We start from the raw sequence: 62,901 nt of genomic DNA on the forward strand, positions 1-62,901 counted from the left end.
TAGAAATTATAATAACGATCTTGATGTAACTCAGTTTTATTTAAGAGCAAGAAATTTAAATTTTTCTAAATCTGAATATATTTATCTGGATAGCTTTCCTCTTTCTACTAATAATAGTGAATTATATTTATTAACACTGAATATTAGATCCATCTCATCGAATTTCCAATACTTTGTAGACACTGTCCTTTCGTGCCAAACTAAATTTGATGTCATAGGATTAACGGAAACCCGCTTAGATGTAGATATTTCTCCACTGTACAGACTACCGGAATATGAAATGTTCACTAATAACAGAAACAGGTTTGGTGGGGGAGTGGCCATTTATATCTCTAGTAAGTACAAATCTTCTGTGATCAATGAATTTTCCAAATTGGAACCTTTTATGGAATGTTTGGGAATCGAAGCAATATGTAATGCTAATACCTATTTATTTCTTTGTATTTACAGACCACCTCAAAGCAGTATAAATAATTTTCACAATTCACTTAATGAAATCTTATCCCTAATTAAAGATAAAAATTACAAGGAGGTTTTTGTGTTTGGAGACTTAAACATAGATTTGTTACAATGTAATAATGACAATGTGCAGGATTTAATTAATATAATGTACTGCTATTCTTTATTTCCTCTAACTACCTTGCCTACTCGAGTAACTTCAACTTCATCCACGTTAATTGATCATGTTTGGTCATCTCAGATTGAAAGTAATACTGCCAATTATATATTAAAGACAGATATCAGTGACCACTACCCAGTAATCTCTGTATTTAAATGTGATAAATATCGTCATCCTTCTCCCACTTACGTAACTAAAAGAATATTTAATCAGGACTCCCTTGAAAAATTTAGTAATAGTCTCTCACAAACTAATTGGAGTGACACATTAAATTGTATATGTGCTAATGAGGCCTACAACTTATTTTACAGTAAATTTAAAACATGTTTTGATAAGTGTTTTCCGGAAAGAAAAATTAAATTTAGTTTTAAAAAGGAACGTAGTCCACACATTACTCTAGCTCTTAAGAATAGTATTAGAGAAAAACATCGACTTGAAAAACAAGCTCATAAATGGCCTTTAACGTTTAAGGAGCCTTATAGAATATATAGAAATAAATTAACGTCACTTTTAAAATTAGCCAAGAAGAAGTATAACCAAGAGCAGTTACTTAATAGCCAAGGTAATCCAAAACAACACTGGAGATCCATTAATACTATTCTTGGTAGATGCACAGGTACTAAACATACAGTTATTGAATTAAAGCCACATTGTACTGACATTTCTGAAACATTTAATGACCATTTTTTGAAGGCTGGGGGGCTAGATCATGATATAGTAGGGGATGAATATATGACATATTTACACAACTCACCTAATTACTCGGTATACTTATTACCAGCTACACAGATAGAAATTGAAAACTTTCTTAAGACATTAAAAGGTACATCATCTGGTTTTGATGAAATTTCTCCCTTGGTCGTAAGACAAACTGCCAGCATAATTTCCTTGCCATTAACACATAGTTAACCTCACATTAAAGAAAGGAGTTTTCCGGACGAACTTAAGAAAGCTAAAATTATTCCATTATTTAAGTCAGATAATAGAGATGATGTCAATAACTACAGACCTATATCAGTTCTTCCTGTGTTCAGTAAAGTCTTTGAAAAGTGATATGCACTCGTCTTGTAAATTTCATTGAGAAAATAATTTATTTTCGAATTGTCAGCATGGTTTTAGACCAGGGCGCTCTACTGAGTCGGCCATATTTCAGTTTACCAATAATGTGTATAAATATCTGGAAAAGAAACATTATTTAGTTGGAATTTTTTTAGATCTTTCTAAGGCTTTTGATTCGCTATGTCATAAAATTCTTTTAAGTAAACTTAGTAATTTTGGGATTCGGGAGTTCCTTTAGAATTATTCAAAATTATTTAACAAATCGATTTCAAGCTGTTTACTGAAATTCTAAATATTCTTCTTTCAAGCCTATCAAAATGGGTGTACCGCAAGGATCTATCCTAGGACCTATACTTTTTCTCATCTATATCAATGATATTGTCAATGCTAGTAATAAATTTAAGTATACCATTTATGCTGACGACACTAATTTACTATTAGATGATAAAAATATAAATAGTTTGCATATAAACATTAATAATGAGCTCAATTCAATTAATATGTGGCTTAAACATAATAAGTTAAGGTTAAATATCACTAAAACAAAATACATTATCTTTCAAAACCGATCAGTCACTACTAACATGCCACCTATAACACTTGAAGGAAAAGTACTTGAACGAGTTTCTTATACTAAGTTTTTGGGCGTTGTCATAGATCAAAATATCAATTGGAAATACCAAATTAATTCTGTTGCAAATAAACTATCTAGGATATGTGGCATACTGTATCGAATAAGAAATAGCCTTACACAAGAAGCACTTACCAGTATTTATTATACACTTTGTTACCCGCATCTCATTTATTGTGTATCTGTGTGGGCGTGTACGTGGCCTTCCTTTCTTAAAAATCTTCAGGTTTCTCAAAATAAGATATTTAGGTGTATGTTTTACATGAACAAGTTTGATTCCACACATAACGTATTTTCCACACATAGATTTCTTAATTTTAAAAACATTCATTGTTATTTTCTACTATTATTTATTTATAAAAACCTCGCACTGATGCATGGAACTCATCCTTTTCAAGTTATTAATACAGTGCATAATACGCGCAGGAACAATATAAATCTTATCTCTCCACAGTTCAGGACAGTTCTTTTCAGAAATAGTATTTTATGCTCAGGACCTCAAGTTTGGAATTCTTTGCCAGTAGAAATAAAAAATCTCCTTAATAGTAATAATTTCTCTCTATTTAAAAAGTCAGTAAAAACACACTTATTTGCAATCCAAAACAATCACGGTTAAAATTAGAATTTATTCCTGAAACATGAACACAAATTTACATTATTAAATCTAATCAGTGAATTGCATAGTACTATTGTCCATATTATTTTTATTATTGTTATTATTATTATTATTATTATTATTGTTATTATTATTATTATTATTATTATTGTTATTATTATAATTATTGTTGATGCTGTTGTAGTTGTTATCATAGTTAACATTTTAGATATAACTATTATAACTTCATCTGGTATTATAGTTAATGTTGTTATTTATTGTATATTTGTATTTAGCTTTATGGTTGGGAGCTATCTGCAACCTTTAGAAAGATAATAATAGTACAATGAAATAAATATACAGTCTGTCGGGAAGCTTCGGCTTGACAGGCTAGATTCGTTGCCATATATATATATATATATATATATATATATATATATATATATATATATATATATATATATATATATATATATATATATATATATATATATATATATATATATATATATATATATATATATATATTTATATATATATATATATATATATATATATGTATATATCAATGTGTGTATATTATGACAATAAACATTACTTACTTACTTACTTACTTACAGTCATAATACTTGTCACCATTATTATTAATATTACTATCACCAGCATCACCAGATCAGCAATTCAGCATCATCAATTTTTTTCATAATTATTTCCCTGTTACTGCTGTATGATCGTCATCATTATTTTTTTTAACATCACCATCTTGCTATTACTTTCACCATCATTACTACCACTTTACTGTACTACTAGACTACTACTTTCCTATCAGCACAAGCCTACACCTACAGCGATTAACTTTCCAACAAATTAGCCTGTTACTATGACACTGGTCACCATCACCACTAATCACTATTACATAATTTCATCATGACGTCATCCCATGAGCTATCATCACCATCTCAGCTACTACAGTCATCATCATTCATCAGGGAACAGATTACTAAACAATGTCTTTCTTACCTTTACAATAGAAAGTCTAGAGGAGGACTTCGCCGTATGACGGTTTAGGAAGCAATGAAATATGTCCCAGTCCACCAAACAGGGAAAAGTGGACGCGTCTGATTCTCGTATAATGCGTAGGTTGTCCAGTAAGGGTTGCCATACTTCATCATATACAGTATTTACATATTTGCCACCATAGCAGTAAAAACAAGGATTATCAGAATTTTAGTATGACTTACCTTTTTTCGCAATTACAATTAAATTACAATTACTTTATAATGTAATTAAATATAAGTACAATTACTTCATTAAGTTATAGATCCAATTACAATTACAATTACAATTACATACTTTATTGTAATTAATTACATGTCAATTAAATTACAATTACAATTACTCCAACCCTGCTGTCCACCCAACAGTAAATCGGTACCAGGTATTAATCGGGGGCTGTGTCCCGTCTCCTGGGATCTGTTCCCTTCTATAATTCCTTCCCCTTCTGTATGTATGCGGCATATGACCAAAGTTGTTGCGCCTAATAATCTAAACTCTCAAGCGTTTCATCATAATTTTTTATGTTTCTCCCCACTTCTTGTTCTTTCCTCTATATTTCCTTCTTCCTATTCTGGTGTATTTCTCTCCACTCTTGTTTAATCCTTTATATTCCTCCACCCAGTACTCTCCTCCCATTCTCCTCTCTCCTTTCCCTCTCTTTCACTTCCTTTTCATCAAGCCAGCCTCGTATTGGTCCTTTGAGACCTTAATGAAGCATCCCTCACGCCATTATTATTATTATTATTATTATTATTATTATTATTATTATTATTATTATTATTGTTGTTATTATTATTACAATGCTTTGTTCCTTGCAGCTTTGTGTTTCCGTATCCACGTCTCCATTCCACATTCTCTTTGCCCATCATCTTCCGGGCTCCGCACACTAAGAGGGCACTGCCTTGGAGTGGATGCCCGGCCGCTGTTTAATCTCCGTCTCAAGTTGTTTCCTATTACATGCTCGCGTCCGTTTGGTTTAATCTGCATAATGATACACTTGCCAAGGCTTGGTGCGTCCTGTGTGCTGTTCCGGGCGGAGTGGACCATTAATGTTTTATGTTCAATACTACGTTTTGTTGTGTTATATTAGAGAGGACACCTTTTAAGATCATTTTGCATGTCGACTGAAATTTGTGGTCAATAAACTAACGAATCAGCCCTAACTCTACTTCTCTGCCTTCTGTTTAATTTTTCTGCCTATTTTCAATAATGTCCCTCTGTGTTTACCTATCTTTCTAAGTCTCTCTCTCGTCTCTACTTTCTTACGAATATCTCTACCTCTCATTCACCTCCATCCTTCCTCTTTTTCCTTTTTTTCTTCCTCCCCTTCTCTGCCTTTCTATGCATATCCCTCGCTCTCTCCCTCCACCTCTCCCTATTTCTCTCTCCTTCGCTCCTTTCACCTACCTATACATCTTCCTCTCCTCCTGCCTGCCCATAAGTCCCTCCTACACTCTCCCTCTCTTCCTCCCTCCCTCTCTGCCTCCCTTCTCCCTCCGCGCCTTTCCTCCCACTCTCTCTTTCCAGTCCGCGCCTCCCGTTTTCTACTCGATAACATGACGGGGGGTCTTGGATGTCTATGGCGTCCACTAAACCATTTATTGGATTAGTTGTTCCAGGGCTTTTTTATGAATGCTCGTTTTTTTGTGTGTGAGTGTTGAGGGCTGCTCTCTGATTTCTCATTGGTGTCAAACTAAACTATTTCAATCTCACTTTTTTTTTTCTATAACATTATTTTCCCGATTGTTTTTTTGTTTTGATTTCCACTAAACTATTTTCAGTAGTTTTCTCGCTTTCTTTTCAGTAATAGTTTCAATAATAGTTTCCTGCCGTACACGACCCCGCTGGCAGAGAGAGAGAGAGAGAGAGAGAGAGAGAGAGAGAGAGAGAGAGAGAGAGAGAGAGAGAGAGAGAGAGAGACGGCCAGAAAGGCAAATGCAGATATAGAGACGGACAGACAGCCTAACAGACAAAAAGCCAAATGCAGATTGATTCATAGGTAGACAGACAGACAGACAGACAGATAGGCAGACACGCTTACAGATAAGCAGAAAAAATAGGGAGAGACATAAATAAGCTTCATATAGACAGACAGACAAACTGGACGACTGACCGGCTGATTGCTTGACTAAGAGACTAACGAAGCAGCGAACAGAGAGACGAGAATGTTTTAAAACGGAGCGGAAGAAATAAAACGAATTGAAAAACACCTGAAAGGAAAGAGATGAGCGCTGGATGACTACCAAAGTGACACACACACACACACACACACACACACACACACACACACACACACACACACACACACACACGCACGGATACAAAAAGAAAGAGCAAGTGATACAGAAAACTGGATCTGGCTTTCCTCTCTCCCTTCCTTCCTTCCTTCCTTCCTTTAATTCCTTCCTTCCTTTCTTCCTTCCTTCCTTCCTTTAATTCCTTCCTTCCTTCCTTTAATTCCTTCCTTCCTTCCTTCCTTCCTTCCTTCCTTCCTTCCTTCCTTTAATTCCTTCCTTCCTTCCTTCCTTCCTTTAATTCCTTCCTTCCTTCCTTCCTTCCTTCCTTCCTTCCTTCCTTTAATTCCTTCCTTCCTTCCTTCCTTCCTTTAATTCCTTCCTTCCTTCCTTCCTTCCTTCCTTTAATTCCTTCCTTCCTTCCTTCCTTCCTTCCTTTAATTCCTTCCTTCCTTCCTTCCTTCCTTCCTTCCTTTAATTCCTTCCTTCCTTCCTTCCTTCCTTCCTTCCTTCCTTCCCGCGTCAGGAGGAAATAAATAACTCGAGGTACAAATCTTGGCCTATCTCTTAAACACCTCACATTTCCTCTTGACTAGCATGCCTCAACCCCCCCTCTCTCTCTCGTTTGTTTCCATATCTTTATTTGGTTTCCTTAATCTCTTTACTTACTTCCCGGTGTTCTTTCCCTTTTTTCTCTTTCTCTTCCTCTGTCTGCATTCGGCTTTGTCTCATCTCTCATCCTTCTCTTATTTATGAATCGTTCCGTCCTTAAGTCTCTTTAACAGTTCGTAATTTACCTTCCAGCAGCATCTTCATCTCTTTGTTTTCTTCTTCTTTTTTTTATTTCTTAGTTTATTTCTCTATTCTTCCATGCTTTGTCTCCTTCCCCTATTTCCTCTCCTTTCTCTCTTCGTTTTCTTTCCTCCTGATATCTTCTTTTTTTCCTTCCCTTTACTCCTATTCTTTCTCTATTCTTTCACTCGCCTTTCCTTCTACTTCTCACTCCATTCTTACGCTCCATCCTCTTACTTTCCTCCCTTTCTCCTTCCCCATCTTCTACTTTTTCTCCCCCTCCCTCTACCTCTTCCTCCCTCCCACACTCATCTACCACATCTTCCACGTTTTATCCCTCCAACTCCACCCCTTTTTACCCCTTCCTCTTCCTCTTACACTCTATCCTCTTCCTCTCCTTCGTTTCCTTCCACTCACATTTTCTACTTCGTCATCACCTCCTTCTTCCTCCTCCTCTGCTCTTTCTTCCTTCTCATCTTCAACATTCTCTGCTCACCTTTCCCACCTCTCCCCCTCCCTCCTCCCTTCTCCACTCCCTTTCCTTTCCTCTTCCTCCTCTCCTTCACATCTCTTTCCGCATGTTACTCTTTCTACTTCCGCATCACTCCCTTTCTCCTCCTCTTGCTCTCTTCCTCCTCGTCCTCAACACTTTCTGCATCACCCTTTCCCCCTCCTTCTTCTCCCTCCCTCCCTCCCTCCCTCCCTCTCTCCCTTCCTCCTCTCTCCCTCTGTCTTAATAGTCGAGCCAGGGCTGGTGGCAAAAAAAAAAAAAAAAAAAATCTCTCCCTCTCCCATTCTCCCTGCATGAGTGACTAGACAGGAGGATGATATTAATTTTCGCATTCAGTGCAGGCCGCGGCCCGAGCCAGACGCCAAGTGCTGGAAGTCGACGTTTGGGCCGCCATTACTGTTGCCTTTCTGCAGATCAAGGCTTTGGGAGGGAAGAATGTATGTTTGTGATCTCTTGTATATGGAGTGCCCGAACCTTCCTAGTACCCGAAAGAAGGAGGACTGGAAAGTATGTGACCATTTATGTTTTCTTTTCATCCATCTCTTCCACCTTTCATTTCCTTTGATAATATATATATATATATATATATATATATATATATATATATATATATATATATATATATATATATATATATATATATATATATATATATATATATATATATATATATATATATATATATATATATATATATATATATATATATATGTGTGTGTGTGTGTGTGTCCCTTCGTATATGTAGAACCCCGTTCCCCTCCTACCACAAGAACGAAGAAGGGCTGAAAATAATGTGCAACCCTTTATAATTATTATCTCTTCCTCCATCTCATTGAAACTTCATATCTTTTTTCCGTTTCTTCTCATTTCTTCTCTCTGTCCTTCATATAATCGTGCGCCTGACCCCGGGGAAGAAACGAAGAGGAAAGAAGAAATGTAAGGGAAAAAGTGTGTAGCGTGAAATATATTAGAATAACGACGACCAAGATGGTGACACGTATGATAGGTGATACGGTGCTAATAATGAGGTGAATAATGCATGGTGGTGTAGGTAGTGGTTAAAGAAGTAATGATTAGTAGGGAAGGTAATGGTGATACCTGCTAAAGCGACCTAACTAATACGTTAAATGAAACAGACACGTTGACCAAACAGAGAGAGAGAGAGAGAGAGAGAGAGAGAGAGAGAGAGAGAGAGAGAGAGAGAGAGAGAGAGAGAGAGAGAGAGAGAGAGAGAGAGAGAGAGAGAGAGAGAGAGAAAATTACGGGGACAATTGGAAGGATGAAATGAGGATGTAAATGAAGGTGGGCGTGAGGAAGAAAGGAGGGACGATGAGGTGAAGGGGAGGGGAAAAATATACCATGACGAGGAAAAGAAGAAGGAGAGGAAGAAAAAGAAAAAGAAGAAGAAGAAGAAGAAGAAGAAGAAGAAGAAGAAGAAGAAGAAGAAGGAGGTGGAGAAGAAAGCGATAATTTGAAAGTTGAAAGAAAAGGAAGATATTAAAGGAAAATGAGGAGCTAGAATATGAGCTAGAACAAGAAAATGAAAAGTATTAGAAAGGAAGAAAATAAAGAAGATAATGATAATGAAACGAAGGAAGAGCAAGCAGAAGATTAAGAAGTGAACGGAAGAAGACAATGTACAAATAAAAAGATGAAGAAGCAGAAATAAGAAAATAGAAAAGAAGAAATATATATAAAAAGCAGGATAGATCGGGGCGGAAATCAATAACAAGTAAAAATAAAAGTAAAGTAAATGAAACCTGAAGAATGGACGGATTTCCCACACTAAAAGAACTTGAGAGAGAGAGAGAGAGAGAGAGAGAGAGAGAGAGAGAGAGAGAGAGAGAGAGAGAGAGAGAGAGAGAGAGAGAGAGAGAGAGAGAGAGAGAGAGATTTACATAGATTTACATATAAAATCAGACCACACAGACCCCATGGTCCAGACTTGGTGGTCTGTCCTTAATTAAACCTAAGTGATTTTACATTAATCAGAAGACTCCAAAACGTTGCATTTCTACTCTAGTTGATATTAAGTTGAAGGAAGTGACGGTCGAGCTTATTTTTGAAGGAGTCAATCGTGTTACACTGGACCACTGACGGTGGAAGCTTATTCCATTCTCGCACTACAACGTTGGTGAAGAAAAATTTGGTGCAGTCTGAATTTACTTGTCTACATCTGAGTTTTACGCCATTGTTCCTCGTGCGCAAAGTGTCATCGATCATAAACAATGTTGATCTGTCTACATTCGTGAAACCATTAAGTATTTTAAAACATTCGATCAGTTTTCCTCGGAGGCGACGTTTCTCAAGAGAGAACATGTTAAGGGTAGAAAGCCTTTCTTCGTAGGATTTGTTGCGCAAGGAAGGGATCATTTTCGTTGCCCGACGCTGAACACCTTCTAATTTAGCAATATCCTTTGCATGGTGGGGAGACCAAAACTGTACCGCATATTCCAAGTGGGGTCTGACTAAACTGTTGTAGAGCGGTAGTATTACATCTTTATTCTTGAATACAAAGTTTCTTTTAATGAAGCCCAACATTCTGTTCGCTTTATTTGCTGCATCGATGCATTGCTGTGAGAATTTGAGGTTTGACGCGATTTTGACCCCCAAGTCTTTGACGCATTGAACGCTTTTGAGTTTAACGCCGCGCATTTCGTATTCGAACTTCTTATTCCTCGTTCCAACTTGAAGGACCTGGCACTTGTCTACGTTAAAGGGCATCTCCCATCTATCCGACCAAGTTGAAATTTTGTGCAAATCCTCTTGGAGGCTTTGCCTGTCTTCGTCAGTGAGAACCGAGTTGCCAATCTTTGTGTCGTCTGCAAATTTACTAATGCGGTTATTGAGTCCAACATCCACGTCGTTGATGTAAATAATGAAGAGCACTGGGCCAGGACCGAGCCCTGAGGGACGCCACTAGTGACAGGCGCCCGCTCTGAGTTAAATCCGTCAATCACTACTCTTTGTTGTCTGTTGCTCAACCAATTCGCGATCCATTGGTTTACTTGACCGTCAATACCTATTTGCTTTAATTTGTAAAGTAATTTATGATGCGGGACTTTATCAAACGCTTTCTGGAAATCAAGATAGACTACGTCCAGTGATTTGGTTACGTCATAAACAGTGAAGAGGTCGTTATAAAAGGTTAATAGATTTGATAGGCAGGATCTTTTGTTTCGGAAGCCATGTTGTGAGTCCCCAATCAATGAGTGGCTTTCAAGGTAATTCACAATTTTGTCTCTAATTATGCCCTCAAGTAGCTTACCTACAACCGAAGTTAGACTAATGGGCCTGTAATTACCTGGTACGTTTTTGTCTCCTTTCTTGAAAATCGGTGTCACGTTAGCCTTTTTCCAATCTGAAGGGACGATGCCTTGTCGTAAGGACATATTGAATACTGTTTTGAGTGAGGAGAGTATTTCGCTCTTTGTTTCTTTCAGCAGAGTTGGATATACTTTGTCAGGTCCAGGACTTTTATTTGTTTTAAGTGAATGGAGAGCTTTAAGGACTTCATCGGTTGTTATTTCAAAATTAGGCAATGCATGCTCGAGATTTACAATAGTACTGGTGTTGGTGGTAGCGAGAGGAAGACTGTTAGTATTAAACACCGAGGAAAAGTAATTGTTTAAGAGGTTTGCAATGTGTTGGCTGTCAGTCACTAGTGCACCGTCGCTGTTTGTTAAAGGTCCAATACCACTTTTGATCGCCTTTCTGTTGTTTATGTAACTGAAGAAAGATTTCGGATTATTTTTACAGTTGGCTGCAATATTTTATTCGTATCTACGCTTTGCCTGACCTACTAGTCTTTTTACTCGTCGCCTGGCATCATTATAAAGTCTAATGTTTTCGGGCGTGCTTTGTTCTTTCTTTAACCTGTAAAACAATTTTCTCTCATTGACTGATTGTTTAATTTCGCTATTAAACCACGGTGGGCTTTTATTAGTGTTAATTCGCTTCTCGCACAAGGGGACGAATGTGTTCTGCTGAGTGAGTAAGTGATTTTTAAGGCTTAGCCAGGCTTCCTCTACGTTGCCGTCATCTGATAGTTGTATTTCTGTTAGTTTTTGTCGGATTTCTACGAAGTTAGCACTTTTGAAATTGGGCACCTTTACTTTATTTTCAGTCACTGATGATTGAGCTTTAATGTCGACGCGCACTAATTTATGATCGCAAGAACCGAGGTGTTCTCCTACCGTGACACTACTGACTAGGTTATCTTGGGTCGTTATAACAAGGTCGAGTATATTATTTTGTCGAGTTGGCTCAGAAACCATTTGGCTTAGATAATTTTCTTCTAGAAATTCGATCATTCTATGTGACTCGCCTTCTGTACCTGACAGTGTCGCCCAGTCGATATGGGGGAGGTTAAAGTCTCCTAATATCAGTGAGTCGCTGTTATTAAGTGACTGCCTTAAGACGCTGTACATTTCAAGGTCGTCATCGAGTGATTGCCCGGGAGGTGAGAAGAGAAGAGAAGAGAAGAGAAGAGAAGAGAAGAGAAGAGGTGGAAATGCGAATCGGGGCGGTCGCTGCTGGAGCCAAGACCAAATTTGGTGTGTGCGGGGCGCGATATTTTTTTTCCTGCCTAGTTCCGTACATCTCACGCACTGACGAGCAACACTGTAGCGGGCGCGTGGCCACCAGCCAATCACAGAGGAGAGAGGCGCGAGATGACAGGGTCCTCTTCCTCTTCACTTCATCATATTTATTTGTGTTTATCATACATGAATATGTTGAAGGGAACAGGTGTGTGTGTGTGTGTGTGTGTGTGTGTGTGTGTGTGTGTGTGTGTGTGTGTGTGTGTGTGTGTGTGTGTGTGTGTGTGAGGAAGGTGCGTGTAGCCTATGCCTGTACTGTGTGTGTGGGGGGGAGGGGGTATCAGGAAGGTGTGTGTAGCCTATACCTGTATGTCTGTACTGTGTGTGTGTGTGTGTGTGTGTGTATCAGTAAGGTGCGTGCAAGCGTGTGTCAGTTATAAGGTGCGTGAAGCCTGTGCGTGTGTATGTGTCTGTACTGTGTGCGTAAGTACGTGCATGTGTGTGTGTGAGGTGCATTTAGCCTGCGCGTTTGTGTCCGTACTGTGTGCGTGCGTGAGTGTGTGGTGAGTTGGGGTGACATTGAATATGATTCGTAGGCTTGTGTGTTTATCATACATGAAAAGTGACGGGGCAATCAGCTGACAACCCTCAAGGTCACGTGACGGTAGTCACTTCCGTTGCCTCTCCTCCCCTCACTCCACCCACAACCCAAAGCCACGGACAGCTCCCACAAGTTGACTCCAGACTATCTCCACTTTTCTCCTCTCTTTCGTCAATGCCTTGTTTCCTCCGGTGTACTTAGGCGGAATTTCCTCGTCTTTTCATCCGTTTTTTTTATACCTTTATCCGTTTTCATCTCATTTCCGTTTTTACCAAGATCTATAATGCTCTTTTCCACCTATAATACCTGAAATATACTTCCCTCTATTTTTCTCCACTTTCCTCTCGTTACTCCCGTTTCCTCCTTGGTACTTAGGCGGCATATCTTCCTTTTTCCATCCCGGTTCCTGTTTCTTTTTACCTAGTTTTCTGGTTATTTTCTTGTTATTCTAATTTTTTCAAGGTCTATTTCATATTTTATATTTTCCACAATTTCTTACCTTCATGAAGTTAGCTTTGTGCTGCAGTAGTGAAATAAATGCTTCATTTAACTCAGCGGTTCTCAAACTTTTGCCAAAAAAAAAAAGTGCAAAGTTTAGTGCTCAGCATCACCTTCTAATCTCAAGAGTGAGCTTGTTTAATTATTTAAGGTAACAGAGACCATCACTCGGTAACTTTGTTATTTGCAGACGTATATCAGTTGCTATATCCAATTTGCTCCGGTATTTGTTTTTTTATTGCAATATAGCGAGAAAGAAAGCTTCTTTAGGCATAGGGGAAGGTGGGGCACAGTGGGACAGACAAACAGTTATAGCTGTTTAACTCCTAAATCTGAATAGGCATCACAAAACTAATTTATTGGGCAGGAACTATCACTATTTCCCATCAATAACCAAACGCAAAAAAAATGAACAACATTTATGGAAAAGCTATACCACTCGAAAAAGAAAAACTTTTTTTTTGGTCCCACTGTGCCCCAGGGTGGGGGCACAGTGGGACAGACCCTGGGGCACACTGGGACACAGCTAGTTTACATTGATGAAACCAAAACTGAAATGAAATTTTAGGCATAAATTTTGCCTCTGTTTTACCACATGCTTTAGGTTTGGGGAGGACGGCCATAACGTCACTGAGGTTGATAGAAGCAATGTCCTAAGTCAGTGGAAAGAAAAATTACATTGATTTACTTCTTTCTCCGAAGATACGAACCTTCATGGTCCCCCCACCATCTTTTCATCTAGTTACAAGGCCCACGTAATTTTGCTTTAGTTTGCTTTAGTATAATTGGTCTATGTGTTAAAAATATATATATATATATATATATATATATATATATATATATATATATATATATATATATATATATATATATATATATATATATATATATATATATATATATATATATATATATATATATATATATATATATATATATATATATATATATATATATATATATATATATATATATATATATATATATATATATATATATATATATATAATGAACCCTTAGTTATATATAATATAGATGAATAGGCCAATTAGATATTTTTAGAGTTCAACACATATCGAAATGCATTACATGTAGAGTGTATCTAGTTTACAACCAACCTAATATACTAAAAAGGGCTAATATTATGTATTATTTATCAAATAAGGTCAAGATTCCATATATAATGTAATTAAAAAAAATTCATACCCCTACATCACAATGGGGAGCAGAGGGACAGTGTCCCACTGTGCCCCATTTTTAGTGTCCCACTGTGCCCCATACGGAATTTTCAAACAAAACGTCAGCTACACAACAAACCATGCATGCACAAGGCAATAACAGCATCTCATTATGGACACAAATGCTTATTAAACATAAACATATATTAGGCATTTGTGTTGTGCATTACATATGGAACAGAGAACCTTCAGTAGATACTGTTAAAAAATTACTTTTGTGTGTAGAAGGAAGAGGTCCTCCTGCAGAGAGGTCCTGACACAGCACAACCATCCATCATCAACGTTAGTAGAGACATTGAGTGATGGTTGTCATGTGGTGAGAAGTACCTCAGTCAGAGTTACCAGATACTTCTACAGTCAATGCTGTCCCATTGTGCCCCGTGTCCCACTGTGCCCAACCTTCCCCTATGTATGCTGTTGCGAAGGCATAAGATGTTTTTAATGCTCGTTTTGATACTCACGCGATTATTTTAACCAGGAAAGATGGAGAGTCGATGTTGTATTTAGTTTGTGAAGTAAAGTCAGCTTAAATGCCAGTTAGCTGTTCTTATTCAGCCACTGGCAAATTCTGCTTCAATTATGTCTTTCACAAGTTTAGCATAGCTTAGCTCTGGTTCAACCATAGTATCTTATAATAGATGTGAGGTAGGTTACATGTGGGTTACTTGCAATAGAGTAGCTTAGCTTAGCTTTGGTTGTTACAATATCTTATCTTAGGGAAGGGTAGGTTACATGTGGGTTACTTTCAATAGTTTAGCTTAGATTAGCTTAGCTTTGGTTCATTTACAGTATCTTATCTTAGGGAAGTGTAGGTTACATGTGGGTTGCTTTCAATAGTTAAGCTTAGCTTTGGTTCAGTTACGGTATCTTATCTTAGGGAAGGGTAGATTACATGTGGGCTACTTTCAATAGTTTAGTTTAGCTTAGCTTTGGTTCAGTTACAGTATCTTATCTTAGGGAAGGGTAGATTACGTGGGCTACTTTCAATAGTTTAGCTTAGCTTAGCTTTGGTTCAGTTACAGTATCTTATCTTAGGGAAGGGTAGGTTACATGTGGGCTACTTTCAACAGTTCAGCTTAGCTTAGCTTTGGTTCAGTTACAGTATCTTATCTTAGAGAAGGGTAGTTTACATGTGGGTTACTTTCAATAGTTTAGCTTAGCTTAGCTTTGGTTCAGTTATAGTATCTTATCTTAGGGAAGGGTAGGTTACATGTGGGTTACTTTCAACAGTTCAGCTTAGCTTAGCTTTGGTTCAGTTACAGTATCTTATCTTAGAGAAGGGTAGTTTACATGTGGGTTACTTTCAATAGTTTAGCTTAGCTTAGCTTTGGTTCAGTTACAGTATCTTATCTTAGAGAAGGGTAGTTTACATGTGGGTTACTTTCAATAGTTTTGCTTAGCTCTGGTTCAGTTACACTACAGTATAGTTTTTAGATTTGGATACTGTAATACAAAGAAGTTTACTCTGTAAAGTACAGTACTATTATACATTTCTTCATCGGGTATTATAATAATGAAGCTTTTCCTTACAGAAATGAAAATACGTGCTATACAACACAAACCCAGAAACTATCAAGACAGTATAGTTGTACAAAGGGTATAAAATTGCACAATAGAAAAAAAAAGGTATATCTAAGACTGAACATTAAGGGAAAAGAGTATTCAATATATATTAAAATATCATTTGGATAATGCTCTGTAATCATGGTATGTTACAATGAAGTAAGCTCAAATCCCCGCCCAAGAAACCAATGCATTCAAGCCAAAAATCGTGCAAACAGGTTTCATATCAAGAAGCATTAGCAATGGGAGTGCTAAGGTCTTTCTCAAGTTATACTTAGCATTAGTTAGGCCACATCCCGATTATGCAGTTCAGATTTGGGCTCTGTACTATAGAAAGAACATCAACACGCTAGAATCTGTTCAGAGGAGGATGACAAAAATGACTCAAGGGTTGAGGAATTTACCCTACAGAGAAAGGCTTAGGCGATTAAACCTGCACTTCCTGGAAAGGCGAAGGGTAAGGGGAGACTTGACAGAAGTCTTAAAGTGGATGAAGGGGTACAGAAAAGGGGATATCAACAAGGTGCTTGTAGTAAGAGAGCAGGGTAGGACGCGAAGTAATGGGTTTAAGCTAGACAAATTTAGATTCAGGAAAGACATAGGAAAGAGCTGGTTTATCAATAGGGTAGTGGATGAGTGGAACCAATAGAACCAATACCACAAAATATTCTAAATAGCACAGTGAGATTCATATTGGAACTAGAACTCAAAACAAGCAGACGTGTATATCCATGAAACCAGTTCAACACCCAACGGAGGAGCTTCTTAAGAATATGGAAAAACCTGTACCGTACATCATAATCAACTCCAACTAGAATTTTAATGAATGATTCCTTCCTAAAGTTATATTTTTATCTACACACACAGACAATTGATGAGGTGCCTTTTTTCTGCTTTTTATAGGCAGTAACATTACATTTTCGTTCTGAATGTCACTTAGAGGCCGTTTAACAGGTCTTCCATTTCCAAGGCTTCTACGACCTCCAAGCGCAGTCTTTCGCCTGGCAACTGCCCCAGGTTAAACACCAATAATATTTCCACTGTGGTTTACACGACTAATGGCTGCTCCAGAATATTTTCCAAATGTTGTAAGTGCTGAAATTAGAGAAGCTTCAGTCTTGCAGTTTTTTAGATTTTCCGAAAAGCTTTTCAACGGTTCACGGAACATATCTGCTGGTATTTGTTTTCTGTTTCAGAATAGTTGATATTTCATCTAAATTTTTTTCTATCTCATTGACAGTTGTCTCCTCTGTGGTGTCATTACTGGCCTGTGGTGTCATTGCTTGACTGTTTGTAGGCCTACATGTTGATATTTGGTTTTCAGTTTGTTCAAAGCCTACTTGTAATATGTCACTAGTGTTGCGAAGGGACTGAAACCACGTGTCTTCTTCATCCCTTCCTGTGGCAATTTTGTAGAATAATTTCCTAAGGCTGCTTGAAGTTACAGGATCAGTATTAACACTACTGATGGAGAAGTACTTTGCTACAATATACTGGTGCTTACATGGGCCACCATTATACCCTAATGGACATGAACACATGGCTGTCTCCATATCTACATGGTAGGTCATGTCAGGTTTGCTTTGAGATGGCACTACATATGCATGTGAACTAACTTGTGTGATTTTGTTTTTTGGTAGATCCCATTTTGTAACTGATACATAACGTGATGTCAGTGAATTCTTCCACCTGTTGTTTGCCACATCCAACAGTTTCTGTTCATAAACTTTTTCTCATCGAGTAAAGAGGAAGTCAACTAGTTGCACCACATTAAATGCTTTTGTTCTATAGAAAATTTTGTCTTTCATCACTCTCATTGCTGCTTCGCAGTAGTTATTTGTGTTATTTCCTCTGACAGGAAGGTTTACTCTGAAACAATGTCCCCACTCAGTTCGTCTTTGGTAGAGGCGCCTCAAGTGAGTTACAAGACAGTCATACTTTTGTGTTTTTCATCTCTACAGAGCTCATTATAGTATTTGTCAAGGTCTGCTTCTGTTTTGGCATACAACATTTCTTTCACAGCCTTAAGAATATAGGGTCTATCTTCCTTTTGAACTTTGTGCTTAGCATCCCAAAGGAAACGCCACAATGCCTGAAGAATGTGGAATGAACAGAGAAGCAGTGTTGAATCCGGATACACTTTACCCAAGGCTTTGCGCTCAGCCTCTGCATCGTCAGTCATGATTATTTCAGGTCCCTTCTCATGCCTGCCAAAGAACGCTTCAGGTGGAAAAAGATCTTTAAGCAACTGGAATCCTGCTGTCAAAATATTTTCTGATTCAGATGAAGTTATCAGCACTCCCAATGGTAACCCTCCTACTGCACTGTGTGTCATCATTAGAAAAACTCTGCACCCATGGCGATCTACTCCTCCCGAACTATCTACAAACACAAGTTCACTACTTTGTCTCACATACGAATGTACTCGTTTCATGAGAGGTGAGCAAAGTGTAATGCAAAATCGTTACCAATACGTAACAATTTGGCTGTCTTATTGTCTGTGGTGTTGTAGGAGTCCAGTATCTTTTGAAGGTGGTGCATCATCTCCTCACCATCAGGTTCTCCATAATTCTTCTTGAATATGTCATAGTATAACCTGAAACACACAAACAGCACTAGAATACAGGTTTCCCTTAGCATTCACTGGAGTAGGGTAGCAGGGTCACTAAGCTGGGGCATAATTGTCGACAGATGATACTGGGGTGAAATTCCAGGACGTTTCGCTAGAATTCAGGGGTCCTTAACTTTTTGATGACTCCAGACCCCCAGTGAATTGCCCAATATGATTCCCTACCCCCTTTGCTTAAGTCCACTTATGCCGTATTTGTTGACAATATAACTTAATATACTTAGTTTAATGCATATTTTAGGTATGAATAGCTAGGAAGAGAACATACAAGAAAACCAAAAGCATTAATAGTTTTATCCTAGCAGCGATAGCGGCTTCGCCCGGGTTACAGTTTAAATAGATAAGGAAGGGTGTAAGCATGTTCACATGTCATGTTTTATTGGGGTAACTGACTTTCACGTGATCTATTGTAAAGAGTCAGGGTACACAACATTGTGGGATTTTCCATCATTCCTTAGTAGGAAATTGTCTGGATTCCCGACTCAGGAGCATCCCACGATAAGATGACCATAGGCAAAGACATTATCACACAGCTTAAAAAGAAAATTACACCTTTACGTTAAATTCATGACACTTAATTAAACTCTCTCTCTCTCTCTCTCTCTCTCTCTCTCTCTCTCTCTCTGATAAGTGTACCGCTTTGTGGCCCAGACTGAAGTTATCAGACCACAAAACCCATGTGTAGTTAAAAAAGGAAAAAGAAAAAAAAAACAAACAGTATGTTCATTGATATGATGTGTAGCTAAAATAGATGACTGCGGTCTGTGAAAAAAAAAAAAACACTCTGGGGACGTCTCTTTACATGAGAAACAACATAGCCTTCTTTCATTCCCACGATGTATACATTAAAAACATTTATATGTGGGTTTTGGGGTGTGTGATTCAAATATTTTTGACCCCCCAGGGGAGAGAAACAATATTTGTGCCCCTCTGGGGGGGGGAAATTTTATATAACATCATAGCCTATGTTCATCCCCATGATGTGTACATTACAACCATATAAGGATTTGGGGGTCTACGACTAAAAAAAAAATTCCATCCCCCCTCGGGGAATTATTTTTCTTAAACAACATGGCCTAGTGTTAATCCCCATGATGTGCAAATTAAGAATATATATATATATATATTGTTTGTGAGGTCTGTTACTATAACCATATATGCGTTTGGTGGTCTGCGACAAAAAAAAAAAAAAAAAAAAAAGAACATGGCCTATGGTGATCCCCATGATTAAGAATATATAATTATGGTTTCTGGGGTCTGCGACTCACCGTCTGCGCTGCAGATCCTACTAAACAGACAAACAAACAAACAAACGCGTCTCATTTATTTATATAGAAGATATTTATTTACCAAATGTAAAATGTAAATAAATAATGAGTATTTACAATTATCCAGAGATCAAGTCCCATGCCCCCAGCATGTGGTTCTCATACCCCCAAGGGGTATAGATACCCTCTGTTAAGAACCCCTGCGCTATATGATGGCTTCCTCAGCAGAAATGTGTGTACAGAAGGTACTTCACTCCTCACTACCTTCTATTCTTAGCAAATATCCTTTCTGAGGCTCACTTCTATTCCTTAAACGCTTTAATATATTTTCTAGAACATACCCTTCTCCTCCCTCTTTTGTAACACTTGCTCTTTCTGTCGTCCCTCTCATTATTTACCCTTTCATAGACATCTTATACTCATGCACAGCTACAGTGCCCCCTGTTACCCCCAAAATATTATCCCTACCTCCCACTTCGCCGTTTAATATATAATTTTATTATAACATTGCCTACCACTTTTTTTGCTTCACCAATAGTGTTATATGACTACTGATGTATAGCACATTATATTATCTATATCATCTTGGTTAACATTACTTATATAATTATTCACAGTACACACACATCTCTTCTGAGGAAGCTATCATCTAGCGAAACGTCTAGGAATTTTATCACTAGTTGACTTTCCAACCTAACAACAGACACCCACACATTTTGAATTAGCCTATTATTATTATTATTATTATTATTATTATTATTATTATTATTATTATTATTATTATTATTATTATTATATAACATAATGGAGAAGGCAGAGTGGGACGAGCGCAAGCGCTATAAGTTGCCAGATGAAACCCCCCACACACCTTGACTGTAAAAAAGAAGGAAGGAAGGCACTTAGCAGAATAAAAGGATGAAATTAGAGCACGAACGGAAAATCGGTTAAACAATTATGGGAACACCTCATTGAACTGAGGCAAAATTATAAAATATGACAGGAATGTTTTGTCTCAAGTCCAGTTGAAAGAGCCCTTAAAAATTCCCCTGAACCCCCATTTCCTTAAATAAATAATGATAACCCTATTTGAATGTTATCACCATTTATTTAACACTAAGCACTAAAAGTATTAACATTATTAATAAAACTGGATGTTTTCGATCACAGCTATAGACAAAATCATCCTTCGAAGAACATTCAAAAGTGAAATTACCTGTAGCACCACTGCAAGTCTGGACATTTAGCTCTGTCTGCTGAGATGTGTGCAAATTCGTCTCCATATTCTTCAAACAGATCATACTTGTATGTATGAAGTGCAGTTGATGGTGAATGCAGAGACTTGTAGAGGTTGATGAAAATATCCTTTACCTCGTCACTAACATCTCTGTGTTTCAGTGCACTGGCACTCTGGACTGGATGATTGTGAGTGAAGTTCAGTCTCACCTCCATAGGGAGGGCAGTTGCATGGGTATCAGTTGATCTGGCGGAAGGGACGTAAATAAAAAAAAATATTAGAAAAGATGTAAATTAAACACCTTAAGATTTGTTACCAGAGGCATACCCTTCATGCCTTCCCGCCCTCTTCATGATTATCATCTTAATCTTACTTGTTACCTTACCCATGAAAAAAAAAATAATAATAATAATAATGTAAAGACATGACCAGTGATGGAAGGTGATGAAGGAAACACGGGCTGGGGAACAGTGTTTATTGACTAGTTTCGCCTTGGTAGGCTTCTTTAGAGGAAGGAACATTCCTCTGAAGAAGCCTACCAAGCGTCAGGAATAAACACGCGTTCCCCAGCCCGTGTTTCCTTCATCACCTTCCATCAAAAATAATAATAATCATGGTGACATCACAAATCTCTGCTTAACCTAACCTCTAGAAAAAACGCTCAAAATTCTAAAAAGTGGAGACTAAAGTATTTCACCAGCTTTGCTAGCTAAATGACAATATATTTACAGGTAGCTAATTAAAAGTAACTAGTGACGACAGCTGACAACTAACTTACCTGCTCTTTCGCTTAGTATTTGTTTGCTTCACGATCACACTCACGGTGGCTGGACAATCTGTGTTTTTTGATCCATGTCTTGAATCGGCCGTGTTACTCCTGGGTTTGGTATTGTGGTGACACCGTATATGCATCTGGAAGACTCTTTTCTGACCAGTCACTTTATGCTTGGATAGAGTTCGTAGAGTAGTTTTAGTTTTTCCTTGAAACTCTTTTATCCACGTACGGGCGATGGCCTCAGTTGTGACATGTAATCGTAGAACAGCATTTGTGCCTTCAGTTGTACCTGCGTATTCGCACACTGTGTACTGGTATCCCTCCGGTAACAGTGCCTAGAAAGAACAATAACAGTGACAAAGATCAGTTAACAAAGCAGCTTATTCCTTAGATGACACACATACAGTGGCTCAGAGACTCTCCATTGCAGACTGCTATATAACATATTCACTTACACTCTATGTACTCCATCTATGAAATAGTCAACTATATTGTAATGACTGCACTCCTGCTTCCATTACCTATTTTGTTTGCAGTAAAGCACAATATGTGCAGTAATGTCCATGCAGAAAACTATTATTTAACGTACTAGTTATAAAGAGTATTATTAAAGGGTAAAGGAAAAAATATCAATGAGCTAAAGAAGAGTAAAAAAAACTGTACTGTACGGCGACATTTTAATTTTCTTCTACTTACACTAAGTTGTCGTACATCATGAAGGAGTCCAATGCTGCAGTGTGACTCTGAACAAATCTTTATGTTGCCACTGTCCATTATTGGCTGTATACATCCACTGAAAAAATAATAATAATGTATAAATAAATATGCGGCCTCATGTTTTAATTCTGACTCCTGTAAAGGTTAAGTGAAACTTTTTCTTACTATTGCAGAACAAAACGAACTTCGTAAAGGTAAAAAAAAAATAAATAAATAAATAAATACATTCGTCTTCCCGTGTTTTCAGGTGTTGGCCATCATCAGGCTTGTGTTCATTATTAGACTGTTATAGCTTGTGTCTGGTGTACACACACACACACACACACACACACACACACACACACACACACACACACACACACACATTCTTATCTCACCGTGTTGTCAGGTGTTGGCCGTGCTCAGGTTTGTGTTCACTATTAAACTGTTATACCTTGCGTCTTGCACACACACACACACACACACACACACACACACACACACACACACACATTCTTATCTCACCGTGTTGTCAGGTGTTGGCCGTGCTCAGGTTTGTGTTCACTATTAAACTGTTATACCTTGCGTCTTGTGTACACACACACACACACACACACACACACACACACACACACACACACACACACACATTCTTATCTCACCGTGTTGTCAGGTGTTGGCCGTGCTCAGGTTTGTGTTCACTATTAAACTGTTATACCTTGCGTCTTGTACACACACACACACACACACACACACACACACACACACACACACACACACATACACACACATTCTTATCTCACCGTGTTGTCAGGTGTTGGCCGTGCTCAGCTTTGTGTTCACTATTAAACTGTTATACCTTGCGTCTTGTGTACACACACACACACACACACACACACACACACACACACATTCTTATCTCACCGTGTTGTCAGGTGTTGGCCGTGCTCAGGTTTGTGCTCACTATTAAACTGTTATACCTTGCGTCTTGTACACACACACACACACACACACACACACACACACACACACACACACACACACACACACACACACACACATTCTTATCTCACCGTGTTGTCAGGTGTTGGCCGTGCTCAGATTTGTGTTCACTATTAAACTGTTATACCTTGCGTCTTGTACACACACACACACACACACACACACACACACACACACACACACACACACACACACACACATTCTTATCTCACCGTGTTGTCAGGTGTTGGCCGTGCTCAGATTTGTGTTCACTATTAAACTGTTAAACCTTGCGTCTTGCACACACACACACACACACACATTCTTATCTCACCGTGTTGTCAGGTGTTGGCCGTGCTCAGATTTGTGTTCACTATTAAACTGTTAAACCTTGCGTCTTGCACACACACACACACACACACACACACACACACACACACACACACACACACACACACACACACACACACATTCTTATCTCACCGTGTTGTCAGGTGTTGACCGTGCTCAGGTTTGTGTTCACTATTAAACTGTTATACCTTGCGTCTTGTGTACACACACACACACACACACACACACACACACACACACACACACACACACACACACACACACACACATTCTTATCTCACCGTGTTGTCAGGTGTTGGCCGTGCTCAGGTTTGTGTTCACTATTAAACTGTTATATCTTGCGTCTTGTGTACACACACACACACACACACACACACACACACACACACACACACACACACACACATTCTCGTCTCACCGTGGTCAGGTGTTGGCCGTGCTCAGGTTTGTGTTCACTATTAAACTGTTATATCTTGCGTCTTGTGTACACACACACACACACACACACATTCTCGCCTCACCGTGGTCAGGTGTTGGCCGTACCCAGGATTGTGTTCACTATTAGTCTGTCATATTTTGTGTATTGTGTCAACGCGTATCGGCTCACTAACGTCTGCTTCTCTATTAAAAACAATTACTTACCAGAGCTCTCTCACTCAGCCTCTTCCGTCTTCCCACTGTTGTCGTTAGCTGATGACGGCGCGGCGCGCGCCGTCTCCCCCACCGGCCTCCGCTCCCGCGACAGTGTTGCCAAATGTAGACATTTGCTCGAGTGTACGGAACCAGGCAGGAAAAAAAATATCGCTGCCGGGGGATCGGTTAGGGGCGTCCTTTCGCCCCAGTGCCGGGGGATCGGTTAGGGGCGTCCTTTCGCACCGTGCCGGGGCGTCCTTTCGCCCCAGTGCCGGGGATCGGTTAGGGGCGTCCTTTCGCGCCGTGCCGGGGCATCGCCCTCCTGCCGGGGGATCGGTTAGGGGCGTCCTTTCGCCCCAGTGCCGGGGGATCGGTTAGGGGCGTCCTTTCGCACCGTGCCGGGGCGTCCCTTCGCCCCAGTGCCGGGGGATCGGCTAGGGGCGTCCTTTCACACTGTACCGGGGCGTCACCCTCCTGCCGGGGTACGGTTAGGGGCGTCCTTTCGCACCGTGCCGGGGCGTCCTTTCGCCCCAGTGCCGGGGGATCGGCCAGGGGCCTGCTTTCGCGCCGTGCCGGGGCGTCGCCCTCCTGCCGGGGATCGGTTAGCGCGAGCGGTGACTTGTTGGGCGGAGGCCTGTGGCTACCTTTCCCCCTCCCTCTCCCTCTTCCCCTCCCGCTATTGATTTTTTTCCAGTTTGCCAGCATGTGTGTGCGTGTCCCCCTCTATTCCCCACCCCTCGCGAGCGGTGACTTGATGGTCAGTCTGAGGGTACCATTACCCCTCCCTCTCCCTCTACCCGCTATTGATTTTTCAGTTTGCCAGCATATGCGTGTGTGTGTGTGTGTGTGTGTGTGTGTGTGTGTGTTACTGGTGATTTTCATATTGACTGGAGTTATATCGATTGTCTTTTCAGTGAGGGGGTAGGAATGGGAAGTGTACATTTTTTACATTTTTATTGAAATATAGTGGAAAAAAAATGGTATGACAAGTTATTATATTACCTTAATCTAGTCTATTTTATTTGTTCTTTCTTAATCCAGGCTAATTTGTTCTTTCTTAATCCAGACTAAATACATGCTAAGCCTAAAAACAAAAACACACAATCGCCATAAAAAAAAAGACATATTACAAACTCACACCGTACAGGCTCAAATAAATACAATGGAAACCCACCCATCCTACCCCTTTTTTTTTTCTCTCCTCCAAAATAAATCCTAATTGAAAGAGACGGAAAAGTAGATTTTATACATTTTTATTGAAATATAGTGGGAAAAAAAATGGTATGACAAGTTATTATATTACCTTAATCTAGTCTATTTTATTTGTTCTTTCTTAATCCAGGCTATGCGTCAACATCATCTCCACGGTCGCCTTTATCCTCACCCTCCCCACCCCCGAGAATGGCATGGAGATTTCCTCCCCCACCGGGCTGGGTTTCAGACGAAGGAGCTCACGCGAGTGGCTGTAACGGCGACAGAGCTCGCGCTAAAAGCAATCATTGATCTGTTACTTAAAAGCTAAAGCCTAAACCATAACAAGCTCAGTCTTTATCGCAAACATGACGAGCGCGGACGAACATATAATATACCTTAGAAGCCTAGGATGCCGCGATCTTTATCCCGACAACGTGCCAGGTTCATTTAAAAATGAAATCATACCGTTAAATTTACACCCCGACCGAGATTATCAGGTTGCCTTACACGGTATTTTTATTCCTAGAGAAGTATACACCCTCCATCGAGAAGACAAAGAAGCCATAGTGGAAGTTTACACAGAAACGCTCAATGACGCCTCAGGAAAACAGTTGCGGTACTCGCTGTCTCCCTCGAAAATTATAACGAGCAAGCAAATAAGCGCAATTGTGGCTGACCTTAATACATACTGGCAAGCTATTTTAAATGGAGTGTTTGGGTTTACAAATTACAAGGATTATTTTGATGGAGAAGGCGGAATACTGAGTTGGACCAAAAATTTTGTATGCTACCACAAACGCTCTATAGATGGCTGCGGTAATCTAAATTATTGCAAAATAAGTTTGTTATTTAAGCCCAGATTGGCGGCTATTCTTGGATTTAATCATTACTATGATATATTCGTCACGGATGAGGAGTCACATTACTCGCTTCGCCAGGTAAATGCCGATTTCCCGCCAGACCCCCACGCCGACGTGGACTATCTCCACCTCTATTGCGACATAATCCAGCCCACGCGATTTGCTAGCCAAACTGTGAACATTTTAGCCACTCTCCCTTACGGTGGGAGTAACAATTATTACTCAGTGCAAAGACCTCTGTATAAAAAGTTGGCGAAGAACGCTATAGATTCAGTGGCGGTAGTGGTGACGGATCAGTATGGACGAAAAATATACTTTGAAGAAAACCGCTCGGCCACGATCGTCTTGCACATTACACCTACCCACCCTCTCTTTTAAAATCAGTGGGCCAGCAAAAAAACGCTCACTCATGGCGAGACTTTTGCCATGGAAGAGTGTTATGGGGAAGACCTTATCGATTTATTTCCCCGCGAGCGAGGAGGGAGGATATTTGTGGCCGGTGCGTCAGGATCTGGGAAAACACAGCTAGTGACGCGACTTGTGCGGAAATATTGTGACAAATTTTATCGAGTTCTTATTTGCGGTGCAACACATCATCCCATTCAAGACTTGCCAGAGGTGCAAAATAAAGTAATACTTAGTAAGGACATTATAGACCCAGAACAGGAAATTGATCTCTGTCAGAAAAATAAATCTATGTTAGTAGTATATGACGATAATTTTTTACGCGCTGCCAATGATGAAAGCGTCGCCAATGTTTTTATTAAAGGCAGACATATTGGCCTTAGCTCCATACTCATTTCTCAGAACTTATTTATGCAGGGAAAGTTTGCGCGAAGTATATCCCTCAATTGCACTCATTTCGTTTTGCTTAACCCATAAACCTCGGGCTAGGGGTCTATTGTCACTCTCCCAGCGCGCGAGCGATACTGCAAATTTTTGGAAAAATAGGTGTTGTTCACCAATGCCCTGTGTGGTAATTTCAAACGAAAACATAATAGTTTTTACTGCTATCTCATCGCCAATCCTTCCTCCTCATGATGAAAGATATTGGAAGTGTCTAGGTTGAACCACGGCAGAGATATGATGTTGGGAAGAGGTACCATTTTCGGCCAAGCCGAGCGCACTTGTTCGTGCGGGTGCTGTTGACCTGGGCCTTGGTCTCCTGCCTCGCCCCGCGCCATCACACAGTACGTAGGCATCCTTTCCTACCAGCTCGATTATTCATATTAGGCTACATATTTCGTATGTTTGACTCTCACAAAAAATACCTTCTTCCGAAAATAAATGTTTTTTATTACATGCAGAAAAAGCTTCCATAAGCACAGTACAATTATGGCATATATACACTCATTAGGCTACATATTACGCAGGTTTGACGCTCATAAAATAACTCTTTACGAAACTGAATGTGTTTTTGCTATTATATGCGAAGAAAATCTTTCATAAACACTGTACAAATATGGAATACATAAACATATTAGGCTACATATTACTCGTGTTTGTAGCTTACATAAAAATAAATCCTTACAAAACTGAATAACTTCTCTGCCTTTATATGTACAAGAAATACTTTCATAAACAGAAATATAACATGCGGTGGCTGAGCGCGCTCCCTGAGAATAGGGGTAGAGGAACAGGGGCCCGCTGGCGCGCTCCCTTCCTCCACGCATTCAGACACGGGGAAATCATTATCAGCACGTCTCTCCATTACAATGGTCTGTAGTGCTCTGGGAGGTTGCGTGAAACGTAGGACAGGGATGCCATCAACCACTGAAAGTAATAATTACGTCACGGGATTACAGATCTTGGCGGGAGAGCAGAGAGCGGGAACTCCCGCCACCCGAAGCTCTCCGCCCGAGCGGGAATTCCCGTCACCCGAAGCGTATGGGTTAAACAAAGAGATCTTGGTCAAATTGAACTTCTAGGTCGTCAGTTGTATGGTCGTGACAGAGCCAAGGCATTTCTCAGTATCTACAAGCGAGCTGTTGCGGGAAAACCTTACGGCTATCTGCTGGCTGACGTCTGCATAACTACCCCCGAGGTCCTATCACTGAGATCAAATATAGCGAACGACGGCTCCTTTAATGGAGGTCATAATTACATCTTAGTCTGCGTTGATGCATTTTCAAGGTACGCCAAAGCCCTGCCTCTTAAACGTAAAGATGCAAAATCTATGGTAATGGCAATGAAGACATTGCTAGAGGAAGACGCTGCTTTCAGTGGGGTCTCTAGGCTCTGTGTTGACCGAGGCAAAGAGTTCTATAATCGTCCACTTCAAACCTATTTGCAAAGTAAAGACATAAAAATGTACAGCGTTTACTCCCAAGAGATAAAAAGCAGCCTTGCTGAGCGATTTATCAGAACTCTGAAAGGTCGAATATATAGGTATATGACAGCTCACAATAAACTCGAGTATATTTCCATCTTGCAGAAGGTACTCGAGAGCTATAACCGCACGCCTCACGCACGTCTAGGAAAACCCCCAGCCGAAGTACATGCTATGAATGACCCGCGAGGAATCATTAAATATATTGCTACAAACTATAATATTCCCTTCACTAGTCAAACAAGAAAACCCGAGTTGATGTCCCTAATTCTAGCTCATCTGGGTGACCCTGAGGAGGAGGCTGACCACCTCATGGAAAGCCCTACCTCTTTGGGTTCTGCAAACCCCGCAATCGCCCTAGAGATAGAGAGGGTGAAAATGCAGGCACTCCAGATGAAGCTAGAATATGAAAAAGAAGCAAGAGCACTTGAACACGAACGAAATGAAGAAAGTAAAACACGTGAAAGGGAAGAGAAAGCACGTGAACGTGAACATCAACTCAGCGTGCTTCAGCTGCAGTCCTCAGACGGGGGGACTCGAACCCCTAATAGGTTGCAGATAACCAAATTTCTTCCTCTTATGCCTCAATTCTCGGATTACGATCCAGAAGCATTCTTTCGGGAATTCAAATCCTCTGCCATTCACTTCGATCTACCTAAGGAGGACTGGACATGGCTAGTCAAGCCCAAACTCAACGGTAAGGCCTTGGCAGTCCTAGACAATATCGAAGACAACTCAGACTACGAGGTAGTAAAAGCGCTATTTTAGCAGCTTATGCAGTCACCACAGAGAGATATCGACAAACCTTCCGCAACATGATCAAGACATCTGGTCAAACATACTTGTGAGTTTGCATCAGAGAAACTCCGAGCTTTGAGACACTGGCTTAAGTCGGCAGCTGTAACCACATATGACGATCTGGTAAACCTTGTAGCTCTAGAGGAATTCAAAAGGAAGATACCATACTCAATCATGTTGCACATCACTGATAAGGATGAGACTGAACTCTTAAAAGCCGCCAAATTGGCGGATGTCTTTTCACTAATACATCGCTCTATGCCCTCAGGAGACAAGAAACTTCAGCCTGTGGGTAAGTCAGGTGCAAGCTATAGCAAGGATGTAAAACCCGCAGAGAGTAGTGGTAGTGCCAAGTCTTTTCTCTCTTGCAGTTTTTGTAAAAAGGTGGGCCATCTCATAAAGAATTGTCCTGATCCTAGGTGTAAAGTAGCAAAGACCTCTACATTCTCTAAACCAGTCGCCTCTCTCAACACTCCTTCAGTACTTCCTCCCACTGACCCTTTTCAACCCTTCAGGTCTCAAGGTACTGTGGCTCTCAACACGGACTCTGCAGATTATGCGGGATACTGCCTCTGCCCAATCTATCATTTTAAAATCCGCTCTTCCAGGGATTGAGCAGCAGTACACGGGAGAGAAGGTACTCCTTAAAGATTTTCATCAAACCTTTCCCATACCTCTGGCTAGGGTGCACTTAAACTGTCCGTTGGTTGTGGGAGCAGTTACCATTGCTGTCAGTGAGGATAATTCTCTTCCTATCCCTAATGCTAATTTCCTGTTGGCTAATGATCTGGCTGGGGGACTAGTCGTTCCACCTATCATAACTAATGTCTCCCCATTGCATTACAACCCTACAGCTGACATGGAAAAGGAGCAGCCTAACATTTTTCCTGAATGTGCAGTCACTCGAGCACAGTCTGTTGCTGCTCCAGAGCCACCTCAGCCCTTACCAACCACCCTCCATCCTACGCCTCACGTTGGGGTTGGTAAGGTATTCACTGACCACTTACTTGCTGAGGCTCAAAAGACGATACCACCCTGTCTCGATTTCATACCCAAGCTATACCTAAAGACCAGATCACTTCCTCACCTTCTTTCTATTACCAGGATAAAATTCTTATGAGATTGTATAAACCACCTCAACTTTTAGATGATGCCACTTGGGCTGAGCTCCATCAAGTAGTCCTACCCGTCACCTTAAGAGAGCCAGTGATGGAGATCGCTCATGGGAACCTAGCTGGCCATCATGGGATCAGGAAAACTTGTGAGAAGCTACTTAATGAGTTTTATTGGCCCGGTCTTAGGAAGGATGTTGCCTCATTTGTTAATTCTTGCCACACTTGCCAGGTAATGGGAAACCCAACCAGAATATCCTCCTTATCCTCTTCAGCCCATCCAGGTGCCTGAAGAACCATTCTCAAAATCATCATTGACATCGTGGGCCCATTACCCAAAACAAAGAAAGGTAACCAATACATCCTCACTGTCATGTGCCCTACCACCCGTTACCCAGAAGGTTTCCTATCAAAACATCTCTGCCAAAACTGTTGTATCCAAACTTACACACTTGTTTACCACTTTTGGCATCCCCAGGGAGATTCAGAGTGACCGTGGCACTAATTTCACGAGCGATCTCTTCACGGCAGTTCTCACCGAGCTTGGCATCACACAAACTTTATCTACGGCGTACCATCCACAGTCACAGGGAGCTTTAGAAAGATATCACCAAACACTGAAGGCTCTTCTTCGTAAATTTTGTCACGATCAGGACCAGGACTGGGACGAGGCTCTACCTTACGTCCTGTTTGCCATAAGAGAGACCCCTAACGAGTCCCTTGGAGTCTCCCCCTTTGAGTTACTGTATGGCCATAAGGTAAGAGGTCCACTTAAAGTCATCAAGGACCAATTGCTTAATAACACCTCAAGCAAACTTGTCACTGTCACCCAGTATTTAGTTAAACTTAAAGACACACTAACCAAAGTTCGCTCCTTTGCCCGTGACAACCTCAAACAAACTCAAGGAGACATGAAGAAACACTTTGACACTAGAGCTAAAGTTAGAGAGTTCAAACCAGGTGATAAAGTCCTTGTCTTTATTCCAGTCCCAGGATCACCCCTGCAAACTAAATACCATGGTCCCTATACAGTCAATGAGAAGATCAGTGAACAAAATTACATTATAGACACTCCTAACCGCCGGAAAAGTACCCAGAAAATACACATTAACTTACTTAAATTATATAAAACTAGAGCTGGCCTTGCACCTGGCTCACCAGAGAGACCTGTATGTTCTATTTCGTTAGAAACCACCACCACTCATGCAGAAGGGACAAATAATTCATCCATATTATGTAACCCATCTAATTACCTGTCCCATCTCTCATCCTCTCAATCAAAAGACATCCTATCCATCCTTCACCAGTTTAATGTGTTCAATGATCATCCAAACCTGTGTAACCTCACCTCTCATGACGTCAAGCTCCTCCCCGGCACCTCTCCTCTTCGTCACCCTCCATATCGCATAAGCCCCAGGAAACGTGACCAGATGAGGCAAGAGGTGGACTATCTACTCGAGCAGGGGCTGGCGAAACCCAGCCAGTCTCCTTGGGCGTCACCTTGTCTACTCGTCCCCAAGGGAGATGGACAGCTGCGTCTCTGCACCGACTACCGCAGGGTCAACGCTGTGACAGTCCCAGACGCCTACCCCCTGCCACGGATAGAAGACTTGATCGATGAGGTGGGAAGGTCCCAGTATATAACAAAGCTGGATTTATTGAAGGGCTTTTATCATATTGCCCTGTCAGTGAGTGCACTAGAGATATGCGCTTTCATCACTCCCTTTGGGCTCTACCAATATAATGTAATGCCTTTTGGATGAGGAATGCCCCTTCAACCTTCCAGAGAGCCATGGATTATCTGTTACAGGATCTTATTGGAGTGTCCGTTTACCTAGACGACATTCTAATTTTTACAGAGCATTGGGAGCAGCACCTTACGAGACTCAGGGATGTGCTGACAAGGCTGCAGGCAGCCCACTTCACCGTGAAGCTGGCTAAGACTACCTTCGGCCGAGCAACGGTGACGTACCTGGGCCACGTGGTGGGCAATGGCAGAGTACGACCCAAGGAAGCCAACATCTCTGCCATCCTGAATACCCTGCCCCACTACTCGGAAGGCCCTGCGGCGCTTTCTGGGCATGGCAGGGTATTACAGGAGGTTCTGCCCTAACTTCGCGGCCGCCACTGTCCCTCTCACACGGCTCACGAGTGGAGCCGTACACTACTTGTGGACAGAGGTTTGCCAGGCCGCCTTCGACCAACTCAAGAACTTCCTGGCCCAGGGTCCTGTACTCATCGCCCCAGACTTCACTCAGCCCTTTGCCCTGCAGACTGATGCCAGTGATGCCGCTCTTGGTGCTGTATTACTGCAGGAGGTGGAGGGTATCCTTCATCCAGTGGCGTACCACTCCAGCAAACTTAATATCCACCAGAGAAGATACAGCACCATTGAGAAAGAGCTCCTGGCCATCGTCTCAGCAATCCAGAAATTCGAATGCTACATACAGCCTGCTCAAGAACCACTCCAAGTCTACACAGACCACAATCCATTGGCCTTCCTCAATTGCAGCAAGTTTACCAATCAGCGACTTCTCAGATGGTCCCTGTTTCTCCAGCCCTACAACCTGAATGTCAAACACTTAAAAGGGAGGGAGAACATCATCGCCGACGCCCTATCTCGCATCTAAAAACTCGACTTGACCAGAAGTCAACCACTACGACTCCACTGGGCAACAACGGCTACCTACAACTACAAATCAACCCAGTGGTGTCGTCTTCAGGGGGGAGGTATTACTGCAACCAGACTATCTCTGTTGCTACTACTGAATTATCAATTATTGTACCTGTTGCTCCCTGAGCTAGCTTCGGCTAAGGCTTTAGGCTTATCAAATAGCCTTGGACTATTTCAGAGGCATTGTCGAAACCTCCACAAAGTGTGAGAGTTAGTCTCATCTCAAAGGCCAAAGTGTACTCATCTCCTGAGGGTTCGGCTAGCAGCAACAACAACTCTCACGTCATCAGCCGAGTCAGTGAGTCAGTAACCACTTACAAAGTGACCAGTGAACTATAGGAGGTGAACAATACTATTTTTTCTCATATCTCATCATTTCTGTGTCCATCTTATCTTTTCATTCATCCATTCATCAGTGATTATCATCCATTTATTCATTGGTGGTGGTTATTATTATCTATTATTATTGTGTGTCATTGTGTGGGTTTCTTGTGTTTTCTTTTTCTCATTGTTATCTGTGTGTCATTTTGTCTTTGGTTTAATCCTCGTTTTTGTATATTATCTTGTTATTTTCCATACTCGTATTGAACTATTTTGTGCTTAATGACCTTCACACCATTTACTTGATTTAAACGACCATAAGGTCTTAAGAGCAAGTAACGTAATTACTCTCACTTGCTACAGGTGTTGTTAATATTGTTGTTTCTTACTTATACATTAAATTTATGTTAAGGACTATCTTCGTATTTTCATCACCTCATTTAATGTTCGGGTAACCAGTTTCTTAAATTATCACCCTAGACAAAACTACTAGTGTCGCTCGTAACATTATATTTAAGCGTCAAGGTAAAGCCAGTCGTGTGCTGAACATCGGGGACTACGTTCGATTCGTGGGCGCGGATAAAGCTTCTAAATTTAACCGAGGCTTTCATATCCAAAACACAGAAGAAATATTTAAAATTGCAAGCGTGGATTATCGACAATCCCCATTGGGTTATACCTTGCAAGATTTATCCAATCAACCCATCCAAGGCTTGTTTTACAAAGAGGAGCTTATCAAAGTTCAGCTACCGGACGTTTTCCCCGTCATCATAAAAAAATCGAGAGTGGTGAACGGTCGCAAACAATTTTTTGTATCTTGGTTGGGTTATGATCCGAGTCAAGACTGTTGGATAGACGCTCAAGATATTTCCTAATGACCTCGAATTCACCAACAAGAAGAAAAAAAAAAGCACCTCCCCTCGCCTTTGTTCACAAGGATCTTGTTTTGTTGTTGGCTAAACTCTAAACCGACAATCGGATAAAAGTAATTGCAGTTTTGAACAAGAAACATATATATTTCTTGTCAAAAGTGTTTCTAAATTTCCTAAAACTAATCTTACGCGAAATACAAAGATTGTGAAATCCCTGAACAAATATAAAAAACACAAAGGAAACTCGCCAACAAGGGGTAAGTACACTAAAAAAAAAAAACTACTGCGAACACAGCGGGCGGTGCTATACTCTCTGTGCTGTTACCTCTGGCAGCTCGTGTCATAACTGGTCTTTAACAAAATGAAGGAATATTGTCTCATCCCGAAATCAACAGCAGAACAATTTTACTCAAGTCTTCTACGGGGAGCCGTAACATAAAACGAAACAGAAAGACGGACGAGGAAAAAAGAAAAGAGAGTGGAAACCGTTGTCGGGTTCGACGGTCAAGGCGTCAACTGCATTAAAAAATATAAAGAGACGCGCGCTGCAAGATGTATTAACCCCAAACAACCACCCGCCATCTTTAGCGGCCATAGGTCCTCGCACGACATTCCCCACCAATACTATCGATTCGAAACCCGCCATAGATAACAGGATTGATGTTAGAATGAAAGCAGCTCAAAGGGATTATGCCAAAGCTTTCTTAGCTCTCATGAAACATACTCCAGGAATTACATGGGATACAAACGGAAATCTTTTGAGCCCCATTAATAATTTTAACGTCATTGATATATTGCAAACCTTAAGTGACGTCAACAGCAAATTAGGCTTCAAAGCTGATGATATACCATTTATTAAAATGCTTTTCCACAACACAAACTTAGATCCCTCATTTATACGCAATAATAAGGCAAGGAAGCAACTGTTTGGAGGAGGAGGTGGGGGAGGAAGGAGAAGTGCCCCAATTCGGGCACAGCCACGCCCCACGCCTTCTTTCTCCGCCCCCGCGCGGATGCCGGGTATGACGTGGGAGAATTATCGCGTATAAAAAGGATTTTGTTTTGGGGTGGGATATAGACACTTGTGTGACCTCGCGGGACAGGGAGACACCAAGCGTGAGTAAGAGCGAGAATTAATATATTTTTTTTCTATAAACATGTCAGACTATCCCATCATTCCTGTGAAGGGGCGAATGACCGATCGCCAGTTCATTGACGACAGTGTGTGTTTAGTAGCCACCATCAACGCCAGCAATTTTAAACTTAGCGGTATAGCCAAGGACTTGGCTGAAGTGTATGGCTATGCTAATCTCTTTGAAAATCGGAAACAACTTTATAATTTGAACAGAGTCGTTTGGAGTGACAGACCGAATGTGGGGTCGCTGGTAGTGAAGGAACCACCCACGGAATCAAATTATCCCATTGTGGTGGGTATGGTGACTCAATTTTGTCAGGGTGAATCTGTAGAGTATAATGACGTGTCAAGATATTTTATTGAAACCAGCAGAGATATGCATTATGTGAACGGTTTAATGTCGGACACCAAGCAAAGCAGACGCGATAATTTTAAATGTTGCCTCAGTGAGCTAGGTGATTATGTAAAGCAGAAAAAAAACATTCGAAAAGTCATTTTTCCTACCGGCGTAGGACGAAGGGGAAAGATGGATCATGAATGGAACGTGGCCTACTTGAAGGAGCTAAGATCTTTTGCCCACCAACTAGATTTGAATAACGTTAAGGTAATGCTCTTGGGGCAGGAAGAGGACGAAGAATCTCCCGCGAAAGCCTCAACTGCCGGGATGGGCGACAGACACAAACCACTGTGTAGCTATAAAAAAATGACGTTTTATATTTTTTTTAACTAGTGGTCATGCAGTCATCGTCGCGAACAGTGTTTCTTCCGCCTACGGAGGGTGAATTTTCAAGTCTTTTGAGTAGCTTTCCACATCAGGTGGGGGGTGGTTTTGGCAATATTCGAACTGTGCATTTCGCCCATCCTGCAAGACTACATCAAAGAGGTGGCGGTATTTTTAGTACGCTCGCAAACCTAGCCAAGAGTGTAATGCCCTTTCTATTCAGAACCGTTAAGCCCTCAGCGCTTAAGTTTACTCAAGATGTTATCCAGGATGTGAGCAGTGGACAAAGAAGTGTGAGAGGCGCTTTAAAGAAAAGAGGTATTGAAGCCTTAAGTGACGTAGGTGCTAGAATTATTAAAGGAGAAAAAAAAGAAGAGTTACTTCGCGAAACAAGAAGAAGAAAAAAAAATAATAAAAGGAAAAGTGGTTGCAAGAGAAAGAACAGCGATGTGTTTGATATAATTTAGTAATGTGGAGGTGCGGTGGACACTCATGAAAAAAAGGGGGGGGAACATTCTGACCTGCGCTCGCGCGTGGGCTTGCCATTTTTTTTAGCGAGTGGTCTCTTATCAAGTTAACACGTCGCCCGCTCCCGCGACCAGTGTCTCCATTAGTATATAGCGGGCGACGAAAGCGACAACAGCATGGCCTCCGCCGCTCCCTCCGTTCCGATTTCTGATTATGCGCTCAGTGTGGTTGACGAATTCCCTAGAATCAACAGACAACGCCAGGTTGAGAGCTCTATTGCGTCTAAAACTCTTGTCGACATTTTACCTGTAAATTTGTCCAGCCACGCCCGGTTAAAAGATAAGTACCTAGAGTTCCGCGTGCCGGGGGTGAAGGGGGCATTTATCGATCTTGCTAAATTAATTCTTGAGTTGAAATTAAGTGTCACTCAAGCTGATGGACAAACAAAAGTCGAGGAGGCTGTCAATGTCGAATTCTGCAATGGCACTGCTAATACCATGTTCAAATCAATTCAGGTGTATGTAGGCGATCAAATGGTTGAAAGTAACCCATACTTTAATTACTGGTCATTCCTAAAAATGCTCACCAGCTTCTCCACGTTAAAACTCAAATCATTCGGAGAAATAGGAAACCTCCTCAAAGATAACAGGTCGGGTGGAGCAGGCGTAGCTGAAACCTATGACGCCGCATACTTCACTAGCCTTGGGAGCAAATACAAGAGACATTTAAAAGATATCAAAGATCACGGTCTTCATCTCACCTTCCCATTAATGTCGGACATTACTTCTTGTGATCAGTATTTATGCGACGACATCCCATTGAGAATAAGGCTTGAGTTAGCTAACGAAGCTTGGTATTTGAACACTGACGGCGATGGGAGTGCTGTGCGTGCCCATATTGATTTTGCTAAACTTTGGGTCACCAGACTCCAACCCTATCCGTCAGCATTGCTTGCCCCTGGCCCCTGGCCGATCCCCCGGCACTGGGGCGAAAGGACGCCCCGGCACGGTGCGAAAGGACGCCCCTAACCGATCCCCCGGCACTGGGGCGAAAGCACGCCCCGGCACGGTGCGAAAGGACGCCCCTAACCGATCCCCTGGCACTGGGGCGAAAGGACGCCCCTAACCGATCCCCCGGCAGGAGGGCGATGCCCCGGCACGGCGCGAAAGGACGCCCCTAACCGATCCCCGGCACTGGGGCGAAAGGACGCCCCGGCACGGTGCGAAAGGACGCCCCTAACCGATCCCCCGGCACTGGGGCGAAAGGACGCCCCTAACCGATCCCCCGGCAGGAGGGTGACGCCCCGGTACGGTGCGAATGGAGGCCCCTAGCCGATCATCCGGCACTGGGGCGAAAGGACGCCCCTAACCGATCCCCCGACACTGGGGCGAAAGGACGCCCCTAACCGATCCCCCGAACAAGTCACCGCTCGCGCTAACCGATCCCCGGCAGGAGGGCGACGCCCCGGCACGGCGCGAAAGGACGCCCCTAACCAATCCCCGGCAGGAGGGTGACGCTCAGGCCTCCGGGGGGTAGGGGGAGACACGATGGCGTGGAAGGTGGTGGGGGTGGGGGGTGGGGGTGGGGGTGAGGGTGGGGGGGAATGGTCACTTTGGGTAGCTTTTCACCACTACCCGGGTGGGTAGTGGGGAGGTCCCCTCGGCGGCTGGCTGGCTGGCTGCCCCGGCCGGCAAATTCAACGTATAAAATTTTTCGACGTCATTTTTGGTGCTAATTCTTGATCATGCTTGCGATTTTTTTTGGTCCCGTCACTGTCGCCAATACCTACTACTGGGAGTGAATATAGTTTCAATAAGACATCAAGTGTACGACAGTGCCACGTGGCGTTGTGCGGTGTGCCTTAGCTGCGGTGTTCCTCAGTCATGTTGCTTGTTTTTTTTTTTTTTTTACGTTCTGTCTATAGCACCGGTAGGCTTTCTTGGCCCGATGGTCGGCCCCAGTCTGTTATGGCGCAGGCAAATGTTTATAGAGGTGCCATCTTACTTGGCTTATGCTGCTCCTGGAGCTCATCTTAAAGCCTCTTTTTAGAAAGAGAATCTAGAGTCCGGGTTGACAGGTGGTCTTCAGGACAACATGTGGGTAGTCTTGGGACTCTTGGCCCATTAGGCGGTAACTGAAAAATCCCAGCTTATGGCGCCGGGCGGGACGCGCACCCGGGTCCTCCTAGACGCCGCGCCCACATATAGTCAGGCAGGGACCGTCCATCTATCAATCTATCTCTACATAATTACATAAGTATATCTATTTATTTCTGCAGTTTGCCGTTGAGTGTGCCTTTACTACATTACCCTACAGTCACCATGCTCACCCGTCAGACAGCGATTATTTTCCTCATCCTCGTGGCCGTCATCGCCATCTACAGTGTCTCCAGGTGCGTGCTGCCAAGGCTTCTGTGGTCTTTCACCCCTTCAGTACGGTGGCGCCCTTGTCGGCGTCACGAAGCCTATTAACCTTCTGATATACCATATAAGCAACAGCCTTTCGAAAATTCATTTGATTTTGCTTTATAAAGTAAAATATCATGGAAAATTGTTATTACTATTATTACTCCTGCTATTACTATTATCTATACGAATAATTAAAGTAATTTCACAGGAAAAACAAATTTTCGTCCATGGCTCAGGAAATATCTTAGATTTAGCGTTACGTTCTAAATTATGTGACAACAATATGAATAACCTCGTCGCGCAGTAATGACGATAACGGTGCATAACGTTGTTGCCCTACACAGAGACGATTTTCAGTCTGCCTTTGGAAGGGTGCGTAGACAATATACCTAAATATACGCTTTTTTATTCGCCTGACAGGTATTCACTTGATGAGAAGTTTGCTTCCGTGCTCGTGGCGAGATGCATCGACACCAGCAGCAGCAAGAGCGCCTCGCCCCCGGCCCCCGGAGCATCAAGGGACGGGGCCTTCTACCGGGAGGAAGACATCGCCACGTGGAACGAGGACTGGGGTAAGGCCACCCCTAGTTTTCTCCGCCCTTCCCTTCCTCCCTCTTTCCTCCTCTTCATTAGTTGCCATTATAAGTTACGGGACTTACGGCAAATACGATCACGGTATGGAGAATGTGTGAGGACCCGTATCTACCTCGTGAACGCCGGATGTCCAGTCCCGAAGGTTTCGTCTCCTGAATATTTCGCTCATGGCTGCTTTGCTTTCTAGCATCTACAGCCTAATTTGATATTAGGTGCTAGTTAAACAAACCTAGAATTTGTACGCTTGTTAACATGACTAATACAGAATAACTTCTACAACACAAATGTTCATCACACAGGCTATAGTTCGGCCTCTAATAGTAAAAAGAACAAAGTGTAATTCCTCCTCCTACGCGAGGTCTTGCAAGTAATTTGCTCAGATAAGTAATCGCATGAGGCGACCCCCTGCGAGTACCCTTACTAGTCTTTATTAATACAATAATCCGACCCCAGGACAGCACCGGCCCTGACAGCCGTGTGTGTGTGTGTGTGTGTGTGTGTGTGTGTGTGTGTGTGTGTGTGTGTGTGTGTGTGTGTGTATATATATGTGTGTGTGTGTGTGTATATATATATATGTGTGTGTGTGTGTGTGTGTGTGTGTGTGTGTGTGTGTGTTGAAGAACGACACATATATTTGGCCATGTTTTAAACTGGGTAAAAGCAATTAGCGATGGATATACCGATTAACTACTGAACATAGTAAAGATGGGACTCGCAGAAATGGGTTAAGTTAGATGAATTCAGCTTCCAAAGTGGACTAGTGATTCTTAAAAGACTACCAATGCAACTCTCGAACATGACTGTGACTCCCCTTTCCTTCAAGGGGAGAAGAAGTGTGCGCTGCGGGAGATGACCAACCTCAGCCAGCTTTTCGACTACATCCAAACGCCGCTGGTCCGCTGCGACACACAGGTGAGTCTGCGGACGCGTGGCCTTGACAATGAGGCAACTGCACCGACACGAGCAACGAGGACGGCGGAACAACACGAGCAATACAGAACGACAATAACAGCAGCAGACGCTGCATGGCTGCATTTTGACAACTACTTAACGTGATAGCAGGTTACCCTACTTGACGAAGGTAGGTCAGTTTATTGGCAGAGTCGGGGTAGTTTACTTGGTGGGTTTAAGGTTTCTTTACTTGGAGCTCTGAGGTTACTGTGCTTGGTAAACTTGGTTATGCAACATGATGGAGATAGGTTACTTTACTTGGGGGTTACATTACTCTTACTTGGGGGAGTTTGGTTATTGATTCTGGGTGAGATTCAGTTCCTTCCCTTGGCGGGGTTTGGTTACATTATGTAGTGAGCTTATGTTACTTAGTGCGGGTGGGTTACTTTTCTTGGAGGGGTTTGGTCACGTTGTTTAGTGAGGTTAGGACTTCACACGGTGGGGTTAGGTTGTACGAAGTTGCTCTGGAAAATAGAAGAAGGAGTTAATAGCAAAAGATCCCAATGTAGTCCCGAGTCATGCCATACTTCTGTCTTCAACAGCTGATGCTGGGAGGCCGTTTGCTACGCAAGAGTCGCTACACCGACGGTGAGAAATGGGTTTGTGTGGACAAGAAATTCAAAGTGATTCCCTTGAAATGTCTGGTCTTTTCCTTCGGCATTGGGGGAGACTGGTCATTCGAGGACGAAGTCGATAGGAAGCTGGGCTGCACGGTAAGTTTTTTGATTGATTATTTCTGATAAAAAAAAATAGAAAAGGAAGATGGTCGCCATCCCAATCCCCAGGGAATAAAAACTGGTACTGGGATTTTTGGACGGTAGACAACTCAAAAGTGATATTAAAAAAAGGAGGAAAAGCGCCTTCAATAATATCTTCTTATAAAAAGACAAAAAGATGAAAAAATAAATTCAGTTCCAGAAAGGTCCAGTTGCTCCCCTCCTAGGCAGCCACAGTTGCAGGAAGAGTACATCAGACGGAAGGCACCTTAATGCCACATGCCGTCTGAGATTCACGCCCGAGATTCATTTCCTGTAATTTTGCAGTAATTTGCTACGAGCGGTGATATTCCCGAGTGTGAGACGACTTAACGCTGATGCGAGTAGAACATACGCCGGTCACCCGTAGCTGCCAATCACTCTACAGAAGTTTGCCAAGAGTGCCATTATATTCCGAGAGTGCGATAGTCAAAACAAACAAACGTATACAAACAGCACATACGCCGTTCACCCGTAGCTGCCAATCACTCTACAGAAGTTTGCCAAGAGTGCCATTACATTCCGAGAGTGCGATAGTTAAAGCAACAGACTGATACAGATAGTAGGTACGCCGATCACTACTCAGGAAGGACAAGTGTTAGCTCCAAACATTTCATGAAAGAGTCCATTAAGAAATTTCAGAGCAGATGATGAGAATTCGCTCTTGTTCTGGAATTATGAAACGTTAAAAGATTGAAACGGGTCTGGGGATAGAAAGGCGGCGTTGATGGGTCCTCACACAGAGAAGTTGGGACCCGTAGCGGTGGGTACAAACTGGAAAAATAAGCTTCAGGAAGGAGGCAGCCAATTACAGTACTGGGGTGTGAATAAATGGAACAAATTAAGCAGATGTTTAGCTAACGAAACGCGATCAAAATATCCAATTTAAGACTTGAGATATTTATAGACAAGGAAATGACGGCAAATCACGTGTTTGGGAGCTACCATGTATAGGCCGCCTAGCCCCATGTGTTAATTCTCTTTTGCATCGTGTCTGGTGTGTAGCCCCGACTTGTCCATGATCGCATAATCATACGGCCGACTTCCTGCAGGTGTTTGCCTTCGACCCAACCATCAAAAAGGAGAATCACAACCGCACCGCCAGAATCAGCTTCTTCAACCTGGGCATCGACGGCGTCACCAACATCGACCCGCAGGCCAAGAAGAAGGTAAGACTGTTAAACCGGGGCCCAACGCCGTAGCCTACTCCGCGTCTCCGCCGCCAGTAATTTTTAACACCATCGTTGACTTCCCCATCTCCTGTTCTCAATGTTCCTCCTCCCATCAGCACAGCAGCCAATCACGCACGACCTGATGCATTTTACTGTATTACGGCTACATTTAATATACATTCATACCTACAGGAGAGAGAGATATTGCCAGGCCCGTGACAACCATCGCTGCACCCGCAGGTGGACCGCTACGCCAACATCCTCGCGGGGCTCGGCCACCTCAACAGCATCATTGACATCCTCAAGATTGATGTGGAGGGATCCGAAGTCGCTTTCTTTGGGGATGTTTTTGGGAAGACTCCCAACCTGCTGAAGAACGTCAAGATGATAGCGATGGAGATTCACATGGACTCCAATCTTAGAGGTAGTGTTCCTGTGTGGGAAGGGCCGCCCTCCTCTGCCAGACGGAGGCTACAGATTGCTGCGTCTTTTACTGGCTGATCTCAAGTTGTTTCTCCTCCTACTCCTCATTTGACTGATAAATTCCGGAATACAATGCGACGTCTGTTTTTTCTCTTATTCAGTTGGATTGACTAGAACGTCAAACTGTAGGTTTTACATTTTTTTTTTAACTCGGAACGGATATTCAAGATCATATATATTTTTCAGAGCTTAGACGAAGTTACAAAGTCTTCTGGGAATACTTTCAACTTCTGGACTGTTTCGGCTTCAAGATTTCGCACAGCGGCGTCAATCCGTTCTGTGGTCACAAAGTAGTGGACGGGCAGCACCGCTTTAACTGCTACGAGATAGTGTGGGTCCAGGACCGAGAATGGTAAAACCAAAGTCTAATTATAACAAGTCTGGCCACTTCCCTCGAAAATCTCGTCGGATTCACGCAATGACGTCACGCTGCCTTCAAAGGCTGGGTCCGTTAAGGGGCTCTCACACATTCCCGGTCCCGGTCGCGACCGTCCCCGATGACTCCCGATAAGCCGGTCGCCGGTCGACCGGCTGTAAGATCGGGGATTGTCGGCGGCAGACCGCCGGTCGACCGCCGGTCGACCCTGAGGACCGTAGACGCAGCCGACCACCGCCGGTCAACTTTAAAATTTTCAAAGATATCGGCGATGCGCCCGGTCGACCGGCGGTGTGGAAAAATGTCGCCGGTCGACCGGCGGTCAGCCGCCGACACCCACGGCAGACCAGCGGCAGACCGGCGGTCGACCGGTGGTCGACCGCGAGTGAACACCTGTGTCTGACCTGGGGATTAGCGAGGGAGGAAGGAGGAAAACGAAGAGCAACAGGCAGGAGCGAGGGATGAAGAGAGAGAGGGAGATGCGATAAAGGAGGAAGAGGAATGGGCGAAAGAGAGAAAATAGATATATATATAAATATATATATATATATATATATATATATATATATATATATATATATATATATATATATATATATATATATATATAGATAGATAGATAGATAGATAGATAGATAGATAGATAGATAGATAGATAGAGAGATAGAGATATATATATATAGAGAGAGAGAGAGAGAGAGAGAGAGAGAGAGAGAGAGAGAGAGAGAGAGAGAGAGAGAGAGAGAGAGAGAGAGAGAGAGAGAGAGAGAGAGAGAGAGAGAAGGGAAAGGAATGGAAGGAGGAACAGGTGGGAGGGAGTGAGGAAGAGAGAGGGAGGGATGGAGGAGAGTGAGGAAGGAAGGGAGAGAGGGTGGAAAGAGATGAAAAGAAAGGAGGAAGAGGAATGGGTGAAAGGAGAGAGAGAGAGAGAGAGAGAGAGAGAGAGAGAGAGAGAGAGAGAGAGAGAGAGAGAGAGAGAGAGAGAGAGAGAGAGAGAGTTTTATGCACACGAATGAATTTAGGTATGAAGCTATTTATGAGGTAATTATAAATATATGAAAATGCAAAGAAAGTGTTTGGTCGTCGATGTGTATCAGGTCTGCCGCCGGTAGGCCGGCGGTCTACCGCCGACTGACCTGCTGCAGTCGCCGGTCGGAGAAATCGAAAATCGTATATGGTCGCCGGTCTACCGCCGGTAAACCGCCGGCTTACCGGCGGTAAGCCGCCGGTCTACCGCAGGCAGACCGGCGGTAAGCCGCCGGTCCGGGGATTATTGCCTATTTTGTCGGCGGTCAGGCCCCGATCGGCTTATCGGGAGTCATCGGGGACGGTCGCGACCGGGACCGGGAATGTGTGAGAGCCCCTTTACCTGGGAGTGAGACCAAGTCAGTCTACAACGAGACGGTGCCGGGCGCACAACTTTCAATCCCTGGCCTGCATGACAGGTTCCCCTCTCTAAGTGTCAACAACTGTAAACCTGGCTGAATTCTTCAGTATGGGCATCACTCTATAACATTTTGGTGCTAATTTGGTAAAAATGTCAAAGTCTCACTGTTACTCTTATTTAACCTGGCACTCACTTACAAATCGTAGTCCATGTTATTAGCCTATCACTCTGTGCATCAACTTCACAAGTTGTGATGTAGACACATAAATGGTAACTATTCCACAAATAACATGTAAACAGGAAAGTCTACAATAAAGATTCTGACATGAAAATAGAAGTTTTTATTCCATTCCTGAATTATTTAATTAAATGCCAAATTGTATTATAATGTGTAGGGGAGAGCCGGTATGATTCGGACACTTTTTAGAAAAATATTTTTAGAAAAAGAAGTTTAAGTAATAGTGTAATTTTGTTGATCTCAAAATGTTCCTCCATCCTTTGGCTCTTTAGGCTGCTAATATGACACTCGTAGCTATTTCCAGTTTTCAGATGTAGGTGGTGAAAGACAAGTTTCTAAATCGTCCGAACCATCCCCACCCGTAGTGATGGTTCGGCCTGGGAGGTGGGATGGTACGGACACTCATGATACTCGTCATAATATTAATATAACTTAAGTTTGATTGGCTAATAAACAAGATTATATCTTCTACAAAACATTTATATAAGGACAAAGTATCCTCTCAATATTTAGAGGGGAAATAAATAAAAGGAGAACTACAAGAAACATCTAAAAAATTTTGGTATTATGGCTTCCTTCTCTTCTCACAAGTATAATATCTGAATATAAATCAACCAAATTAACCTTTATATAACCGTTGCAACACCTATAATGTTTAAATTCATATAAGTTTTATAAAAATCATGAAAAAATCAACCGTCCGAATCATCACGACTCTATAAAAAAGCAAATGTGTGGTCACACTCCTTTTCCAGCACGAGAGCTGGGTGATTATGTTATACGGCAATACCTTCGCCGTGCATTGCTGCGTCACCGAAATAATTTACATCTCGCTAATTGGCACGTTTTTGAAGCGAGAGCTTATGATACATCCTGAAAATATTACATACGAGATGCAGAAAAACATAAAATAGGACTTGCATCGAAAATAACAGCTCTGGGGGTTAAAGAAAGAATAAAGCACGCCCGAAAATATTAGACTTTATAATGATGCCAGGCGACGAGTAAAAAGATTAGTATGTCAGGCAAAGCGTAGATATGAAGAAAATATTGCAGCCAACTGTAAAAATAATCCGAAATCTTTCTTCAGTTACATAAACAACAGAAAGGCGATCAAAAGTGGCATTGGACCTTTAACAAACAGCGACGGTGCTCTAGTGACTGACAGCCAACACATTGCAAACCTATTAAACAATTACTTTTCCTCTGTGTTTAATACTAACAATCTTCCTCCCACTACCACCAACACCAGTACTATTGTAAATCTCGAGCATGCATTGCCTAATTTTGAAATAACAACCGATGAAGTCCTCAAAGCTCTCCATTCACTTAAAACAAATAAAAGTCCCGGACCCGACAAAGTATATCCTATACTGCTTAAAGAAACAAAGAGCGAAATACTCTCCTCCCTCACTACCGTAATCAATATGTTCTTGCGACAAGGCATCGTCCCTTCGGATTGGAAAAAGGCTAACGTGACACCGATTTTTAAGAAAGGAGACGAAAAAAATACCAGGTAACTACCGACCCATTAGTCTAACTTCAATTGAAGGTAAGCTACTCGAGAGCATAATTAGAGACAAAATTGTGAGTTACCTCGAAAACCACTCATTAATTGGGGATTCACAACATGGCTTCCGTAACAAAAGATCCTGCCTGTCAAACCTATTGACCTTTTATAACGATCTCTTCTCAGTTTGTGACGTAACCAAATCATTGGACGTAGTCTATCTTGATTTCCAGAAAGCGTTTGATAAAGTCCCACATCATAAATTACTTTATAAATTAAAGCAAATAGGTATTGACGGTCAAGTAAACCAATGGATCGCGAATTGGTTGAGCAACAGACAACAAAGAGTTGTGATTGACGGATTTAACTCAGAGTGGGCGCCGGTCACTAGTGGCGTCCCTCAGGGTTCGGTTCTTGGCCCAGTGCTCTTTATTATTTACATCAACGATGTGGATGTTGGACTCAAAAATCGCATTAGTAAATTTGCAGACGACACAAAGATTGGTAACTCGGTTCTCACTGACGAAGACAGACAAAGCCTCCAAGAGGATTTGCACAAAATTTCAGCTTGGTCGGATAAATGGGAGATGCCCTTTAACGAAGACAAGTGCCAGGTCCTTCAAGTTTTAACCAAAAATAAGAAGTTCGATTACGAAATGCGCGGCGTTAAACTCACAAGCGTTCAATGCGTTAAGGACCTGGGGGTCAAAATCGTGTCAAACTTCAAATTCTCACATCAGTGCATTGATGCAGCAAATAAAGCGAACAGAATGTTGGGCTTCATTAAAATAAACTTTTTATTCAAGAATAAAGATGTAATACTTCCGCTCTACAATAGTTTAGTCAGACCCCACTTGGAATATGCGGTACAGTTTTGGTCTCCCCACCATGCAAAGGACATTGCTAAATTAGGTGTTCAGCGTCGAGCAACAAAAATGATCCCTTCCTTGCGCAACAAATCCTACGAAGAAAGGCTTTCCACTCTTAACAAGTTCTCTCTTGAGAAGCGTCGCCTCCGAGGAAAACTGTTCAAATGTTTTAAAATACTTAATGGTTTCATGAATGTAGACAGAACAAAATTGTTTATGATCAATGACACTTTGCGAACGAGGAACAATGGCATAAAACTCAAATGTAGACGAGTAAATTCAGACTGCACCAAATTTTTCTTCACCAACGTTGTAGTGCGAGAATGGAATAAGCTCCCACCATCAGTGGTCCAGTGTAACACGATTGACTCCTTTAAAAACAAGCTCGACCGTCACTTCCTTCACCTTAAATTAACTAGAGTAGAAAAGCAACGTTTTGGAGCCATCTGATTAATGTAGAATCACTTACGTTTAAGGACAGACCACCTAGTCTGGACCATGGGGTCTGTGTGGTCTGATTTTCGATGCAATTCTATGTAATTCTCCTTTCCCCAGTTGATCATTAAAAATTACTAAGTAAGTAATTACTTTAGTCCATATATATATATATATATATATATATATATATATATATATATATATATATATATATATATATATATATATATATATATATATATATATATATATATATATATATATATTACACACTAATTTACTAATATAATAGTGTAAATTGGCCACCCCCCTCACCAGTATTATTACCTAAGTAAACTATAAGAACAAGAAGACGAGAGAAAAAAATAACATTTTAATCCTACTACTTAAATGATTTTTTTTTAATTAAGAATGGTATTCTTGCAGTTAAATGAAAAATAGTATGACTGAAAAGGTAGTATATAGTGGACAAAATAAAAAAATACAAGTCACCCATCAATTAGACCGTTTTCAGTCATCGAACCCACTGAGGCAATATGACGTCACCTCTTCTGCCACACCTCCTGCGCGTGAACAAATCTGTTATAATTAGATTTTGGGTAACACCACGCGGCCGAGTGAGGACCGAAGAAACAAGACGCCAGCGTCCAGCAAGAGGCAGACCTCGCATCAAGTTGTTCTGCTACTCTGTACCAGTGTAGTTCACCTCTTGGCTGCTGCGGGTCTCTCGAGACAGCCAGCCGTTCCCTACGGAAGAGCACAGAGCTCATAGTACCGATATTTGGGTAGGACTGAGACCTCACACACAACACACCACGACACCGAGGTCACAACTCCTTGCCTGACGTCGCGTACCTACTCACTGCTAGGTGAGCAGGGGCTACACGTGAAAGAAGATAAACCCAACTTATCTTCACCCGTCGGGGAATCGAACCCCGGTCCTTCTGGTCGTGAGCCAGATGATCTACCCCTGAGCTACCGGTCCGTGTGTGTGTGTGTGTGTGTGTGGGTGTGTGTGTGTGTGTGTGACAAATTTATGTAATAATGTAGATTCACTGAGTCTACAAAGACGATTTTCGCTTTCATATTGTTACACCAGTGGGTCTGTTTGTGTGTGGTTGTCTGCATGTAATGTGATTCAGTCTTGACCAGTATGGTTCAATAGTGGCGGAAGAGTCAGGGGGTCAGTCATGAAAAAAAAAAGGAAAAAACTCGATTTTTAACATAATTTCAACTCACTCCTAATTAAAAATAAATGAACTTATAATTATTAAAGAATTTATTTAGAAATTACTAGTGATTAACAATTATTAAACAATCTTTACTTTGAACTTTCCCGAATATGCTTCCGTGCAGGGGGGACATCAGTCAGTCAAACAGTGGGGATATGCCGGGGTCGCGTCGCTTCGCAACGACGCCAGACCCAGGGGCTCCTCGGCGCAAGTCTCCATGTAGGCCTCCTTTCCTTCCTTAGCACCTCCTGGCAGGATCTATCGCTCAAGTCACTTTAAAAGCTGTGAATGTGAGAGTGTAAAAATATCAAAGTAATCTTCAGAGCTAGTCTTCGAAGGTCACGTGGCCCTGTTAGAGTACCAGGTAAAGCACCACCTTGCACACCGCACGCTGAGCACACAACCACCCAATCACGACTACCAGACGCTCCACCACAGACGTGGACCTGGGCACTGGGGCTTAGGCTGCCAATGCCAGGTTGCATGATAACCCGACCGCGGCCACATACATTATATTTCTTCTGGGTATTAAAATTGTTAGATTTCGTACAGAAAATATTCAGTGATTTAGAGAGAGAGAGAGAGAGAGAGAGAGAGAGAGAGAGAGAGAGAGAGAGAGAGAGAGAGAGAGAGAGAGAGAGAGAGAGAGAGAGAGAGAGAGAGAGAGAGAGAGAGATGAATTTGTTTATTTTCTTCTCCAAACTTTCTGTGGGTCTTTAGCTATTTTGGCGAACTTGGTTTCGTCGTTGAGAAAGTTGTCCGTTTTTTCCATGCAGTCAGAAGCATTCACGATGACGTAGGAGGCAAACTTGTCAACTTGAAGGACACCCAAAGTGAAAGAGTGAGGTAAAGTCGGGGGCATGCGCCATAACTGCGCATGGCCTCGGTGCTCATCTCCGCTGAATTAGCACTTAAGCCATTCACTGTGCCGACTCTGGCCACGACAACCCAGCGACTTGAACACGAGGTCTTGGGTGTGAATGTTGACATGAAAGGGTCGCACATAGTCTTTCCAACCATATGCGACCCTTCCACATCAAGATTTCACACCCAAGACCTCGTATACCCTGAGTCGCTGGGTTGTCGAGCCCCAGATTCGGCACAGTGTGAACGGGGCTTTAGCCAGTGGTGGGTAAAGACAGAGGGGAGGCGTGACATCCGGGTTACCACAGCTTACCTTCCCCAGGTTTCCCCAGGTACCCATCTATCGACCAGTCTAAAAGAGAGGGTGAACAGCTCTATCACCATCCACTCCGCTTTCCCCTCCTCTCCTCGCCTTATCTTGCAACTGCTCCTACCCCTTCCCCTCCCTAAGACCTCTCCCCGTCACGCCCGCCAGCTCCCCCCCCCTGTAACACTCACACTCGGCTTGCGCTCGTTTTCTTCATTAGTGTAAGTGTAGGCAGATGCAGACACAAAGGGAGTCAGAGCACCAAGAACAACAAATAGCTAAGGTAAAGTTGAAGCAATGTTGTCCGCATGTTAAAGGTCTTGGAATAGCACTAACGATGTCTTAGACTTAGGGGAGCTAGCTTAGACTCGTCACGAACTGAACACATTGCCGCCTAATATATACTCAGCCGCCTCAATGTCGGTATGGAAGAGTTTTCAGAATCTTGAGGAACTTTTGGGTCAGTCCATATTTGTCCAAACAGTCACACCAGGCCTCTATGGACAGCATGGACAGGTTTTGTTGAGTCAGTGAAAGTCTTTGTTTTGTTCCATGCACTTTTCTTGGCCTTGCCTGGAAGATTATCATGTCGAATATGCATTACAGTTCTTTTCTAAGCCCCATTTTTTTTTTTTAACATCTCTGCCTGTAGCGCCGGAAGGCTTTCTTCAGGGGACTGGTGGTCGGCCCAAGCCCGTCATGGGGCAGGCAAATTTTATAAAACCTGGAAACAGTGATATTAACAGATAGTGTGGCACTGTCTGTGTGTGTGTGTGTGTGTGTGTGTGTGTGTGTGAGAGAGAGAGAGAGAGAGAGAGAGAGAGAGAGAGAGAGAGAGAGAGAGAGAGAGAGAGAGAGAGAGAGAGAGAGAGAGAGAGAGAGAGAGAGAGAGATTAATTTCGCTATTAAACCAAAGTGGGCTTTTATTGGCGTTACTTTGCTTCTCACACAAAGGAACGAATGTGTTCTGCTGAGTGAGTAAATGATTTTTAAAGCTTAGCCAGGCCCCCTCTACACTGCCGTCATCTGATAGTTGTATTTCTGTTAGTTTTTGTCGGATTTCTACGAAGTTAGCTCTTTTGAAATTGGGCAGAGAGAGAGAGAGAGAGAGAGAGAGAGAGAGAGAGAGAGAGAGAGAGAGAGAGAGAGAGAGAGAGAGAGAGAGAGAGAGAGAGAGTGTTTCTATTCAGATAGGCACAATTTTATTGGAGGTACATATAAGGAATATAATAATATTCGAGCCTCGGGAGCAAGGGAGACTAGCAGGGAGGAAACAGACTTGTCATGTGGAATTTGATTTAGAAGATTGACGACCTAGGAAACATTAATTAAAGTCAAGATAGTGTTATCGTCCCTGCCCATAATGAAGTGGGAAGCAGAAGCTCGTTGATTACAGATGATAAAGCCACTATCCCACACAGTGAAGGTCTGGTAAAGAATAATGGACAGAAGAATATGAGAAGCATCAATAGGATGGGAGGCTTGGCTTTATGACGGGAGCTGCAGTGTTTGCGCTCAGACAGATCACGGAAAAGCGCTGACTGAGGCAGAAGGGAGTGAATATAGTTTCAATAAGACATCGAGTGTACGACAGTGCCACGTGGCGTTGTGCGGTGTGCCTTAGCTGCAGTGTTCCTCAGTCATGTTGCTTGTTTTTTTTTTTTTACGTTCTGTCTATAGCACCGGTAGGCTTTCTTGGCCCGATGGTCGGCCCCAGTCTGTTATGGCGCAGGCAAATGTTTATAGAGGTGCCATCTTACTTGGCTTATGCTGCTCCTGGAGCTCATCTTAAAGCCTCTTTTTAGAAAGAGAATCTAGAGTCCGGGTTGACAGGTGGTCTTCAGGACAACATGTGGGTAGTCTTGGGACTCTTGGCCCACTCGGCGGTAACTGAAAAATCCCAGCTTGTGGCGCCGGGCGGGACGCGAACCCGGGTCCTCCTAGACGCCGCGCCCACATGTAGTCAGCCAAGGACCGTCCACCTATCATTCTATCTCTACATAATTACATAAGTATATCTATCTATTTCTGCAGTTTGCCGTTGAGTGTGCCTTTATCACATTACCCTACAGTCACCATGCTCGCCCGTCAGACACCGATTATTTTCCTCATCCTCGTGGCCGTCATCGCCATCTACAGTGTCTCCAGGTGCGTGCTGCCAAGGCTTCTGTGGTCTTTCACCCCTTCAGTACGGTGGCGCCCTTGTCGGCGTCACGAAGCCTATTAACCTTCTGATATACCATATAAGCAACAGCCTTATGAAAATTCATATGATTTTGCTTTATAAAGTAAAATATCATGGAAAATTGTTATTACTATTATTACTCCTGCTATTACTATTATCTATACGAATAATTAAAGTAATTTCACAGGAAAAACAAATTTTCGTCCATGGCTCAGGAAATATCTTAGATTTAGCGTTACGTTCTAAATTATGTGACAACAATATGAAGAACCTCGTCGCGCAGTAATGACGATAACGGTGCATAACACTGTTGCCCTACACAGAGACGGTTTTCAGTCTCCCTTTGGAAAGGTGCGTAGACAATATACCTAAATACACGCTCTTTTTATCGCCTGACAGGTATTCACTTGATGAGAAGTTTGCTTCCGTGCTTGTGGCGAGATGCATCGACACCAGCAGCAGCAGGAGCGCCTCGCCCCCGGCCCCCGGAGCATCAAGGGACGGGGCCTTCTACCGGGAGGCAGACATCGCCACGTGGAACGAGGACTGGGGTAAGGCCGCCCCTAGTTTTCTCCGCCCTTCCCTTCCTCCCTCTTTCCTCCTCTTCATTAGTTGCCATTATAAGTTACGGGACTTACGGCAAATACGATCACGGTATGGAGAATGTGTGAGGACCCGTATCTACCTCGTGAACGCCGGATGTCCAGTCCCGAAGGTTTCGTCTCCTGAATATTTCGCTCATGGCTGCTTTGCTTTCTAGCATCTACAGCCTAATTTGATGTTAGGTGCTAGTTAAACAAACCTAGAATTTATACGCTTGCTAACATGACTAATACAGAATAACTTCTACAACACAAATGTTCATCACACAGGCTATAGTTCGGCCTCTAATAGTAAAAAGAACAAAGTGTAATTCCTCCTCCTACGCGAGGTCTTGCAAGTAATTTGCTCAGATAAGTAATCGCATGAGGCGACCCCCTGCGAGTACCCTTACTAGTCTTTATTAATACAATAATCCGACCCCAGGACAGCACCGGCCCTGACAGCCGTGTGTGTGTGTGTGTGTGTGTGTGTGTGTGTGTGTGTGTGTGTGTGTGTGTGTGTGTGTGTGTGTGTGTATATATATATATATGTGTGTGTGTGTGTGTGTGTGTGTGTGTGTGTGTGTGTGTGTTGAAGAACGACACATATATTTGGCCATGTTTTAAACTGGGTAAAAGCAATTAGCGATGGATATACCGATTAACTACTGAACATAGTAAAGATGGGACTCGCAGAAATGGGTTAAGTTAGATGAATTCGGCTTCCAAAGTGGACTAGTGATTCTTAAAAGACTACCAATGCAACTCTCGAACATGACTGTGACTCCCCTTTCCTTCAAGGGGAGAAGAAGTGTGCGCTGCGGGAGATGACCAACCTCAGCCAGCTTTTCGACTACATCCAAACGCCGCTGGTCCGCTGCGACACACAGGTGAGTCTGCGGACGCGTGGCCTTGACAATGAGGCAACTGCACCGACACGAGCAACGAGGACGGCAGAACAACACGAGCAATACAGAACGATAATAACAGCAGCAAACGCTGCATGGCTGCATTTTGACGACTACTTAACATGATAGCAGGTTACTCTACTTGACGAAGGTAGGTCAGTTTATTGGCAGAGTCGGGGTAGTTTACTTGGTGGGTTTAAGGTTTCTTTACTTGGAGCTCTGAGGTTACTGTGCTTGGTAAACTTGGTTATGCAACATGATGGAGATAGGTTACTTTACTTGGGGGTTACATTACTCTTACTTGGGGGAGTTTGGTTATTGATTCTGGGTGAGATTCAGTTCCTTCCCTTGGCGGGGTTTGGTTACATTATGTAGTGAGCTTATGTTACTTAGTGAGGGTGGGTTACTTTTCTTGGAGGGGTTTGGTCACGTTGTTTAGTGAGGTTAGGACTTCACACGGTGGGGTTAGGTTGTACGAAGTTGCTCTGGAAAATAGAGGAAGGAGTTAATAGCAAAAGATCCCAATGTAGTCCCGAGTCATGCCATACTTCTGTCTTCAACAGCTGATGCTGGGAGGCCGTTTGCTAGGCAAGAGTCGCTACACCGACGGCGATAAATGGGTTTGTGTGGACAAGAAATTCAAAGTGATTCCCTTGAAATGTCTGGTCTTTTCCTTCGGCATTGGGGGAGACTGGTCATTCGAGGACGAAGTCGATAGGAAGCTGGGCTGCACGGTAAGTTTTTTGATTGATTATTTCTCATAAAAAAAATAGAAAAGGAAGATGGTCGCCATCCCAATCCCCAGGGAATAAAAACAGATACTGGGATTTTTGGACGGTAGACAACTCCAAACTGATATTAAAAAAAAGGAGGAAAAGCGCCTTCAATAATATCCTCTTATAAAAAGACAAAAAGATGAAAAAATAAATTCAGTTCCAGAAAGGTCCTGTTGCTCCCCTCCTAGGCGGCCACAGTTGCAGGAAGAGTACACCAGACGGAAGGCACCTTAATGCCACATGCCGTCTGAGATTCACGCCCGAGATTCATTTCCTGTAATTTTGCAGTAATTTGCTACGAGCGGTGATATTCCCGAGTGTGAGAAGACTTAACGCTGATGCGAGTAGAACATACGCCGGTCACCCGTAGCTGCCAATCACTCTACAGAAGTTTGCCAAGAGTGCCATTATATTCCGAGAGTGCGATAGTCAAAACAAACAAACGTATACAAACAGCACATACGCCGTTCACCCGTAGCTGCCAATCACTCTACAGAAGTTTGCCAAGAGTGCCATTACATTCCGAGAGTGCGATAGTTAAAGCAACAGACTGATACAGATAGTAGGTACGCCGATCACTACTCAGGAAGGACAAGTGTTAGCTCCAAACATTTCATGAAAGAGTCCATTAAGAAATTTCAGAGCAGATGATGAGAATTCGCTCTTGTTCTGGAATTATGAAACGTTAAAAGATTGAAACGGGTCTGGGGATAGAAAGGCGGCGTTGATGGGTCCTCACACGGAAAAGCTGGGACCCGTAGCGGTGGGTACAAACTGGAAAAATAAGCTTCAGGAAGGAGGCAGCCAATTACAGTACTGGGGTGTGAATAAATGGAACAAATTAAGCAGATGTTTAGCTAACGAAACGCGATCAAAATGTTCAATTTAAGACTTGAGATATTTATAGACAAGGAAATGACGGCAAATCACGTGTTTGGGAGCTACCATGTATAGGCCGCCTAGCCCCATGTGTTGATTATCTTGTGCATCGTGTCTGCTGTGTAGCCCCGACTTGTCCATGATCGCATAATCATACGGCCGACTTCCTGCAGGTGTTTGCCTTCGACCCAACCATCAAAAAGGAGAATCACAACCGCACCGCCAGAATCAGCTTCTTCAACCTGGGCATCGACGGGGTCACCAACACCTACCCGCAGGCCAAGAAGAAGGTAAGACTGTTAAACCGGGGCCCAACGCCGTAGCCTACTCCGCGTCTCCGCCGCCAGTAATTTCTAACACCATCGTTGACTTCCCCATCTCCTGTTCTCAATGTTCCTCCTCCCATCAGCACAGCAGCCAATCACGCACGACCTGATGCATTTTACTGTATTACGGCTACATTTAATATACATACATACCTACAGGAGAGAGAGATATTGCCAGGCCCGTGACAACCATCGCTTCACCCGCAGGTGGACCGCTACGCCAACATCCTCGCGGGGCTCGGCCACCTCAACAGCATCATTGACATCCTCAAGATTGACGTGGAGGGATCCGAGGTCGCTTTCTTTGGGGATGTTTTTGGGAAGACTCCCAACCTGCTGAAGAACGTCAAGATGATAGCGATGGAGATTCACATGGACTCCAATCTTAGAGGTAGTGTTCCTGTGTGGGAAGGGCCGCCCTCCTCTGCCAGACGGAGGCTACAGATTGCTGCGTCTTTTACTGGCTGATCTCAAGTTGTTTCTCCTCTTACTCGTCATTCGACTGATAAATTCCTGAAGACAATGTGACGTCTTTTTTTTCTCTAATTCAGTTGGACTGACTAGAACGTCAAACTGTAGGCTTTACATTTTTTTTTAACTCGTAATGGATATTCAAGATCATATATATTTTTCAGAGCTTAGACGAAGTTACAAAGTCTTCTGGGAATACTTTCAACTTCTGGACTGTTTCGGCTTCAAGATTTCGCACAGCGCCGTCAATCCGTTCTGTGGTCACAAAGTAGTGGACGGGCAGCACCGCTCTAACTGCTACGAGATAGTGTGGGTCCAGGACCGAGAATGGTAAAACCAAAGTCTAATTATAACAAGTCTGGCCACTTTCCGCGAAAATCTCGTCGGATTCGCGCAATGACGTCACGCTGCCTTCAAAGGCTGGGTCCGTTACCTGGGAGTGGGACCGAGTCAGTCTGCAACGAGACGGTGCCGGGCGCACAACCTTTAATCCCCGGCCTGCATGACAGGTTCCCCTCTCTAAGTGTCAACAACTGTAAACCTGGCTGAATTCTTCAGTATGGGCATCACACTATAACATTTTGGTGCTAATTTGGTAAAAATGTCAAAGTCTCACTGTTACTCTTATTTAACCTGGCACTCACTTACAAATCGTACTCCATGTTATTAGCCTATCACTCTGTGCATCAACTTCACAAGTTGTGATGTAGACACATAAATGGTAACTATTCCACAAATAACATGTAAACAGGAAAGTCTACAATAAAGATTCTGACATGAAAATAGAAGTTTTATTCCATTGCTGAATTATTTAATTAAATGCCAAATTGCATTATAATGTGTAGGTAACATGCTTAGTTCATTTCTCTCACTCCTGACCTCTCCTGAGAGACGGACGTGTCCTCCCCGCTGCGCACCACAGCCTAGCTTACCCGCGCTGCACGCCTTGTCAACCCTGTGTTTTCGTTGTGCTATTTGGGTTTGCGTTAGCTTTCACGTGTGTTTGTGTGTTCTTGCTTGTGGACCTTGTGTGTTGCCTGTGATTTCCCGACACATGTTTAGTGTGTGTTCGTTTGTGGTTTCTGCGAGTGTCTGCCTGTGGTTGCCTCTTTGATTTATGTTTCCGGTGTTTTTGCGTGTGATTTGGCTGTTTTCGAGTGTTCCACGTGGGTTTCAGTGTTTCAAGTGTGTTGTTGTGTTTCCGGTGTTTTTGCGTGTGATTTGGCTGTTTCAGAGTGTTCTACGTGGGTTTCAGAGTGTTTCGAGTGTGTTGTGTTTCCGGTGTTTTCGCTTGTGATTTGGCTGTTTCAGAGTGTTCTGCGTGGGTTTCAGAGTGTTTCGAGTGTGTTGTGTTTCCGGTGTTTTTGCGTGTGATATGGCTGTTTCCGAGTGTTCTACGTGGGTTTCAGAGTGTTTCGAGTGTGCTGTTGTGTTCCCGATGTTTTTGCGAGTGACTGAGGGTGTTTAATCGTGCTTGTGCTTGAGTTTCTGAGTGTTTCGTGTGTTTTGAGTGTGTTGTTGTGTTCCCGAGTGTTTTCACGCGTGATTGGGTGTGTCGACACCTCACCCTTGGAATTCCCTGAGGATTCAATCTGCTCCTCCTCACTACACCCTCTTTAAATCCCCTAGAGGATTAACCCTTCCTACCCCCTTTTCCCTCACCTCACCTAAGCCCCCCAACCCTCGCTCACCTCACCTCCTTTCTGCTTCTCCTCGCTACAAATCCCGTAGAGGATTAGCCCTTCGTACTCCTCCCTCACCTCCACATATTTTTAAGCCCTCCCCCCCCTTGCTCACCTTACCTCACATCCTATTTACCCACCCCTTCACCCACCTCACCTCACCTCTTTCCTAACCCTCCTTGATCTCACTCACCTCACATCCCTTCCTACTACTCCTCTCTCCCACTTTACCTCTTTTCCTAACTACCCTCTCACTCACTTCACCACCTTTCCTAATCCCCTTCACTCTGTGTTTTTATCTCTTTCATTTCAGGCAATCATTAATCACTTTCAGCTAAGATGGCGCCTAAGAAGTGCAGTACTTGTAACGGTAGCTTTTCAGCTCACTTTTTTACGGGGCGTTCTGCTGTCTGTCGACTGTGTCTCTCCAGGTAGCATCTCGAGACAAGACTGCAGGAGCAAGAAGAGAAGATGGAAGCAGGTCAGAATAAAATAACAGAGCTTTCTCTCACCAGGAAGCATCTCGAGACAAGACTGCAGGAGCAAGAAGAGAAGGTGGAAGCAGGTCAGAATAAAATAATAGAGCTTTCTCGCACTGTTGCCTCCTTGCAGGAATTCATCCAGGCTAACGTTGCTGTGGTGCCAAACCCTTCTTCAACCGCCCTCTTGCCCTCAGCGGTACCGTCGACACCAGCGGACAACACCACGCAGCGGGAGGGTGCTAGTGGCACCGCTCATGATGGCTTCACCGTCGTGAATGGAGGAGCCAAACCAGCCAGACAAGCGATTTATCCTGTCCATTGCTTCAACAGGTTTGCCATTCTCGAGGAGGAGGACGAGCAGGAGAGCACCTTCCTGGTGGGTGACTCCATGATTCGCCAGCAGGTCGTTGAGTTCTGCGGCAGAGTTCTTCGTCGAAGACGGAACTATTGCTATCCTGGTGCTGGGATCGACGATATAACTGCAGCTCTTGAGGACATCTCCCCCCAGGCTACTAATGATTCACTGTTTGTTATTCACACAGGTACGAACGACATCACCACGAACCGGTCTGAGGAACTCCTGGACAAGTACCGTAGGCTCATCCAGCAGTATAAGTCTAAATCCCCTCACATTTTGATTTCAGGAGTTCTACCACGGACTTGGGCGGAGAGGGATTCCTTCAGTAAGGCCTTCAGCCTAAACAACCGCTTACAGACTCTTTGTAGGGAGCTTGACGTGGAGTTCTTCAACGCCTGGGACAATTTCTGTGGACAAAGTGAGCTCTTCCACAGGGACGGATTACACCTGTCTCCCATCGGGGCAGCCAGATTCGGAAGACCCCTCAACGAAGCAGTACGTGCCATCCGATCAAAAAACGACCCTCAGCCACGTCCCTCCACCCCGCCCTTGTAAATAGGCGCCGTGCATCTCAACAAACCCGTAACCGTGACCCCGCAAATACCACCACCTCTATTACCAAGCCTCTAGATAACTTAAAAATCCTTAGTTTCAATGCGCGTAGCCTAAGAAACAAATTTGATGAACTGAGATGTCTTGCTCTAACAGAAAATTTTGATATAATTGCTATAACCGAAACATTTATCGACACCACAAATATTGATTTAAGTTCCGAATACAACATAGATGGCTACAGACTCTTCAACAATGATCGTGTAAACCGTAGAGGCGGTGGCGTCGCCCTTTTTGTCAAAAGCTATTTGCAACCCACTGACAAAACACAAAGAAACAGTAACGTTGAACATTTGTGCTTGTGATATTTATTCTACAAAATCAATGTTATTATCCAAGAACAAGGAAACATTTTTTAACATATATAGGTTTAATAGAGAACTGAATTTATACAGAGTATTCAAGTCATTTACAGATAGTACCGTAACTAACAGACGTGTGAGACAGAGATGCGTTGGGACTGACGAGGAAGAGCGGCGGAAAAGGGAATACCGGAAGACTTTCCAAATGCTAGCTGTCTGCATTTTGTAAAAACCTCAGCATATTGTAAATAATTTTCCTCTGTCTCCGGTGCACCTGCTTGTTGTTCCTGCACGTTGCACCGAACTCTATTTCCTAAACCTGTTTGTGAACACTTGGGAGTTATTTGTGATCAACTGGGAGTTATTTGTGAACACCTGGGAGCTGTATGTGTGTGAACACCTGTTTCCACGTAGTTTGGTAGGGAAAGGTCATTTTTCGTGGGTAGGAAAGCAGTTGTGGTGGGGACGACGGTGTGGCTGCCAGCAAGGGTAAAGTTGGAGGCATACGCTTATGCCTCGTTCACACTGCCGACTCTGGGCCACGAAAACCCAGCGACTTTTAGACCACTTCACACTGTGCCGACTCAGCATCCGGCGATCGTTGCTAGACCCCTTTCCGACCATGTTCGACCCTTTCATATCAAAATTTCACGCCCAAGACCTCGTGTACCCTGAGTCGCTGGGTTGTCGTGGTCCAGAGTCGGTACAGTGTGAACAGGACCTTAGCTGCGCGTGGCCTCGGTGCTCATCTCCGTCACATTGGCCCTTGAGCCTGTGGCGAGGGCCAACCCATTACTCCGACACACAGGGCCAGTGTGATATCAGGGCCGCCGTAGTTTACATTCTCCAGGTAATCATTTATCGACCAGCCTGAGAGGGAGGATGAATAGCTGGCTGGGCTGTACCGGCTGTGCGCCGACTGCCGGGCAGCATTATTCGGAACTGTATACTGGCTCGGTCCCATACCCACAACCAGCCAATTAACAGTCAGATGTGTCAGCCAGACCGAGCCAGTCACGACGCAGGAAGGGCTTGGACAATGACGTCATAAACAGTTTATATGTAACAAATATATAAAATCAATATATTGTTGCCTTATTATCAACAACAGTGTGTGAGTAGCAATAATCCAAAAAGGAGTAGTTGAAAAATACTTTTAAAGCATTTTCTTAAGTCTGAAGCCAAAGATATCGCTGTTAAAATGATGATGAAGGATGCAAAGTTGCCATGTACCACTTTTACTGTGAGGTATGCAATGCGCCGCTACTCTACCAAAGACGATACAATTATCATTCTTGCTCTCTACTACTGTATATAATTAGTCAATGCAGTAGTATTTGCTGTGCTACGCAATGACTTTGGATCAACAGCTCTACATTGACATTTTATATGTTTATGTGCATAGTAGCATGTACGAGTTTGATATAGACTAGAATGTCCCATGCAGCAAGGGGCAAGAGAGAGAGAGAGAGAGAGAGAGAGAGAGAGAGAGAGAGAGAGAGAGAGAGAGAGAGAGAGAGAGAGACGATCATGGAAACAGACCTCGCCACATTACAAGTTTTACTTTTATGCTCCGTAGCCAACTCATGTCGTCTTTTTCATAATTGGACAGGAGAAAGATTGCAGATTATGACTGTGTTAAAAACAACTCAAACTGACTAAAAATAAAGGATATAATGCGAGTTGAATTCAAAGACGAGTTATAAAGGTTTATACCACTTTTTATTCTATGCCAATTTTCCATAGAATTATTAAGCTACTGTAAAAACAAACAGTGCCACTTCATAAAGAAAATTCTCCTGAATATGATGATGTCAACAGATTATCGATACGTTAGAAAAGGAATAAATTTTAATACGAACTTATTAAACTGTAATGTTAGGCTATTATGTGCTTTTACGCTACGAACTTAGTACGAAGCCACTCGTCCATCGCCTACGATTTTGTATAAAAGCTTGCTTACCTCCCTTCCTTTCTAACTTACCAAAAATATGTTGATACCATCATCTTCAGTAGAATTTTCTTTGTCAGTTCGCATTGTTGCTTTTTAATAATTCTATGAAAAAATCGGCATGGAATAAAAAGCTATTGGAGTGTCGGGGTGGGGCATTGCCGTCTCGACAGAGAAGGCCTGACAGCTGGATTCTTTGCCGATGAGTCATCCACGTAAGGCCATGTGTGTCCCGCACTCTCCAACTAAAATGTTACTTGTTGTGTTTTAATGCATATTTTTGTGTTCAATATATTTTTCTGTGATATATAAAGGTTTTCCAACATCAGTATCTTATAAACATCAAATTAGACCTCAAATTGAGGAAAATAAATAAAATATTGTATAAGGAGAGGGAGAAATATTCACAAAAAATATATAAATACATTGACAGTCGTAACTGGGTAGACTCCTATTATTTTGATTTGTCACCGTTTCTAAATATCTCTTTTTGACATTCATAACGCTGTCGTTACAATTACTATATTCAACAAGCCGATCCTCCATCCCTATACTATTATAGGCAACTCAGTCACCTGCGATCTGGCAACTACAAGTTACATAGAGAGGTACTATAGAGTGCACCACCGCTGAGTGGTGAATTTCAGTCTCACATTTCGAAGCCATATATTATAAACGTAAACTATTTCATTGCTATTACACGATTACATTTTTTTTAAAAAAATATAACGATAAAATATTATACCATGTTAACACTGAAATCCATGTGGCCATTATATGACTAAATAATTTATCCCAGGAACGGAGATGGTATA

The 62,901-nt window shown here is 42.6% G+C and overlaps 1 protein-coding gene and 2 long non-coding RNA genes across 7 annotated transcripts; 1 reads left to right on the top strand and 2 right to left on the bottom strand.

Annotated features, from left to right (window-relative positions):
- Positions 1 to 20,457: 20,457 nt before the first annotated feature.
- On the bottom strand, positions 20,458 to 24,702 carry LOC126994075 (uncharacterized). The gene is made up of 5 exons (XR_007748790.1): positions 24,515 to 24,702; positions 22,541 to 22,637; positions 21,848 to 22,179; positions 21,049 to 21,315; positions 20,458 to 20,708 (listed from the first exon to the last, which is right to left on the bottom strand). It is a non-coding gene; the product is annotated as an uncharacterized LOC126994075 (long non-coding RNA).
- Positions 24,703 to 39,246: 14,544 nt separating this feature from the next.
- On the top strand, positions 39,247 to 57,488 carry LOC126994072 (uncharacterized). 5 transcript variants are annotated; one of them, XM_050853315.1, is made up of 8 exons: positions 50,803 to 50,856; positions 52,608 to 52,721; positions 53,158 to 53,309; positions 54,141 to 54,229; positions 54,811 to 54,981; positions 56,076 to 56,192; positions 56,436 to 56,619; positions 56,864 to 57,488. In XM_050853315.1, exons 2-8 carry the CDS (start codon positions 52,651 to 52,653, stop codon positions 57,031 to 57,033), a joined length of 954 nt encoding a protein of 317 aa, XP_050709272.1. In that variant the 5' UTR covers positions 50,803 to 50,856; positions 52,608 to 52,650; the 3' UTR covers positions 57,034 to 57,488. The 5 variants fall into 5 exon arrangements, with proteins under 5 accessions (XP_050709271.1, XP_050709274.1, XP_050709273.1 ...); XM_050853314.1 differs by lacking the exons at positions 50,803 to 50,856; positions 52,608 to 52,721; positions 53,158 to 53,309; ... (3 more) ...; positions 56,436 to 56,619; positions 56,864 to 57,488 and adding exons at positions 39,247 to 39,381; positions 39,818 to 39,969; positions 40,815 to 40,903; ... (2 more) ...; positions 43,110 to 43,293; positions 43,539 to 44,226; XM_050853316.1 differs by lacking the exons at positions 50,803 to 50,856; positions 52,608 to 52,721 and adding an exon at positions 39,248 to 39,381.
- LOC126994073 (uncharacterized) lies at positions 44,673 to 57,481 on the bottom strand. The gene is made up of 2 exons (XR_007748789.1): positions 57,333 to 57,481; positions 44,673 to 45,297 (listed from the first exon to the last, which is right to left on the bottom strand). It is a non-coding gene; the product is annotated as an uncharacterized LOC126994073 (long non-coding RNA).
- Positions 57,489 to 62,901: the final 5,413 nt, after the last annotated feature.

This window comes from Eriocheir sinensis, unplaced genomic scaffold, assembly GCF_024679095.1.
Source record: "Eriocheir sinensis breed Jianghai 21 unplaced genomic scaffold, ASM2467909v1 Scaffold713, whole genome shotgun sequence".
In the NCBI taxonomy this organism is placed as follows: domain Eukaryota; kingdom Metazoa; phylum Arthropoda; class Malacostraca; order Decapoda; family Varunidae; genus Eriocheir; species Eriocheir sinensis.

Bases quoted from the DNA above. Each gene is read 5' to 3' on its own strand.
- LOC126994072 (XM_050853314.1), top strand. From the start codon at position 39,311: ATGCTCACCCGTCAGACAGCGATTATTTTCCTCATCCTCGTGGCCGTC. The intron at 39,970-40,814 runs GTAAGGCCACCC...CTTTCCTTCAAG, and splicing joins CACGTGGAACGAGGACTGGG to GGGAGAAGAAGTGTGCGCTG. The intron at 41,656-42,749 runs GTAAGTTTTTTG...GACTTCCTGCAG, and splicing joins ATAGGAAGCTGGGCTGCACG to GTGTTTGCCTTCGACCCAAC.